We start from the raw sequence: 72,089 nt of genomic DNA on the forward strand, positions 1-72,089 counted from the left end.
TCATAGGATCATGTTGACTGACGTAACTGCCAATGTGGCCCTGCCATTATATCTACAGTCTATTCATGTGGGTAACAGTGTGGTTATTACATTTTTAACTGGTCATCAAAGCCATCTACACAAATAGTAAGCCATAAATACCATGTGTAAAAGCTTATCTCAGGTGTAAGCAATCTTATGTATGCATTAAACATTAAAATTGATTTTAAAGAAACAAATGTAAAAATTTGGTAAAAAATCTTAAATAGAAAAAAAGCTAATGTATAATGTTTTCCCAGCCTGTACATGCTATAATTAAGCTGCCAAAAATAAAAACCTACATGCAATGTACAAAATCTTAGACTGTTATGTTCTCATACACAAATGCATGTTTATTTAAGTTGTTGCTGAAAATGAGATGGGTGTGTGGATCTGATTTACGCTATTAAAAACCTAATCACATAATTAGCAAGGACAAGCAAAGAAAAATCTCTGTGATGTGGGTATAATTCAGCAATGAACAAGTTGCAAAGAGATTGTTATATCTCATGTTTACATTTCATATCAGTTTTTCTGCGGGGTCAAGGAAGGTAACACAATTAGAATGTTGTCTTATTACTCTATATAGCTATAAAGTACTTTTGATAAGCTGAAAAGCAAGTACAAATGACAATGGATTTTTCCCTATTTGGTAGATTAGTAAGAACTTTGAATGTGTGTTTATTTTCCTGTAAATTTGACAGGAAGGTTGTGCACTAAATATATAAAATATAATAATATTTACTGCCTACTTTAGACCAGTAAATATTGTATCCTGGCATATATTTGTGTGTCTGTGTATGCATATATATATGTATATATATATATATATGTATATATATATAAAGAAGGAAAAAGATAACCAGCGCTCAGTTTGCTCCCTACATGCTCACTAGAGCTCCTGAGTTAGACATATGGTGCGATTAGTCCCCAAGACTACAATTGTGGTGACTAATCGCGGCAATTTAGCCGCCATAGGCTAATGTACAAGTCGCAGCTACTAATCACGTGTCGACTTGCGGTGTGCCAACTTAATTTGTGTCATGGTCACACTGTTTGCTGGGGGACTTGATTTTACTTGCACTACAGGCTTAGAATGCTAATAGGCAGTGTAGAATATACAATTAGGTACCTTGACTTGGAAAGTGAGCTTACATATTTTGGCCAAAGTGTGGTACTAAAGGTGGGCATAGATGCTACAATTACGATCTTTCCAATGACCATTGCTCGTAGGAAAGACCGCTTGTATGCAGGGCCCTCTTCACCTCTTGTATCGGTTATTGATTGCTTTATATCTTACTCTGTATGTCCAATGTATGAAACCCACTTATTGTACAGCGCTGCAGAATATGTTGGCACTTTATAAATAAATGTTATTAATAATAATTATATACTTATTATAATAGTTAAATCGTCAGATATGCAGGTAAAAACAAAGGAATGCAATCTGACAATTTAGCATTAACGTTACCATGTTCGGGCACCTTCAAAGGTACCCAATCAAAATTTTTAGTCCTGCCTGATCGAGGAGGTGACCGACACCCAAGGCTTTTACCGATATTGATCACCTCGTCTCCCAATATACATGCACTGATTATCATTTCATTCAATAATATTAGTGTGTGTATAGCCACCTTTACACCTCATTTTTTGTAAAAATAATATTTAAAGGCAAACTGAGCAATCTTTCTTCTTCCTTTTGTGTACAAATAAAGACTTTTTATCATTTCTAGCAGCTGGTCAACTCCAGAATTTGGGTTAGACCGAGCGCTGGCACAATGGTGCTTCTAGCAGCTGGTCAATGCCACAGTAAGGGTTAGACTGAGCGCTGGCAATTTCTTTCTGTGTTTCGTGTAAAAAAAAAAAAAAATATATATATATATATACACACACACTCACAAATAAATTAAACACTGAAATTTTGTAATTTGTGATATCCTAAATACAAATCACAGAAACTTAATATTAGTTAATCTTCATGGAAAGTTAAGAATATACAGTAAAACACACATTGCGTTCAGGGCAGGGTGGATTGGGGGTATACTTTTTACCTATCAACTAAAAATGTTGTATTTTTAGAAAGAAATAAAACAATGTTATGAAGTATCAATGTTTTTTTACAAGGAAGCTGAATTGCCAATCACTACAATACAGGGGTCATTGATCAAAAGGAAGGCAGTATGCAAAGTGCAAAAACCAGATGCAACCATTATTTTGAACTTTGCACACTATCTTCCTGCTTTAAAGAATTGCTGCTATTCTCCATTGCAGAGCATAGAGGCCTGCAAGGTATTCAGTAAATACCCCTTTATATTTCTTTTACTTATGAGAAAACTCAACTCATGCAGTTGTCCTTCAAATACAGTAGGCCATCTGGCTGAATAACATTTGACATGATATGAATTTGCTTATGTAAATTATGAATGAACCTAAATTGGTATAATTGTGTTTTTCCAATAAAAATTCATGATAACCTAAAATTAACAAGGCTTATTCAGTCACAGCTGGGAAAGATACAGAAACATTATTTTTGCAATTAGGTGGTTTTCTATTGTGTTTTTATCACATCTTCAATAAAACGCAAAAAGAAACCTACTATGTAAAAACAGAAATATAAAATACACTAAACAAAATATACATATATATTCTGATCTAATTAAAAAAAATGTTCACAAAAAAATGAAGAGAAGAAAGAAATTAGGACTTTGGGCACCTGATTTAAAACTCATTTAAAAAATCAAATTTCATTAGGATTTGGATATCATAGACAAGTTAAAAAAATAGCTTTTACAAATTCAGAAATGAAAAGTTAGACGAAAAAGGGAAGAAATGTATTACCTTTTACAGCAAATATACTAAAATGTAAATGTATTGGTGTAGACCTTAAGCTCTCACTCGCCTATCAACAGAAGAACAGAATTTAAATTTCAGGTATAAAAACCAACATCATTTTTTGACCAATAAAATAAGGCTTAATGGGGGTTGTTACAACCACAGTGCACATATGTGCGACAGTTATGCACATATAATATGCTGCATTAGTATGTGGGTAGGTTTATAAAAAGCTTGCTGGAGGCAGATACATGATTGCTGCACGTAAGGAGATAAAAGCACCCTTAGAATAGAGACTGCACAAGTGGTCGCACTCAGACTTCTCTTGACCTGCTACTTCCACCTCAACCCTGCTATATTATGTATCCCCCTGTGTAGTGCACCACTGTGCCTGAATTATAAGTCACAGGAAAATCACACCATTTAGCATCTGTACCCATAAAGAATCTGATGCGGCAGTTAAAAAGACCCTAACATCGTTTCTCAAGCAGTATATATCTATTCTCCATAAATATATATTCAAATTTTTAAAACTTCCAACCACAGATTTCGATGTGTTGGAGAAAAGATGGTAACTTCTGCCTGCCTTGTAGTTTTCCTGGAAAACATAATATATACAGGATACAGATGTTATGCAGGTTAAAGGCTTTCAACGTCTTAGCTTTGTTCCTAAGTGTTAAAACTTGTGACTTGTGTGAATTAAAACAGAACAGAATGGCCCCTAAATAAAATAAAACCAATAATTTATAAAATGTAATTATATCTGATTGAATTCATGTATATTCATTAAAACTGGATACCTTATTCCCGGTGTTAAAACATTGTAAAGACACAGTTGATAGCACCATCTTTTTAAAGAATGTCTAAATATTTCAGTGTTATATTGTTGACATTGATTTATGAAATCTACACTACTGAAACACATTGGAGGTCAGCGTTAAGATTATATATATCATATGTCAAAAGGATACAATTCCAGTATTGAACAAAAGGAATTTAGCACCAGATGGTATTTGTAATATTCCTGATGTTAACACACTACAGTAAGTTTGATTCTGGCTCCTAGCTCTACAGATTTTTGTATAAAAGTGGGAGGAAGGTAAATTAACTTTTTACAATTCATCCAGTAGAACCTGTGTTTTGTTTAACACTTTTTGCATAGGATGACTGTATTCTTGTTTTCAGAGCATTTTGTGACTGCACAATTAAAAACTAGAAACGTAATAGGTAAGAATACTTTTTTCTGGTACTCTTTCCCATGGATCACATTTATGTGCAATACTTATACACATTCTACATATCCACATGAATTAACCTAAGTAAATATGGTGCACCCAATTTGATGTAAATGAGGTAACGCAGCAGACTATATATATCTGTTATAAGGACCTGTAACCCGTGTTAAGGCATATGGAGATGTAGTGACTTGAGAGTCTGTGGTTATTGACATCGTCCTCTGCGTAAGTGACTTGATGAAACGAAGATAAGTTGGTTCAGCAGGTTCATGTATTGGCTCCACAGGCTCCCGCTTTGCTTTCCTGTTGTAAGATTTAGGAGCCACATAATCTGGACCATACCTTTCACAATCTTCTTCCTTTTCCCTGGCTTTGCCTGCCATTTTTGCTTCCCACAATGCCAGGCCATGCTTTGGCTCGTTCATGCTCTTGTGTTGGTAGAACACCAAAGATATTCTGGTAGGGTGATTTCTGTTGGGATTCTTTAAAGGTGTTGTTGCGTGGAGCTCACGCTTTGCACATTCAATCAAGATTGACCCATGAGTTGGGCAAACTGCTACACCTCCTATATCAGGATCAAGAAAATTCTGTTCACTGTCTGACCAAACTTCTGCAGGCTCTTCTGGTACAGGAGGTAAGGTGTACGGTAGCTTTCCCTGAACATTAGCACCATTAGTTCTGCCTGCGCCTCCAAAATTAGTTCTATCATGGTTAAGACCTGGAAGCATTTCCGATGTTCCATTTGCTGTGCGTGAATGCATTTCACTCTGTTTACCAGGGAATGGCAGAGAACCAGCTCTGCCTCCCAATATACTTGATGACATGTTGCTTTCATGACCCTGGAAGGAGTGTGGAAGAGGATATTCACCATTCTTAGTCGCAGAAGAGAAGTCTTGATTACTGGTAATAGGCCGTGAACTTGTGGCTGGATTCATTATATCAGCCTGAGGTGCTGGATAAGCATTACAGCCACTGAAATCATCAGCTTGCACTCTTTGGTTTCCATAACTAAACATTTTGTTACCATAAGCCTGATTATTAGCAAACCCCTGCTGGTACAATGATTGAATTGGGGGCACACCTAATTTAGCCATTGAATCTTGGTTTTTAAACTTGTAATAATCCATGGATTGTTGCTGTGAAGAGTCAAGATAAGGGGGACAGTTGTGCAAGGAGGCATTTCCATTACTGGGATAAGAGGGGCAAGAGTTACCTTGATTAAAGGATCCTTGAAAAGAATTCATAGGGCTATTTGCACAGGATACTGATGAGCTTGCAGCGGTTTGAAAAATATTCATGTGGCTTGATCCAGGGTAGGGAGAAAAACTATTCTGATATGGGTCAGGCAGATTAGGAATTCGTGTGTAAGGATTTGTAGGGGCGGATGATGGATAATGGTTTAAAGAGTTCCTATGGTTCATATTGAGAAGGGTGTTTTGTTGCAAGGCTGGCATTCGAGAAAATTCTGAAATGTAAAAATAAAGCAAGGGAAAGACTTAAAAAGCTTTATTAAAATAAGCCACATTAAAAAAATAAATAAACAATAAATAAAAACAGTCTGACATTTTTACCTACATATATTAGGAGAAAAATGCAGAAAACTCTATATAGGTTAGATAAGAGCTGTTTCATATTTAAGCATTTTATAAATAAACATTTAGTTATGGTTACTATTTAATATGACAGTTGATTCTTAAAATCAATATTTCTTCTTAGCCCACATGTGCTAATCTTTAGATGGGTAGGTGTCATAATAACTTTAAGCAAAAAACACTAGCCAGTTGATGTATAGGGTATTAATGATACAGCAGATGCGCTTAAAGCAGATGATTATCTTTGATAAATGCCAGACCTTGTCTATTATGTCTATGCAATATTTTTTAAGGCGCTGTACCATGATTTTTTTTATATACTGGGGCCGTATCAGAGCTAGTGAACAAGCATGGGGCAAAGAAATGTCATTGTTACCTGCTTGCTGTTTGTCCTGCGTAGAAGCTTCTACATGTGCGTTTTTATGCCGTGAGGACTTCTCCTTTTCGTTCTTGCTGTGACCATTTTCTAAAGCGGCATTTAACTTCTCTGCTGCTGCTTTCTTGGCTTCTTGTTTTTCCAACTTCTTTTGCCGGCAAGTTTTTACAGGCTCAGCTAGCATTCGCACTTGCCTTCGGAAAGATGTGAGAACTTGAATAGCACCAGTTCTTTTCTTCTCTTCCTGACTCTCAGAACTGCCAAACTCATCCACATTGGATACTTTATAAAGGGGTAAGACATGCAGTTGCTCATCTTGTGGAATTTTTCCATTTTCACGATTGTCTTCTCTGGTTAAAGTGCAAACCTTACAAAACAAACATATTTTTTAAATGACCTGTTTGGCATGTTTGCATTGCCACATCAGAATATCATGAATAGAGAAATACTCCATACATGTCTAAACATATTAAAGTTCTTACATTACCATATATAGTTTACTTCCAAACTGATATATTGTGGAAATATTTTAGCTGATTTAAAAAGAAATTTAAATTACTAAGGTTTGCCAAGTTGTTTGAAACCCTTGTACTCCAGTTGGGTGGAACTTCCTACCCTGGTCTTATACTCCCCTTCTCAAAAGACCATCGTAAAAAATAATTATGAATTAATTTTTAATTTTTCTTATTTTATATTTTCCCGAAGATTGCCAGTTGAAGGGAGGGTACTCTCTTACCATGAGTGTAATACACGAAGAGTATTTTAATTCTTTAGGCATAAATAGAATATTACAGATAAAGTACAGTTCCTTATTGTCACATAAATAAAATATCGTAAGTTGCCTAGCCTATTATCTTACATGACCCTCATGTTGAAGGGTTTTGAGGCATTGACGTTCATTCTGGCCTTCTCTCCTAGGATTGTCTTCTCTCCCACCCTCTCTCCACACTAATGCAGATTAGTATCCTTTTTAAACTGTTTTAGGCCAGATCATATTCCACTTAAACCTACCCATTTGCCAGTAATAGTTATAATACTGTTAGGGATTGCCTACTATGGATTTTACTATGTATCAGCAGAACCTGTTATGTAGGTGTTACTACACACAGACTACTTGAAAGACATAGCAAAGTAGCCTTTAAGGATGATGATACCACTTGTCTGTTTCTGTTACAGGAGGCATATTCCTTTGACAGGCAAATGTACTGAAGACCCAATTCAATGTTTTATATAAAATTACATTTAATATGTAACACAGAATTAGAAATATAAAACTTAATACAAAACTGGACAAATATATATATAAATATTCATATATTAAGGTATGAAAAGGTTTATTTCAAACTCTGTCCTGCTTGGATACCAAAATCATCAGTCTTCCCCAAATGTCACCTGGTACTCCACATTCACACGGAGTAATATTTATACATTTACGCTTAGCTGTTAGTACTGTAGCTAGAGGTTATATTGTTAAGCCTGGTTAATTGTTATATGCGCTGTATAAATTCTAAAACAATCAGCACAGGGTACTTTAAGCTGAGCGCAGTGTCACCATATTTTTGCAGTCTCTCTGGTGTTGCTGTGTGACTGCATGTGCAGTACAGAACATTTTCTGAAATTTCTGTTTTGCACATTCCCCTGCTCTGAGCACAGTTCTGTAAGTACAATTTTATGGGAAAATGGAATTTTAATGCAAGAAATAAGGATGTCAACAGACAGGAGCTCAGGATATCAGTACAGAGCCAGCATGAGACGACAGTAATGTCGATGTAATCCCATAGCCATTTTGTGTATGGAACAAAAATGCTTTTTAGCAGTATTTAACTAAAGCATAAAGCATAAGTACCTTTAGTATAGTATATATCTGATACATCAATCATACTAACCAGTGTGCTGCCATTTTGCATGTTGTGCAAGTCCCGGTGGGAATGAGCGCAAAAATCCAAGCAAGCAGTAACCCCAGAAAATGGTCGACCTTCCTTCAAACCAAGACGGCAATCTGGAGCTCTGTGCTCATGCTCAATCTGAAAAATTAAACCAGCGCTCATTAAATCAGAAGAGGATTATGAATATACTTTTGAATTATAGTTTCATTGCATAAATCCTAGAGTTTGTGAGGTTTTTTTTGCCTTACAGTCTCGCAGGGCATCTTTAATGACGCACATTTGGTAGATATCTATTAAGGCTATGCACATCACTAGCATTAAGCCCCTTAAAATGCCATAACGTGCTGGTGCCTACTGATCTATACTAGCAACATGTATTAATTTAAGTTTCATGAACAATTGCTCACAAATTCAAATGATCATTTATTAAATGCACCAATAATGTTAAAAACACGAAAAAAAAAATGTTTATGTAGAAGTCAATTGGAGTTGTCCTAGCTAATATCTATGCATTTTCTTAATTCAAGTTTTTCTAATTTTTTGAAAAAATCATTGAAAATTTGCATTTTTAATGGTTTAATTAAATCAAATCTATGACTTTGGATCCTCAAGGGATTGCCATGATGATTTGTATTATAACTTAGTTGGGATCAAGTACAAGGTATTGTTTTATTATAACAGAAAAAAAGAAATATGTTTATACATTTTTTAATTTCTGCACAACAGGTTTCCAGATAACTGATCCCATACCTGAAATAGGTCTAAAGTTAGCTCTAGCTTTACATAGAGCACATGTAGATATGAAATGCTGAAATATAGTAGCCTTTGCTGCATTTAATCAGTATTCAAGGGAGCCTTTCAACAATGAGATGTTTTCTACCTTATACTGACCTGGTTATGATAGGCATCAGGGGCAAGCTTCTTGTAAATTGGAGCCATCAGTGTTGATAAGTGCTGTAAATTAGCTTCCAACTTTTCTTCCTAAAATAAATGGTAAAAAAAAATACAAATAAAACCAATTAAAATTGCCACAATTAAGTTTACCTAACCTATCACCAGCAAACATATATTCTATAAACTTAAATGTATAATGCATTTAAAACTCTTGTTATAATATTCTAGGAACAAGTGCACGCATACATTTCAGCTCAAACTTGGTGATAAGAAAATGTAGGAAGTGCAGGGGTGGCCAATACGTCGATCCCCCGAGGATTTCTGGTGGACCGTGATCAAGCCGGGGATGCGGAAGTGCTCCGTGAATGCGTACGTACGCATGCACGTCGCACTTCCGCATACCGTGTCAGTCCGGACGATCGCGACCAGGCCGAGTTTGGCCACCCCTGACTTACACTGATATCAGTGTATGCAATGGGTTGAAGTACTGATGACTTAAATGCTATTGTGCAATATTTATTGTGCCTTTTTGCCATTTCACATATATACAGTCATCAAAATAGAATAATTATGCACATAAAGTTTACACATGATTTCTCTATTTCCTTAGTGGCATATCCTGTAGGCAGTAAAATAATAGCTACAGTCCATTAAGAATGGTTTATATCTTATATGTTTAAACCAGATATGGTGGAATATATGAAGAAAGGCCTTTTGGAAAAACTTAACCCATTAGTTGCTGTTGAAAAGGCCTCTTATTATTTTTAATACTAATGTTATTACAGGTATGGGACTTGTTTTCCTGAATGCTTGGGATCTAGGGTTTTCTGCATAAGGGGTTGTTCCATAATTTGGATCTCCATACCTAAAGTATTATATAAACCTAATAGAATTGTTTGGCCTCTAATAAGGATTAATTATATCTTAGTTGGGTTTAAGTACAAAGTACCGTTTTATAATTACAGAGACACAGGAAATCATTTACAAAAATTGTAATTATATGTTTTAAATTGAGTCTACAGGAGAAGGCCTTCCTGTAATTTGGAGCTTTCTGGATAATGGGTTTCCAGATAACGGATCCTATACCTGTATTAACAGTATTACCTGTTTCTACCCCTATCACGTTTATGCTGTGGTCCATCGTGCTTTTTTGCCTGATGTGATCTACAAACTATACTTTAAAGACTGACAATGACTAGGCACTTTCTTCATAAAAGAAACAACTGCTACTCCAGGGCAAAAACAATTCTGTGGAAAAAATGGCACCTATTCTTTTTCATAACTGGTAAACAAGATTTCCATTCGCTAAGGGTGGATGAATCAGTACAGAGGTAGAATGTAACTCAAGCTAATGCGATGGTCTAGAGCAGGCCTGTCACATTCTTTTGATGTTATGGGTTACTTTTCTGGAGGGCCAAAACACATTAAGTGTAGACCCTGAAGATTGTGCCTTAAAATTGACATTCTCTGGCAGTTCAGTAATTTCTTTTAAATAATGTTAGCTAAACACAGAAAGGAATTTCAGCACCAAATAGTAAGGCATCTACCGACAGAAAACTCTGTAAGATGAGTTAGACTACTCTTGTGGGTAGAAGACCGTTTAAAGGGTAGTGGAAGGTGTTAAAATAAAAAAAAAAGGTGTCACTCTGTGAGAGCATCACAGTAGACACAACACTATGATATAGCATGGCTACAGTATTTCTGTTACAAAGATGAGGGGCAAGTACAATTGCCATTATGCACTGAGAAAAGATAAGGAATAATTTAGCTAATGACAAAAAATAGGATGAGACAGTACATACTTTGCTTTAGGTCAGTGCTGTCCAACTGGTCCCCCTTTGTGTGGCCCCCACCTGTCTGGCTGCTGTGACTGCTAATCTTTGTGTAATCTTTAACTGCCCCCTGCACTGTTTACACTTCATATTCAGGCTGTAATCCCCTCTATTGTTCATATCTGCAAACCCCTGTAGTGTTCACATCTGTGAGCCCCTCCATTGTCCAAACCTCAGATCTATGCTGCTTGTGTGCACCATACTCTGCCTGCCCTATGCTGCCTGTGTGTACCTTATTCTGCCTGCCCTATACTGCCTGTGTGTGCCATACTCTACCTGCCCTATGCTGTCTGTGTGTGCCATACCCTGCCTGTCCTATGTTGCCTGTGTGTGCCATACTCTGCCTGCCCTATGCTGCCTGTGTGTGCCAAACTCTGCCTGCCCTATGCTGCCTGTGTGTACCATACTCTAGATCAGTGGTCCCCAACCATCTGCTCTGAAGCAACATGTTGCTCACCAACCCCTTGGATGTTGCTCCCAGTGGCCTCAAAGTTGGTGGTTATTTTTGAATTTGTGGCTTGGAAGCAAGTTATGATTGCATAAAACCAGGTGTACTGTCAAACAAAACCTTCTGTTGGCTGTCAGTCCACATTAGGCTATCAAGTAAACAATCACAGTCCTTATTTGACACACCGGGTACATTTTTCATTCTTGTGTTGCTCCCAAACTTACATTTACATTTGAATGTGTCTCACGGGGTAAAAAAGGTGAACAGGGGACCCCTGGTTTACATAGATTAATAAAGGTCATTTTTTATTTTATTCTTAGAGTGTTATATATAAGCTTGATGTGGTTCCCCTTAGATACTGGGGTCTTGTATGCACTTCTTGTTTTGTTTTATGTGTTAATATCCCTCAGCAACCTTTTTTGTATTATTACATACCTCTTCTGCCTACTCCTATGGCCCTGGGAGAAGTGCAGGCTCCAAAACTAAATCAAAGCTCAGTTATAAAGGCTTTATTTCAGGCTATTTAAAACACATTATTGCATCAGAGCAGAAACAACAATCACATCACCTGATGGGCTTTAGACACCAGGTCCTTAATCTTAGGCATCCTATTTGATTTCTGAACACAAATATGTACAGACTCAATAAAATCCAGTTTCTAACAGCCAATCAAAATTCAGACATCCAAGAGCACCTTAAATCATAATTAAGAGCAATTCTAAGCAATACGTAACACATGTAAAAACTTAATCCAAGAAGTAACAAGAAACAATTCACATCCCACCTTTTGTTCAAGCCTTTTGAAATTCTAATTTGAAAATCAAAACACTTCTCAAAGTGTCTACCTATAAGTATATCATTTTTCTTATTCTCTATGGCTGTTAAGTGTTCTGGTACCCTTTTCTTTAATTTACGTACAGTATGTCCAACATATTGGACAAAACAGGATTAGATTGGTCAAAAATGAAATGTTATCTAAGACAATCTTTTCATGCTATTGAATCTTATCAGAAATCATCTTAAATGCTTTAAAGTGTTTTCTTTCACTTACCGATTTTGGATCATCACCAAGGAGTTTGAATTTTCTTGGTACTTTACTTCTAGCGAATTTACACCCGTTATAATACATACTCCATGAGCACCCAAAGGAAAAGGAGGCACCGCAGGTTTCAGAGTCCAGACCCTGGCATGCACAGGTACGTCTATACAAAAAGAAAAATTTGAGAAGAGATAAAATTAGGCCTGCAAAACCCACAATTCAATAAAATGTTGTGCTTGGATGCACCTATTGTAATATATATAAGGGTCATGACACTGCAATGTGACTTCTAATAGGTATGTATAAAGATGTTCGGTTAACTATGAGTCCAGCCCCTAGTAATCTGTGACATTATTTTCCATATTTTTATTTCTACCATATGGTAGTGTCTCTTAAAGAATCAGTTTTGAATATATGTCTATGAAGATTCTCATTCATCCAGGTCATGATATACAGTATCTAGTAGAATTAAGTCTAAAACAACTGGACTTTTCTGAGTTTTTCTTGAAAACGTTTCACCACTCATCCGAGTGGCTTCTTCAGTTCAAATGACTGGTAGGGAATTCCCCGGTATTCCCCGGTATTTAAACTCTTGATGGTAGTAGAGTCACAGACATCCAATCACAATGGTTCCATTGAACTTGTTCAGTTAGGCTGATGCCACACCAGGCGTAGGGCTGATTTTTTCGGCAAGCGGAAAAACGCTTGCCGAAAATTCAGCCCTACGCCTGCTACTTGTGCCTGCACCCGAATGAATGGGATACGCTCGGGTGCAGGCACATGTAGCTGATATACGCACGAAAACGCGAGAGAATGCAAAGTCTCGCGTTTTCATGCGTATATCGGCTACATGTGCCTGCATCCGAGCGTATCTCAGCCCTACGCCTGGTGTGGCATCAGCCTTAAGCGTTAGCTGAAACTGACAGGTGTAGGAAGGTATTGTGATTGGATCATACCTTCCTACACCTGTCAGTTTCAGCTAACACCTAACTGAACAAGTTCAATGGAACCATTGTGATTGGATGTCTGTGACTCTACTACCATCAAGAGTTTTGAATATAATATTACAGTATAGAAACAATCCTGAATCTAAAATACCAAGCTATTAGATACCAATTTTTTCCCATCTAAATTTAAGGACCCTTTCTTACAACCTCACTTATTCACTGTCTGACAGCTAGACAGTTCCAGTGGGTAGGCTGCAGACAATTGCCCATTTAAATTCTATAGGCCAGTGGTCTTCAGACCCTAGAGGCTTAGCCTGGTAACCAAGTAGCATATAATTTAAGGGTGAATGGGCAGAATGGTAGTGCAATGCTTAATATTGCTGCCTTGAAGTGCTGGGGTCTATGGTTGGATTTGAACCAGAGAACTATCTGCCAAAAATGTGTATGTTCTCCCTGTGATTCCTGAGATTCCTCTGAGTACCCCTGATTCCTCCCACACTCTAAAAACATATAAACAGATAGGGGAACTTAGACAGTAAACTCCACTCGACCACAATCAGAATATATATGGTGACTATAACATATTTGTAAAGAAAAGTGCTATCTTAGTGTTCTTATCCAGTTTCCTTGTCCTTTAAGACAATCTAACTGATTGGCCTGATGGATGGATATTTTGGCATGTGGCCATATGCCAATGCATCATGTAACTGCCAAGAATTTGCTTCAACAGATGAAATTTTTATTCTGGATTTCCAAATTTTTTGTCTAAATTGCCCTTCTGGAGTGAGATACATATCTAGATAGTTAGACAGTATGGCCAAATCTGGGCATGTGTGGCTAGCTCTGCGCTGACTATTGAATTTCAAACCAGGGGGAAATAAGTGGGGCTCAAAACTAAATACTGAATAGACAAGGTAAGTACACAGATTTTCTAGTTCATATTTGCCAACTAAGTAAACCCTTTAGTTCAGGCAAAGAACCCAAGGCTGGCCATATATGCAAAGAATGGGTCATGCAGGTTGGGAAATTATAATTATACTGCCTGTTTGTCGATACTGGCCAGTTATGCTAAGTTTTGACTCACCAGATTGTCCATACAGGCCAGGTATGCTGAGTTTTGACTCACTATCTAGCAGTGCTCTCCTATCTCACTAGGTCTGTATAACTGATGCTGCTTCATGACTAAGAAGATCATTCTTAGATCTTGTTAGATTCACTCATTTGGGCAGTCAAAACTAAATCAATCAATTTTTCAAGTATGTAATATCACATTTTTAACATATTTTTAATAATATATAAAATACCATGGAAATTTTTAACTGATCTGCAGAGTGCTGATCTGCAGAGTGCTGAGATCCTTAGCCCTCTCACACTTTTGTCCAGGGTCTAAGTAAATTGTCCATATTCTTGCAAGGCAATCAAAAATCAGGACTGCTATTTTCCGTTACCTATCCCACACATATTTTATGTACTAATTGCTTCTGAAAGGATTTTTAGGAAAGATGTGAAATTATGAGTATAACTTACTCTTCGTTACGTGCACAGCGTCGGTTTGTTAAGGTTCCATACTTATTTAGCGTTTCTGTGAGCTCTGAGTAAAGCCTGTCTGCCAAAGAGAATGAAATGCCTTCCCAAACCAAGATCAGAATGACAATCACTGCTGTTTCGCAGGAGTGACCAGCACGTTCCCTCACCAAACACAGCATTTTCTCATCTGTCCCACTACGCCGAATCACCTGCAAGAAAGCCAAGAAGATAATATGTGAGCTGAACTGCATTTGTATATGAGCCGACTAGACTGGTAATGTAAGAATTATTTATGATGGGCGACTGGCACAACATTTTTGGGACATGGGCTAGGAATTGGTTAAAACCACTTAGCATTATGCCACTTAATAAATCCCTTAATGCCCAAATGTTGAAATATCTTCACAAATTAATTAATGGGAGCAGGAGCTCCTACCCTTTTTGACTTTAAAAACTTTAAGTTAACCATTGTCTCCTGGTATTGCAAGAAGGGGCTCCCTATGGTTCATTTAGTGTCAGAGACTTGCATTATATTTTTTGGTCTGTCTCTCAAATGTCTCATCATAAACTGCAGAACTTTTGTTTAGTACAGTACCAGAATTACAAAGGCATTTATTAGGTATCCCTGATTTTAAATTAAAAGCTAAATTGGGATTCACCCCAATAACTTACCCATTTAGCAATAGGACATCCCTGAGCACTTTTGCCTTCTTTTCCTGTATAAACAACCCTCTCAATTCTGATGGCATTCCCCTTTTGGCCAAACCTATGAAACAAACATGATTATGGTAATGACATTATTCAACGTGAGCAAGAAAAAAATCTTTAAAAAAATAAACATGGAGAAAATGCCAGTCAACATTTAAAATAAAAAAACCCCTACAAAGTTACCTACCCCTGAACATTATGGGGCAGTTTTCTTAGCACTGGAGAAAAAAATCCCTGTGCAGAATTCAGTTGACTGATATGAAAAAGCACCCCCCCCCCAAATTTGCTTGAGTATAAAATTTATATTTTCTAAAATTTATGCCAATAATACTAAAATTGGCAGTGGATATATATATATATATATATAGATATATCTATCTGTATCAGCTATCAATTACTCTTTTGTAAGCTTGGAACTTGCTGTTCTGTTTTGGAGGGTCTTAAAGGTAATGGTATAGAATTTTTTAAAATACCATGTAGCATTTTTTAAAATAGTTTTTTCATATATTGTATGACATAATTTGTATTAACAAATTACATACCAATGCTTAAGGTAAAGAAGGCTCTACTTACAATCTAAAAGTATGACCATATTGTATAGCCAGCTGCAGAAATATTAATTGAATCTGCAGCTCTTTTGTATGTGTTGCAATAAAAATATGGTATTACCTTTCTTCCATCATTTCTCTGATAGCTGCCACGTTGGGTCCAGCACCAAGATGTGTATAATAAGGTCCTTCATCTTTTTCAATTATTTGATCTGTTTGGGAGTTTAAACCAATTAGTTTTCACCAAGCTTAATTCATTGTCAGTGTACATTTCTAGAATATATATTTGTACAGACATTAGAAAAATGTTTCTCAGCAAGTTTTGTTTTTAAAAACAAAAAATGAGAATACATATTACAGGTATAGGACCCGTTATCCAGAATGCTCGGGACCAAGGGTATTCCGGATAAGGGGTCTTTCTGTAATTTGGATCTTCATACCTTAAGTCTACTAAAAAACAATAAAACATTAATTAAACCCAATAGGATTGTTTTCATCCAATAAGGATTAATTATATCTTAGATAGGATCAAATACAAGATACTGTTTTATTTTTACAGAGATAAATTCATTTTAAATATCTGAATTATTTAATTAAAATGGAGTCTATGGGAGACAGGCTTTCTGTAATTCGGAGCTTTCTGGATAACGGGTTTCCGGATAACGGATCCCATACCTGTATCTATTCTGGAAATACTCTTTCTCAGTCAAAAACACAGTTTTGAGATGTAAGGGGCAATATTTTAGGGGCAAAAAAACTCTGTTACTTTATGTCTTTAATAAGTTAGATGACTTACCTACACAACTGCATGATGGAAAATCATACTGCGTTTTTATAGGTGTGTCCAAAAGATTTTTTACTGGTGTACTGAGTAGATTTGAGGGTGATTCTATAAAGTTATGTAGAGCAGAACCTGCTGCTCTTTTGGTTGGTGTTTTCTCATGCGGAGGAACAGTTTGTTGGTCTAGTGTAGAAAAATTAGTGTGTGTAGTTAGGACTGTGACAGGCCCTGAAGACTCCACCTTCACATGCTTGGGAGATTTGATACTTGATACTTGACGATGAAACGATGATTTACCAGGATAATGTCTCATCTGCTGTTCCATTGTTTCAATAATACTCTTTTGTTGTCCAGCCTCTGTGCTTGAATGGCGAGTTTCTTGTTTGATTTTTTTATCTGTGTTTTTTTTAGTTTTGCTTTCCATAGGTGTATGCATGCAGGCATTAGAGTGGGAACTCTTCTCAGCTTTAACCAATCTATCAGCTTTAACTGATCTACTTCGTTGCAGCAAGTGATTCCTAAGAGCAGCATGCTTTGGAATACAGTCAACCTGGTTTTCAAATTGAGAATAATATCCCATTTTATCATGCAAATGTGGGGATGAACTAAAGCTCTCTGGCAGGCAATGTGTCTGCTTTGCTATTCGGGCCGAAAGATCATGCTCATAATTGCTTATTTCTTGTTGCTCAGTACTATTTGCTTGATAATACTGCATGTATTGCAAAGGGTCAGGTTTGTTCTCTGCAAAACCACAGCTATTTTCTGTTTTTTGTGACAGATATATTTGTTTGTCAGGATAGGAATGGTTAGGGTTAACTGTATTATTTTCTTGAATTTGACTGAAGGGGGAATTCATGTTGCTTAAACTTTGCTTAGGTTCCATCTCAAATTGCTGAGGATATGGATGGTGTTTTTGATACTGATTAGCTGCCTGAGCACCTTCTTCAAGTTTAAAGTGGTTAAGAGGACTGTCCCTATTTTGGTTACAGTTACGGAGTGACTGATCAAAATGTTGTTTTAACAGCTCTTCAATATATTCACTTGGCTGTGCTTGCAAAAAATGTTGGACATCACCTAACTGAGTGCCCTCAGAAGCTTGTTCAAGATCAGGCCACATCAGACCATTATTAGTTTTTTGACTGTATGGCTGGTATTGAGAATCTTGTGATAAGTGCTTTGGGAAATTTGGCTGCTGCTCAGAAATATTTGGCTGCAGATGTTCTTCACTATCTTGACTGTTACACTTTCTATTTGCTAAACCTTGTTTTCCAGGGTATTGTCTTAGCTTTTTCTTGTTATTAGTCTGGGACTGGAGAAGTAAGTTCAGTAAATTTTCACAAGAAGTTTCAGAAGATCCTTCTTTTAGGCGCTGATTAGGGCGAAGTTCTAACCAGCCTGATTTTAAAAAAGGATTGGATTGAAATTCTTTTGTAGACTTAATGAAAGAATCATCTTTACTTGTCCCATTGCAATTCTGCATGACTTTGATTTGCCTGAGATGCTCATTTTGCATCTCTAAACTGTTGTGAAACTTGTGTTTTGCTAGAATTTCATTAACCGAACTGTGTAGTGCAGGTAATCTGGTGAGAGGAAACATGGCCGTTCTTTCATTTTGTAACTGTTGATCATTAGGATGTGGAGATACTCTTGGATCATGTGAATGGCAAGATTCATTAGTTTGTGATGCAATTGGATGCCCATCATGTGATTGACTTATACTGGACTCATTTTGCTTGTTGGGCATAATATGATGTAATTGCAGTGATGGTGCTGGATCTTTCTTGATGGCCTCTAATTCAGAAGCTATCTCATTTGATGAGCTATTTTGGATATGAAATGAACCATTACCAGAAACATCTAGACATTGTGCTGACATCTGGCCCATGGATTTGCATGCATCACCCATGCTTCCAACTAAATTATGGGAATTATAATTAAGAGTTTCCTGTGAAAGTGGCTTCTGTTCTTGTCTATTAAGTGAATAGCTTCCTGGTAATACAAGTGGCTCACTACCATGGTCACTATTGGGGGCCCCATCAACAATTGCACCTGACACTTGAGGCAGCACCGAAGTTTGTTGAGGAGTCATCTGCCCTGAGGTATGTGACGGATGAGTTGCCAGAGTAGACAAATCATTGCTAGCATCATTTAGCGTATTAATGGCATTTGCAAGAGATGTGTTATTATGCACCACAGTAGAAACATGTTCAGGATAATATTGAGAAGGCAGTTTTTCCAGGAGCTCATTATTCACGTTTTCCATGGAAGATACAGAAGCAGTAGCACCATTACACATTGGCACTGTCTTGTCTTTAAGACATGAGACAATGTCTCTGTTGCTGTAATTAAGGTCTTTCTTCTGCTCATTTGGAACCTGAAGAGCTGGTGAATTAACTGGTTGGAAAATTCTTACTGACTGATCTTCATTGCAGAACTCAGAGACACTTGCTTGAATATTATTTTGCCTTTGGTCACCCTTATTTTCTCCATTAATCTCATCTGTTCTGACCTTTTTCAACTGGGATTCAGAAAACAACGGTTCACTATATGTGCGCTTTATTCCACCATTTTGTATGTGGTTGGGATAAGCTTTGTTGTCATGGATGAGAGCAGAAGCACCATGTTCTTGACTTCCCTTCATGTAAGCAACATTATAGTTGTTTTTGGTTGGTAAACATATGTCCCCATTAACTAGAAGGTCTTTGTCTGTTGGCAGGTTCCCATTTTGTAATAGACCGTTCTTGTTTTGGCAAGCTGACGAAGAATATAATAGGGTTGGACTCAATCTATTGCCCTCGTCATGGTTGGTTCTGTCCTCTTCCATCTGGCCTGCTCCCGGGCCATCCACAAGACTGACCTGTAAACGTATCTGAAAAAGAAATGAAAACTTGTAAAATGCTATATTCAGATTTTGGAATGGCAGATAAAAGCATATTAGAAATCAATAACGATTCTGAAGTTCTGAATACAGCACAACAGAACTCTATTGGGGCTATTTACAAGTGCCCCTGCACAGCAATGCATCCATCTGGAAGGTGCAACCTGTGGACACTCATGGTGAGGCAGGGTGCAAAGTGTAAAAAACATGAACTTGTGCCTGTTTTCTGCACATTACTCCCTGCCAGTTGTAACTGAGCCTTAATATATTTCCAAAACCCTAAGTAAAAAGTATAGAGCTGCTATAATATCCCTGCCAAAGTATTCTTATTGAAGGGTAATATATTACCAATTAATGTATGTAATCTCTCTGTACAGGTTATGAATTGTGTCAGTGTATTCTACTATTGGCCACTCTTTTGAACACGTGGGCTATGACCCATGGACCACATTTCCTAACCAGAATTTGTTAAAAAATGAAACAAAAAGCATTCTAAGCTATCAAAACAAGTCCAAGATAAAGTTCATTTGTCGAGAGTGTTATTTTATTTTTAAAAAACATATTGCATTGTTTTTGGGGATAAAAATATCTACTTGGAAAGATACAATACAACAGCTTAATTGGTCATGATTGGTCTTGGGGAAGTCAAGTGCCAAAGTCTTTGCCACACACAGAAAACCATATAATCAGACATAGTGTGCCCATTTATGCTTTCTGCCCTTTGTCTTGAAGGGATCAAAATTCAAGAGTAAAGGTCCCCATACACGGGCCGACTATAGCTGCCGATATCGGTCCCTTGGACCGATTCGGCAGCTAATCAGCCCGTGTATGGGGAGAGCAGAGCTGCCTGGCCGACCGATATCTGGCCTGAAATTGGCCAGATCTCGATCGGCCAGGTTAGAAAATCCGGTCGGATCGGGGACTGCATCGGCTCGTTGATGCGGTCCCCGATCCGACCGCCCCATTGCCGCCCACATAATCCGATCGTATTATTTTTTTTTTACCTAAATGCTCCCCGATATCGCCCACCCATAGGTGGGGATATCGGGGGAAGATCCGCTCGCTTGGCGACATCGCCAAGCGAGCGGATCTGCTCGTGTATGGCCACCTTTAGGCTTATGTCTCAAGTAGCATTTCTGTGTGGCGTATATAAGCTGACAGTGAAACATGTGGCTTCTGTCATTCATGTGAATGGAAAATGCCTTCCACTGCTCATGACAGGTGAATTTGTGCTGATTTTTGAAATGTTTCTTTCTTGTTATTATCTTGAAATCAAAATTAGAGGGGAGACATGAGGCATGTAAATACTGTTATAAGAAAGATTCCACTATACTGGAAGGTTTCTTTGGCTCCTTCCTGCCCCCATCAATTTAACTTCTCTTGTTCTTTATGGTTAAACTCTCTAAATATTTAACCTGAATATGTGGCAGTCAGGGGTGCTGCGGTCATGAGGCTTGTTGAGAAACTCACCTAGTGAGCGCCTAGTGAGTTACCAGACAAATCTGCTCATGGTATTTAAAATCGAAGTGCAGAGAGCACTAGCATTTTGCCCCCCCGACCCTCTTTGGCGCAAAAAAAACACTTATATTTGGTGAAAATGTGTGTTGCATGGTGCATGTGAATACCTTATGTTAAAATATGCCTTTTACTACATTTATTGATCAGCATTTTCTATTTTTGTAGCTGTGACAAGTAACTACTGCGAGTAGCTCCATGTGTCTTCACCCAGGCGGCCATGTATTTGGCCATGGATAGTGTTTCTTGTGGTATATTTCATAAATTCTCATATTGCCACTATCAATGACTAATTGTTGATGCCTGGTACGAGCCACCAGTGTGCATACACTAGTTGGTGAGGTATTGGTAATAAAACAGATATGGGTGGTGCCTGCTCTTCCGAGACAAATGTTGTTGTTATTTTGCCACTTTGTTTGAACCATTTTTTAGGTAAATTCGGGCAGGAATATCATTTTGACTAAATAAATTTTCCACTAGGGATAAGGTAAGATTTGCCCAAGCGGTCTTTCTCCGATATTCTGACAGAATTGTTGATTTAAAATTGATCTGAAGTGTCGGTAATATAGTTGGTCAGATCTTTTTGCTTGCCTTTTAATCTCAAGTTGGGTGTACTTATCTATGTGAAGGATGTCTAGGGACCTTTGGGCTACTGCCATAACATGTCAGTTTTGTTGGGTGTCATTGCTGCCTAGGTTGTCCTCTGCTACCTTCAGTTTTGATTTGGCCTTATCTAGTTCTTTGTCTACCTTCAGTCCCCATTTTTAATAAGGGAGACATATAATGCTCTAGTCCAAGCTTTGCAAGTTCACACACTGTTTTGGAGGCCATATCTTTGCTTTGTTCAGCTGGTGTTGAAAGCTTTCCTGTACATTACCGTTGTGTATCCATTTGGGAGCTAATTGTCAAAGCTCTGTTCATTTGGGGCCTGAAAGTGATATATACACCTTCTGCAGAGAAAATGTGTTGTAGTGCCTCGGGGTTAGCTAGGACTAAATCTATCCAGGTGCTGATGTCACAATTTAACAAACCAGGCATATTGGCCGTAAGCTTAGATCTATATAGGTCCTAGTAATATTGCCCAAATATATTGGCAATGGACCTAAGATTTAAAAGTACCTTAACAGAAAAAAAAGTACCTTAACAGAAACGGTCTGGGGATGGCCGTAAGCTGTTTAGGCTCCTTTGCAAGCATGGCCAGCTTACCACTCTTATCTCCTCTATCAAACCAAGCTGCTTGCCTTTTAATCTCAAGTTGGGTGCACTTATTTATGTAAAGGAGGTCTAGGGATCTTTGGGCTACTGCCATAGCATGTCGGTTTTGTTGGGTGTCATCGCTGGCTAGGTTGTCCTCTGCTACCTTCAGTACTGATTTGGCCTTATCTAGCTGTTTGTCTACCTTCAGTCCCACATTTTTAATAGGGGAAACATAAAATGCTTTAGTCCAAGCTTTGCAAGTTCACACACTGTTTCAGAGGCCATATCTTTGCTTGTAGACCAGAATTTGGTCAGCTGGGGTTGAAAGCTTTCCTGTACATTGCCGTTGTGTATCCATTTGGGGGCTACTTGTCAAAGCTCTGTTCATTTGGGGCCTGAAAGTGATATAAGCACCTTCTGCATCGAAAATGTATTGTAGGGCCTCGGGGTTAGCGAAGACGAAATCTATCCAGGTGCTGATGTCACCTGTTTAACTGTCAAACAGTTAAACAATTGAACAAACCAAGCATATTAGTTAGTAAAAGTAAGCCTGAGGTGAAGCAGAACTGTTAGTGTTTAAGCATGTTATACAACCTTCTGTTTATGTCTCCATCCCTGTTACGTGGCAGTTCTTCTGTGGAGGAGACTAGTGTTCTGGCCACTGAATAATATTCTTCAGGGTGTCAAAAAATAACACCTTGTCCCCGTCCTGGATTCTCATCTTGGCATCTCTGTCTCTATAGTTCATTAGCATTAGGATGAGCGGACATGGAGGCACTCCTGAAAGCGGTAGTCTAGCAAGGAAATGATGCATTTTCTTGATTACAAATTGTAGGGAAAAGGTAGCCCTCCCAAGGGTGTTGGGAGGGCCAACGTTCAATTAAGTCCTCCACCTTGGGTCCTTGACTTCCTTCTGGAAGACTGACAATTCTAAGGTTGAATCTTCTATTACAGTTCTCCAGGTCATCCACATGGTTGGGCAGTTGTTGTTACTCTCTGTGGAGTTGTTGGACCTGCTGTGTGGTAGGGCATATATTGTCTTCTATTTCCCCTAGTCTGCACTTGGCCTCTGTTGTGCGCTCCTGAACTGCTTGCAAATCATGGTGAGGCTGTACTGGAATCAATAGGTTTTGCTGTTAGTGTTTCTTTGGATTCCGCTATGGCCTGCAGAGTTGTGTGGCTGAGTAGCTGTATATATGTCAGGTAATGTGCTTTGACTGTTGCTAGGCTGTTCCGGGTTCTAGTTCGCGCTGCCAACTTGATTGGAGTAACAGAGCATATTGGGCGGTCTTGTGAAGCCATCAATACACTTTCCGGTTTTACCCATCTCTGGCATGGATAAGAGGTTCTCTGGTCACGCCGTGTACTTTTGAGCCCGGGGCCATGTTTAAATCAAAGAGGCAGCACACAGGATAGGATCAGAGAAACAGAGCTACAGCACAGCATGATCAGCTTGGCATCCCGGCCATGCCCCCATAAATACTACTGTCCATGTAGTAACTCTTTGCGAGTGGCTATTCAATAAATAGCAGAACCAAGATCTGTTACCTTGACAGCTCACTCTGATTGTTTCTTCAATTGCTCCTGTCGTTTGCCCCTAAAGGTAACATGTCTGTAACTAATGTTTAAAGCCTGCAGCAATTTCCTAGGTAGCCTAGACCTGGAATTTATCTTCTTCTTGTCATTGATTATCATTACATAATATGGAATTGTACTCTATAATCCATCATTCAGATACCCATCCCTCATTCTATGGTATTCTTAGACATTTAAACATTCCCAAGGTCTTTTGATGATCTAAATGCTACCCTCCTGCTGCTTGCATTTAACCTCAGAGTCAGAGCAGATAAAGAAAGAATCCTTTGTGTATTTGTGTAAAGAAGCACCTACTGTTTTGTTTAACACTAACCCTGGCATATTAATCCTATCACCTTTGTTTAATAGAAACTGGTTTATATGGTATGTAATGATAGATACTAAGCAAAATACCACTAGCCTCTGTTTTTTTGTTTTTGGTATTCGCATCCAAATCAGAAAAAAATATATAGATATTTATATATATATATATATATATATAGATACAGATAGCTACACAACTGTTTTCTGCTTAACTTCTAAAGAGGGGTTCATTTATCAACACTGTGCAAGTTTGCACCTGGACAGTAACCTATAGCAGCAAATAAAATTTTTGCTTTCAGCTGCAGCTAGCTAAACTAAAGCTTATCAATGGTACGGGTCACCGCCCAGGTGCAAACTTGCCCATTGTTGATAAATAAGGCCCATACGTACACTTTTGTGTGAAGTTTATGTCTGTTGTTATGCTAAATAATTTCTTCTTTCTTACAAAAAATGCTTAAAATAGATCCATCTTTAACACAATAAAACTTAAAATAAAGGTCAGCGCTCCTTTCAGATGCCCTGTGCATTGATGTGGCATGTGTCTGTCTTCCTTGCTGTCAAAAACCAGCAGTCAATTTTTGGTTTGTGAAAGAAAAGTATTTTCTTGCCATCTTTCTGCTCTTTCTGTGAAACCTAGGCAATCTTTTTTTCTCAGAACTGCAGCAAGGAGATTGTTCGCTAACTTAAAGGGAAATAAATCCTATTTAAAAGTATTGTCTATGCTTTGTGTATTTGTATTGATACATAAGAGGCACATTCCCCTTTATTTCTCCTTTTTTTGTCTATAGGATTAGTGAAACAGAAATTTATATCAGAACACTAACGTGCAGTAATTGATAGCAAAGAAATTAGAATTTCGACATTAGTAAAAATCTGTTATGGGATTTTTAAAAAATCTAAAATGTTTTATTGTTATTAGTTTCAAACCTTCTTCCATGCTAATTTGCAAATACTTGATCTTTGTTAAAGGAATGCTGTCAAATAAAATGAGTCTAAATAATACTGAATAAAAAAAAAAAGAATTTCAGGAAATAATATTCTATGCAACATTATGCTTACTTTTATCTCAGATTCTCTAAAAAAGTAAATGATTAAGTGCAAGTATCTTACTAGATTTATTAAAACTCCCTATTCTGCTTTACTAAACATGCTTGGTACAAACACATATTTAGTTATATGCAAGGTTTTAAAAATGATGCATGCAAAAGGTTCTATTTTGTATTTTTAGAAGCAAACTCAAGAGAAAACAAGAAGCAAGCACACAAATGTATACTGCTCATAGCTTATTTGATCTAAGGCTACAGTTTCTGTGCAGGCAGCAGTGAATCAGAGCTCCTCTGGCAACATCTGGTTGCTGTTTAAATGCATCCACAGAGTTTGTGAGAATCCAGTGTTTAACAGCAGAGCCAGCCCAGAGTTTCAATCACACCGGTCTGGTGACCTCATACAAGGGAACACCCACAATTGATTCTCCCTTCCTCCTCCTTCCTCTTTACTGCAGGAACAAGACAAGTGGTGTGATCTTACTTTTTTTTTTCTGAATCATTGCTCTGAGATGTATAGTAAAAACAGCAGTTTAAATACCGAGCAGTCCAATTTTCCACTACATTCAAAAAAAATAAAAAAAGAGCACAAGTTTTCAGATGTCTCAAATACTTCCATTGTTTTATCCTGCAAATGTTATTTTCCAGGGAAAAAATATAATTTAATTTTTGCCACTATTTCTGGTGAATAAATTATTTTGTGACCCCAGTATCTGTATAATAATAGTTAATAAAGTGAGAATAGCACATATACCAGCATGTTTGTTTTAATTTTATTTACAAAATAGCAAATTTTAGTCTATAAAAATATTTTTTTAAAAATGGTCCCCCACAATTATTATTATTATTATTAAGTTCTTAGCAAGAGACAAGATATTCTCCAGCGTGTAAAATTGAAATTTTCATTTATATAGTGCTGAAATGTTACACAGAACTTAGAGAACTTAACAGAGATTACTTATAATACACTTTGCCCAACTGACTTATGGTGTCCATATACTGGTATGGGATCCCTTATCTGGAAACCTGTTATGTTCCGAATTACGGAAAGGCCATCTCCCATAGACTCAAGTATAAGCAAATAATCCTAAATTTAAAAATGATTTCCTATTTCTCTGTAATAATAAAACAGTACCTGTACTTGATCCCAACTAAGATATAATTAATCCTTATTGGAGGCAAAACAATCCTATTGGGTTTATTCAATAGTTAAATGATTTTTAGCAGACTTAAGGTATGGGTATCCAAATTAGGGCTCACAGGGAGACTAGTCACCTGCGAAAAATCTCCTGTGTCGCGGGCAACTAATCTCCCCGAAATGCCATCCCACCAGCGAGTAAAGCGTGGCATACGCGGTGCTTTACATTCTCGCCTGTGGGATGGCATTTCGGGGAGATTAGTCGCCCGCGACAAGGGAGATTTGTCGCGGGCGACTAGTCTCCCCGTGTGCCAGAGCCCTTACAGAAAGATCCCTTATCTGGAAAACCCCAGGTCCCGAGCATTCTGGATAACAGGTCCCATACCTGTACTGAAAGACCTGCTCGTTTGGCGTGGTCACCAAACAAGCAGATCTTGCCCCAATATGCCCAGTGCACTCTCTTCTAGTGCAGAGAGTAATAACCACTATCCCACAGTGCAAAATGTAACTAAGTTAAAAGAAAGGGAAAGGAACTGGGAATGTTGATTTTTAAAGGAGTGTTTTAAAAGTATTTATTCATTTAAGGTTCATTTCAGATGGGGCATGTTGTTTGTTTTAAAACTGATTCTTGCATGGGTAACAAAACACCCCAAAATACCTTTGCATAGCAGTTAATTAAAATCAATCTGTGCAACTCAGTTGAATTAGGTAAACAAAAGAAATTGCTTCTTTTTACATTTTTGTGCAATAATGCAATTTCAATAACTGACTATGCAAAGGTAATTTTACCCACCTAAACAGCATATTTAAACAAAACTATTTAAATATATAGGTGAAGTAAAAACATTACATTTTAATAGTTATGTGTGATCTTAAGTTATTAAAGTTGGCCATATATTATAAGATAGTTTGGCGAGGTAGAAAAATAAACAGATCTTCTAGGTTGGCAATATTGGTCTTATCTGGTAGCTTGACCAAAGGGCCAAACAACTGATTGACAAAGGCAGGGCCAATGTGGTCCTCGGTCCAACAGAAACATCAAACCAACTGACATCTGGGAAGTTTTTGGCAACATATTGGTTGGGTTGGGTAGGCCCACTGAAGGGGGCCCCTACACTGGCAGATATTGGTTGGGTAGGCTGTCAGAGGGCCCCATACACTGCCTGATAAGCTGCTGACTCAGTCTGTTGCCAGCTATTATCGGCCTGTGTATGGCTACCTTAATGCTGTCTATATACTGCCCAACTATATGCTCCTCCTTCTGATAGGACTTTCAAACCTGCCCAATTGAAAGCTGACAGATATCAGTCAGCCTCGGTTTGGAGGGACAGAGTCAGCCGATTTTATCAGCTCGTGTATGGCCACCTTTACAGTGTTATTTCCCTATCACATTCATAAAATAAAATTCAATTCTCTAGGGTCAGTTATAGTGTGGGAGGAGATCCACACAGACAGAACATACAAACTCTTAATAGATAATGCCCTAATCATGGCAACAGGCAGAGCTGTCAACCAAACCCATGTTGTGAGGTAGATGATCATCCACTCCAGGCCTTTTTGAGACCTTATTTTATGCTATTGTTTACTGTCAAGAGAAATTTAGGCCTTGGGTTGGTGAACAGCTCTGGACTGGGCTAATGTGGTCCTCAATCTAAAGGCAAAATCAAACCTGCCCAATCGACATCTGGAAATTTTCTAGCCAGATAGCTATCGTATAGGTCAGATAGGTCAGAGGGCCCTATACACAGGCAGATAAGCTTCTGAATCGGTGACCACTGTTAGACAATCTTTAAAGGGCAAAGAGGGCATGACAGCAATAACCAAGAGAAATCAATAAGATATATGATTTTTATGCTTTAATTTGGCAAACTCTGGTCTTTCATATACTGCTGATTTACAACATACTGTAATACTGTAACAGGACATAATGGGGCACATTCATCAATGTACGAATACATAAAATTCAGAGTTTTAGAACTGTGTTTATGTTCTGTGATTTTTCTGTTAATGTGCGCAAATTTTTCGAACTTTGCAACAATTTGTGCAACAAAATTGTATTTGTTGCAACAAGTATGAAAGTTTCGGAATTCATTTAAGCTTGAATTCATCGTGACTTTCCTTGGGCCAGGTTGTAGCTGCAGACTGCCATTGAGTCCTATGGGAGGCTTCTAAAATCATGCACAGAAGTTTCAAAGTCAGAAAGTTTTTTGCGACGTTTACGATCGTTCGGATATGAAAATTTTGTAACTTTCGGATTGGACCAAAATATTTTCGTACAAGCATGACGCGACTTTTCACAAAATTAACGCACATCCGTAAATCATACTCGTAATTCATACTTTAATCAATCAGCCCCTATGTGTTACTAAAGCACAGTGACAGTGGGACTAACATATTAAGCTCGCTGCCTTAACTGATCACAAGGTAATAGTGAAGGTCTTCAGTGCTATAAACAAAAGGTGGTTAGGTGTTTTAACTGGTTTTATCTTGGTCTCGCAAGAAAAATATAGTTTGTGTGTATTACTGTGTTTGCCACCTAAAACTTAGAACTGGGGTCAGGGCATAATCCATAAGTGGGAAGTAGAGGAAGGAGGATTATGGAGCTTTAGGGAGGTATATGAAATTTCTGCACTAAGTGCACAGTAAAATAGAAATAACTCAATTAAAGTTACTTGAATGTCAGCATGTCAGTTCCTTGTGCTTACTGGACTACATAAGCCACTAAAGCACATGTGGAAAATATGCACTAAACCAGAAATATAAAGCTACAGAAAAATTATTTGGAGAATCATCTGCAAGGCTGGTATAGCCAGTTTGTGCCTCACTAAATCATTTTAAATCTATGCTTCTGGGGTACATGTGCATGTGGGGACATTAGCTCATGTAGTTTCTTGGGTGCTGGGAAATAATATCACCTAGAAAACCATACGTTTAAGAAATGTATACTCCCATACCTCCCTAAACAAAAGCACTGTCAGTATTATTGCATAGCTTGTTAAGGGGTTTAGGAAGTTGTAGTTCAGCAATGTCAGTGGAGCAACACCACTGTGGAAGCTTAATGTCCCCTTTAAGAAACCCACCAAGGCAATTTATAAGCAATAGACAGTGGACAGGGTGCAAAAGGTCTGCAGGAGTGAGCAATACACACTCTGAAATTAATATATACAGTACATAATAAAATACAATTTTTAGTACAAATTTAAGTTTACTTGCCCTTCGGAGGCTATTATAGTGAATAAATGACTATTCAGAATCATTCAGAATGTTTATCCATTGAGTAGGTACAACTGCAAAGCTGATTACACACAGTTGTTGCCAAATGGGCACTGTATCCCTGATTTGGCAAAAAAGCGTCACTCAAATGAGTCATTATTACAGAACTTGGCTGGGGTAGGCAGAGAATGTCTGATTACTCATTAAAGGGAGATGTGCCAGCTCCTTAATGCCATTCATAGCTGAGCTTGTCAGATGCCTAGTACTGGCTCACCTAAAGGCAAAAGCCATGCCAAAGGGGATGATCTTTGTACATCTGTATTAGCCTCACTTTTATTACAAGACAAATACACAAGCTGAGGAAACAAGCGATTGCAGGGAAGGTTCTCTTACAAACCCTGGCTGGGTTATTTCATAGTTTTTTTTTCAGTTGGGGAAATATTTTTACTTGAACTGCAGAATAGGGCTAGCACTAGCAACATTTCTTTAAAAAGAATGAACTCCACAGTGGCCCATATCACAGTTGAATGCATTGGATGATTTAAAGTCCTTCCAAAGAGTAAAGAAGTCCCAGCAATAAGGCACAGCTATGAAACATATGGCAGTTGCCAGGGAATTAATTCCCTGGAGTTACTAACTACTGAGAGGCATTACTAATTTCCTTGCTAACACCTGCTGTGTATCTTGCCTTTATGATAAATATGCCAATAAATTAACATCTATATTTGATAATGATCACTGTCATTTCAAGAGCTGGAAAAAAACAGACATAGAAACCTAATCAGACCCTTGAGACGTGAGGGCAGCCTATCAGGTTTTTGCATAAAATGCACAGACACTGAAAACTAAGCTCACAATACAACCAGAACTTTTAAAAGAAAAGTCTGTAGGATGCACTCACACAGTGGCATAACTACCTGGCCCCTGAACCACCATCCAAAGATAAGCTGCTTCTCAGTAAGGGCACCACTGGCCATCTATACTACAGTGCATCTGAAGAGTGCTAAGTAGTGCTGTGCACAAGTCACTATAAATTTGGAGGGGATTATATACTTTGTTTAAGGTTCCTGTGTAAGTCAAAGTGACCACGGGTTAATTTAATATTTACAGTGTGGTTTAACTGGAATTAAATCATTGCTGCCCTCTGAAAAATGTTAAGTTTTAAAGGGGGCATACACCTTCTATAACATTTATGTCCAGCTAATTAGACTAAATTACATATGCAAAAAGATTAGCCATTGAGACTCTTGCTTTCAACTGCTGTCTAAGGGTGATAGCACATGGGGAGATTGGCTGCGGTTAAAGCTTATAAAGTTTATATTTTTTATTGCCCCAAATACATTTTTCTAATTATTTGAGCACTGGTTGGTTTTTGTTCTAATGTCATGGGTCAGAGTGGTCCATGTCCTCAATGAGAATTACTGTAAGTCTATCTTGTGTACAGCTGGCTCCCCAGTATCCCAAAATGCATTGAGAAACATCCCCCTTGACTTACAGCTACATATAAAAGCTTATAGGTTCACACTTAAGTCAGTGGGGATAGTTTTGGGTGTCTTTGCACCATGTTTTGGGACTACTTGTGACCAAAATATCAAAAAGTTGTATCTTTTCCACCAAAAAAACCTTTATTTTATATGAAAAGGGTTTTCAGTCTATTGATCTGTAGAGAGACATAATAACATCTAACAGCTTGCCTGATCTGTAAACGTGGTTCCTACAGCCATTTTATAATGTAGCTGTGCAGCACATATTTCTGCTAGAAACAGGCACAGTGATTGTGGCTATAAGAGTTCACATAGGGACACATCCGCGCTGTGATGAATGAATTAATGAATTATCAGTTCAGGTTGAAGACTGCACATACCTCTCTATCAATCACAGCCCATTTTATGTGATAAAAGCTAAAAATAACGTGTACAGTATTCCATGCAAGAAGAAGTTTGTTCTGTTAAACATTTTCTTTTCCCACAAATAAAACACTTGAATAAATTAAAAAACTAGTTATAATTAAATTTAAGTTCATTTTTAAAAAAAAAAGTCCTATAGAGAGGTTTAAATTCTATAGTTCTGTAAAGAGCCACATTATATGAATAGATCTCTAGCATCTAGATATAGTAGACACACTTTTATTTATTAATATCTAGGTTCAATTACCTAACTCAGGGGTCTCAAACTCGCGGCCCGCGGGCCATTTGCGGCCCTCGGTACAATATTTTGTGGCCCGCACCAACGCCTTCACAAAAGCAATGAATGGATCGCGATTTTTATTGCGATTCAAGGGATAATGCAAGGCACGGCGGGCGGGAGCTGCTGATTGCGGAAATGACGTTATGCCATCATAACAGTTATTATGGGAAGACATTCTGTGTGCACAATTAGCTGCTAAGGAGCTAATTGTGCACACAGAACGTCTTCCCATAATAACTGTTATGATGGCATAACGTCATTTCCGCAATCAGCAGCCGCCATGCCTTGCATTATCCCTTGAAAGCCAATTTTTTGTGAAATCCCTTATGCGGCCCAGCCTCATCCTGACTTTGCCTCCTGCTGGCCCCCAGGTAAATTGAGTTTGAGCCCCCTGACCTAACTGCTGCATAAAATATGTCTTCTACTGCATACAAGTATCATGGAACAGTGGAGGTTTTATGGAAGCTGCAAATTGCTAGGGATTTCCGTGTGTTTATCATAGAACTGTAAGCAGGTAAAACTAATTTTAATGAATACTGAAGCAAAAAAAATGCTTGGAGTACAGAACACAACATTAAATATAAAAACGTTAAAGTAAATATGCAGATAGTGCTCCCCTGAGCACTTTTGCAATTTCATGCGTGCTGTTTGTAAAGTGTCTCTGATTTGCTGCTGGGAAATACCCCATTAAGTCTCTCATTTCCTATTTAACAGATATTACTAGTGTGTAGTTATTGTATGTTGTGGTGAAGACATTGTAAACAGTTATGTGTTGACAACAGCGACCCTTGTTTGTCACAGGGGGATTGCAGAGATTCCAGCAACTGTCAATGGGGTGTGATGGTTTGGGTGCAACCTATTTTAACAAAGTCTGCAGCAACATTCTGAAGCCTTTATTGCTGGTGCCTCCAGCCCACCCACATCCACCTAAAGTGTACAGCACACATCAGATAGGCCTAATGCTGAATATTTTTCAAGATTATTGAAGATTCAACCAATATATAACAACAGGTAATAAAGGTTTATTACAGCGCAGAAAGGAAAATGAAGGATATAAATGAAAGGCAAGGAAACTTTAATTTACTGGGGGTGGGGAGCAAATATATTAGGCACCCCCAGTGTATTATATTGAATTGCTTATTTTGCTTATATTGCATGTGCTTTGCATTACTTTTAAGCTCTAAAAAAATGAGTGGCATTAATAGGTGCTGAGTTATAGATAATTATAATGAACTTTAGTAAATGGACATCAAAGCGTGTAAAATCATCTTTCTACAAATCATTTGTTCATAACTTTGTTCAGTAAAAAAATGATTTACTACAACCATGCTTACTCATGTTGAACAACCCTGAAACAGCCCACATACAACCCAATAACAGACATTCAGCACATGATCTCAGCTATTCTCATGGCTGACTTCCTTACCTTGCCCAATAAGTCCTGCTGTCTGCTTAATTTTCCAAACTCCCTAAAGCTGGTAACACTAACAGGACCTACAGACATTGTTGGGAGCTTTAAAGTACAAGGGACCTGAGGCACAATTGTATGTGTTAAACAGACACAAAGCTTTTGTGGTTGGAGAGCCCTATAAAGATTCTGCACATGGAATGTTTTCCATCTCGTCTCTAGGAAGGCAGTTCTCTGTTAATGTTTTGTTTAAAAAAACAAAAAACAAAAAAAAACTAAATATTTATTAACATTTCTACTTTAACTGAAGCTGTAGGTAATATGTAAACTGTGTCAATGATAAAACATTCAGTAACCTCTTCAATAACCTGATGAGTGCAAAAAAAATCCTATATTGCATTTATATATGGGTTTTTTTTATACACAGCTAAGTGTGTTTTTGTCAGTTCCAACCCTCTGGTCTATTGATTTATTAATGCAGCATGTTTGTCTAAAAAAAAACACGAAGAAATGCAAATGGAGTAAGATGCAACTCATAAGTACAGCCAGGCAGAAAATAATGGAATCAATTAGCAAATATGTTTAGGTGCGCTTAAACGCACATCAAACGCATAAAAGAAAATGTCCGTGTGTATCAGCCCTTAGCAATAAATATATCATAGGGCAGCTTGGCAGAGAAATGTATCAAGCATCCGAATATGGTTACAGTGTAATTCAAACTATCCCAGACAAGAAGAATAAGTTGCACTTCTAAAACACAGCACTAACCAACAAACAGACAAGGAATAATATTGTAATCTCAACTCTTTTCACAAATAATGCGAGAAAAATACCCTGTCCTTGGGGTCATTCCTTGGAACATTTTCTCTGCCTCAAAAAGTGATTGAGTTTTTGGATGACCTTCCTTACTTATGGCTTTGTTTACATTTATGAGCTCAAATTCCCTGTAATGATTTACACTAATAACAAACAATGGCATATTGCATAAGGCAGAAGTGAGCACTTAGGTGTGTCTGTTGTTTAACTTGTTAAGCAGGATTTTATTTTGTTTAGGCCAATGACTATTTGGAAACCATAGCTGAAATTGTTCTATTCTACACTACAGTCAGATGATATGATGCAACCAGAGGCCTGGCTAATGCCATTAAACATTACTCCCTATTCTGTATCACCCAGTATCGAAAGGCAATCTAAGGTCCATAAAGACAGCTTAGGGTGAGTTTACCATGTCACCCACATGTCATCAAATACTTTGAGACATAAATGTAAGACTTTAGCTCCAGAAAAAGTACAATGCAAAAAGCATTGATGGATGTAAGAGAAGCAAGGGGTGGTGATGTATATCTTGCTGCTGCTATGACAAAAAATGTATCTACCTCCAATCTTATGTGATGTAAGCAGATGACTTATGAATTTAAAAAAAGCTGTCACAAATCTTTTTAGCTAGGGCCACACCATGAAACTGCATCATGTGATCTACCTATGGCTGCAACAGAACCAAAGTCAAGTGAGTGAGTGTCACCTGAAATGCTGGTTTCCATTGTGGAATGCTGCAGGGAGTGTACTTCATGTGACAATTACCTGAGTTGCTGAGGGAAAACTGAGGTTCTCTTGTTCTTTGCTGGATTATATCACATGCTGGTTATCAAACAAATGAGATTTAGACTGAACCTTGATGCTTGCCAGCATAGAAAATTGTTGGTTCAACAACCTGATTGTGAAACCATAGCCTTCATAAACACCCATCTGTAATACCACTGAATGGATTCAATTTCAGATTTAGTATTGCACTGTAAATTAGTCCAGCTGGAATTACTCCAAAAAAACAGCCCATGAAAATAAAATCAAAATCCTTGTTTTTTCTCTGGGTATATTAATAATAAGTGTTGCCAAGGAATTGTAACTACATAGTAAACCATTTGCACCCGTCACCCAGTTTCTCGTGACCTTTAAACCTTGTCCCAACATATTTACCAAAAGCCTACCAAAGCTCGTATTTAAAAATATATAAAAATCACTGTAATGGCACAAATGCATAATTCAAAAACTAGACAAGCATTTATTTTATTACATATGACTATAGAGAGTTGATTTACTAAAGGTCGATATTTTGAGCACTATTTATAGCATGCGTTAAAAATTTTATTGCTTCTTATTTTTTACGACTTAATTGCGTCTTAAATAACGCAAGATTCACTATAGGATACGTGCGTTAATTAAGACGCGGTGTTGTTTGCGTTGCGATGATCCTTTTTCTTGCTTTATTTTCCGCACGTGTGTTAACTCCAGTTGTGTGCGATATATTTCGCCGCTTGCTATATTACCGCACGATTTAACACACGTAACCATTACGTTCGTAAAACTACTTTTCTGCAAATGACCATTTCCCTGAAAACTGGAGGATGCATCACTCTAGGGCCAACACATACTTGAAAAAATCCCACTGCAAAGTCCATGCTATGTTGGCAAAAGCTCATGAACCACAATTTTCTATAAGTACTGCCTGCCCCAAGTGTTAATTTTTGCATAGACTAATGCGATATTTAGCGCGTCTAACGCTTCATATGTGTTTGTGAATCATGGGTTAGTATTATTTCTATGCGAGAATGAACGCAATGCGTTAAAATTAACGCATTGCAATCATGCGTTATTTAGTGCATGCGATATGCGTCTTAATGCATGCGATAATACTCTAGCGAATCACGCATTTTTTTCACGCCAATTTTAACGCAAAAAAGCATGCAATAATGCTTATCGACCTTTAGTGAATCAACCCTTATATGTCTTATTTATTTTAATTTTGTATTAATGTCATTTTATCACATCCCCTCACCCTGCAACTGTTATCAAATGTTAAAAACTAGAGACAAGGGGGAATAAATCCTTTTATATGTCACATTTCAGCTCTTCTCAAAGGGGGCATCTCTAGTGTGACTCAAGCAACTGCTTGCTTCTAAAAGGAAAGTTTTGGTTCCCTACAGCAGGGTTAAAAATTCCTGCTTAGAACTCTTTATGATCACATGAAAACAGCTGTCTAATGTAGGGGTTAGAAATAACCTGAACCTAATAAATGGATGAATCCAACACACCTTAAATTTAACAAAACCAAATGAAAAATGGAACAGAAACAGCAAGACAATTCATACATCAAGCATGTTAATGTTTATTTCACAAATCTTATTACACTTCTTCTTCCATACTTCTAAAGTACTGTATTTATCATGGTGACATTGCTTGTCACTTGCCATAGGTGCTTCTTTTGAAACATGCCTGCCTCTAAAAGGTTAAATGTCTGGTTATATGTTTGGTTTATTGTGGAAGACTGAGGAAGAAGAACTTGGGATATGAATGCTGGGTGACAATACTTGAATGACGAGTTTTCTTGTTTATGTGTTTCCATTTAACAAAACACAAAGAGTTTGCTTGATTTGAAAGTTTGAAGCAAACAACAGACAGTGCTTAAAATGCTCACCAATCCTTATAAGTCCTAATAAGTCACCTTAACCTTAGTTGTAAAGCTTCCTTACGTTGCATTGTCCCCTCCCAAAATTCTTAGTTTAAAAAGGGTTAAAAAAAATCAAGTGAAATTTAATGAAATGTAAATGTCTATGGCTATAAGCTTGTCTTGCTGAACAGGACCGTTTCACACTGGAAACTGGGACCCCACTGCTGGGAAGCAACTTTTTTTTAAATCAGATTTTCTGGGTAACGGTTGGGAGTTGTGGTACCTCTCTTGAAGAACAACACACTCTTCTGTTCCAGCACCAGCTTCCAATTGTTTGAGCTGGATATTGCAATGCTTATGACAGACCCTAATGATATAATGTAGGTATCATTAAGAAGTCTTGAGCTATACTTCATAGACAGCATTAGCCTTTGTTGTTGCCAGCATGTGGCCATGTTATTGAAGTGAATGGCAGGCAGTAGAAATGGGAGTTTTGATTACACAGATTCTTCCTTATGCGACTGCAGGTTGTCAAAGACCCCACATAAAAAGCCTGATGACAGACGTGATTTCAAGCTTTTCCAAAAGCAGGGAATGAAAAGCCTGAAATCCCCCCATTTACGTGTAAAAAAATTGACTGCAAGGACAGTGCATCTGATTCTCAAGCCTGACAGATGCATCACAAATGAAAGGGCACAAATTTTAATTTTTTTGTCCTCCGTGCACTGAGCAACTGCCTGGGTAACAAACATGTAGAATACTACCATGCAGTGCCCTTAGGGTTACATGCTAGGTAGATGGAAAACAATAAGGGTTATGTAATAAAAAGTGCTAAGTTGACCCAAGTGCAGTAACCAATAGCAACCACTCAACGTGCAGTGAGCTAGAAATCACCTGTTTAAAATTAACAACTTACTGGTTGCTATGGGTTACTGCACCAGGGCAAACGTAGTGCCTTTTTATTATATATTGTGATAACACCTAACCCTAAAACAAGGGAAACTAAAACCTTTTTTGAAAAAAAAAAAAAAAGTATTATCCAACAATAAAAACCTTTTAGGAAGCTCTAGCAAAAAAGTGCTAATGTTTGCCTTCCTGCATAAGGTGAAGACAATGCAGTCCAAAAGGACAGTTCAGATAATAATATGGAGCTTGAACGTGAAGCTTTTGTTTATAAGGCCAAATTGGTCTCTGGCAAAAAGCAGATGCACAACACTTAAAAAATACAGAATTGGAGGAAAGTTTAAACACAGAGATATAAAACTGCAGGGGCACCATTTTGTAATTAATAAAAAAACTGGTGCTGCTGTACTAATGTTTGCACTGGGCTCTTCCACTAGGTAACTGAATAAACTAAGCTTGATTTATTCCTCTATCTGCAGACAAAGATCCTGTTGGTCTTACAGAAGCAAGCTATTTAAGCCAACTGTGTCAAGGCACACGAAAGCATGACGTTATTGCTAATGCTTTATTTTCCAACTGTCCTAAAATGACCTTCTTACACATGCGCGATATATACATCCAGAATATCCTACAACCAGCATTTCCACGCAGCTCAGCTATTCATCTCTCTGCAGCCTATAAGGAAAGAAAAGTCATAAGGGAATGCTATTGGTTAACGATTACTAAACAATGAATAGCTTCTGTGTTCTTTGGTCAAGAACTAAATGCACTGTAGAACTTTATAAAATAGGCGAGGGTAAACATATAAGCATATATAGGAATATAATAATATATAAATAATAGAACTCCTGCAACATGATACAGTTAAATGGGATGTCACAGTTAAAAATATAGATCTAATCAGCTTTGTTTACAGAAGCCTCTATTTTTGGTATGTTATGGAATATTGACATGATCACCAAGAAAAATACAACGGTCTTGATAAATTTACGCTTTGAATGGCTTCCTTTTTGATTACCGTGACAATGAGGGTTTTAATCGTCCTCGTTGGTCCCTTCCTGATCTGAAAAAGCCGAACACCTTTAACATTTAAGAGGATTGCGGTATCCACTGAGTTCCCGTTAGGATTGCTCGGATCGGATCATGTTTGTAAACACTGTAGCCATGTGCGCGCCACCACGTGAATAGGCGTCACACTGACCTAGAAACTCGTATTTGTCGAGTCACCTCTGGCACACATAATAATGCAATGATGCCAGAGTTTATTTTAACTCTCTCTTCCTGTCTGAAGGACAGCAGGTCCCTTAAATGTAAGGGCGAATTATCTGCCAAAATGGAATGCTTGAAACTTGTGATTATGCCACTGGCTACTTTCGTTTTCGAGGCAATAATTACAACTGTTTCCATGATTTAAGAAAACGTTGCCAAGCAGTGGGTCAAGAGCAGTGTTCAACTAAGACTCTCAGCTCACCTGGCAACCAAAAGCTATCGAAAGCATAGTTGATGTCAGACATCATATTTAATTTTTTTTTTTTACTATGTGGGGCCAACTGTTACTTTTTCCAGCAAATGCAAATTATATACAGCAATTTTACATCAAATTCTGACATTCAATAAAGAGGCATAGACAATTTATTAATCATCAAATATAACGTATAGACAATAGATAAGAAAGAGAACTTCATATATTTAGAGTAAACTGCCTCCAGTCAATCAAGTAGTCTTATCACTTTTATTCCATATATGCAACAACAGAAACTGCCTTTAAGATGAACACCTACGCAAGGTCAAACAAGGAAAAAGTCAACAACATCACTTGCAGAACACATGGCAGGTCAGGGCAAAGTACGAGCAGCATACTAGCCCACTGCACCCTATGACTGGTACACAAACACTTGGCCAAGCATGGGCACTAATAGCCAGACTTCTCCGGCAAAAGGATCTAATCTCATGCAGGCTAAGGCAAATACAGCTGTATTTGGATTTTCCTTGACCATTAGTGTTGCCGAGACTTCCAGCTACAAGTTAAAGAGTTGCTAATATCAGCTGAGCTTTGCATTTCCCAAGCAACTAGTAATGGCAGGCTGACAGAAATTTGAAAAAGCACACAGTCCAGGGAAGACCACAGAAAAAGTTTAAGAGATCATGGCTAGTGGTTAAAAAAAAAAAAAAAATCTATCACAGATTTAAAATGTATAAATAAGCTTCCTCTCAGTTTAAAACTGTGGTTGTTGGTTTTTCCAAGGAGAAACAAAAAAATAAAACCTTGAAGTCTGTTTTATTTTTAACACAAAGTTAATAGTAGTTTAAATACTTGCCTAGGCCTGGGGGCTCTCTCTTGCTTTTCCCAGGATCCTCTTGCATTCAGGGCTAGGTCACATCTGGTTTCCCTAATGTCACAGAGATGTGAACAGCTCATCTAAACATCTGTAGATTCAGGCTTCCTCACCCCTAGGATGACACTCTGTAATATAGTTGTCAGATCTACCCTTGAGAGAGGGATGAGCCCACCATTAAATTACCATAAATTTAATGTAAAACAAAGTACCTTATGACACCACATTAATATTACATTTTTTTGGGGTTTTTTACAAGCCAAGAGGCAAAATTTGATACTGGTATACCAAAGGAAGTGCAGATTTCTCTAACGAAATATGCCAAGTATGAGTGCAGTGGTGTCCCTTTATTTGCCTATTTGCTGTTGTCTATTTTAAAACTAGGACAGCAATAAAATAACAACACTGAGTTTGTATGTGTGTAGCTATTTGGCTTGCAAAGAATGAGCCTGTGCAAGTATTGTATTACTTGTGCTTCCAGTCTCCACCCAGAAACAGGTTTATCTTCTACACAAATCTTTACAGTACAGTGGCTCTATAATAACTGAATTTAATCTCATTATGCTAAAACATAAAAGCAACAATAGCTTCACTTTGCAGTAACATGTACCCCAACATGTCTTGTTTATTAATTTTAAGTCTGTAGCTCCCCTAAATCTAGCACAACAGCCACAATTAGTTACAGCTCATATCTATCACTACTATTTGTTTGTAATTCTGCTGAGATCTATTTATGGCTCACCGCAGATGACCTGGTTCTAAGCCTTGGTGCTTAGTGTTGCTTTGGAAGGCTGTACAAAACAAGATTAGAACTCAGCTTCTCCAGCCAATTGACCAGTGGACTCTCTTACAGCAATTGTCACTCAGAAATCCAAAATTCTACGTGTGACAGGGTTTGTACAAAAAAAACCATGGACAACAGATGATACATGAAATCATTTACCTAGTTTTAGATTACATAATTGTACCAGTGAATTCTGGGTTGCCTTTTTGTAAACAATGTAGCCATGTGCGCATAGAGACCTTATGTGCCAAATTGGAAAGCAAGTTAACTCTTTTAGTAGGTTCAGAGCCTTTGTATTCATGATGGTGGAAAAAACCCTGTATGTTTGTAATGAATTTTGATATTTCTTCTGTTCGAATTAAGGATCCTCGTTACTACAGGTATGGGATTCCTTATACTGAAAACCCATAATCCAGAAAGCTCTGAATTACAGGAAGCCCACTACCCATAGGCTCCATATTAAGCGAATAAGTCTAACTTTGTTTCCCTGTAACAATAAGATAGTACCTTGTATTTCATCCTAACTAAAATGTATTCATCCATATTGGTCCCAAAACAATCCTATTGAGTTTATTGTTTAAATGATTTTTAGCAGAAACAAAATACAGAAAGATCCCTTATGTGGAAAACCCAAATCCCAAATATTTTAGATCCTATACCTGTAGATGTCTAAAAGAAAGTTTAAAGTTAAGTTAAAAGAAAAAAAACACTTTAAAGGAGAGATGTAGCATTTACCTACCCACCTTTCTTAACTTATTCTTTCAATGAAATGCACACATAAAGTCAACTTCATAACCACAAACAGGGACCATCAAACTAGCAGGTTCAAATTATGAATATAGTCTTTTTAACCAAAATGTAGGATGGTGATATGTTCCCCAAAACTGTGTAATTTTAAGTGCCACAGGGAAAGCAGTATACAAATAATCATGCACGGTGAGTTAGACCTCTTTCTGGGTTACTTGTCTATATCCACTACATATATTGTATATATTATTGGCAATTGGATAGGTATTCTATATAGCACCCGAGCCACTTAAGTAAAGACAGACTTAGTTGTATACCTAATACAAACGATTCTTTATGGATGCAAACCAGAGTGAGTATTGAAATATATTATTCTATAAAAAAATTTAATATTATATATATATAAATTCAGTGTGGTGTGTTCATGCCAGATAATTTCAGTAGAGGCTTGTTTGTCATTCTAAGGATATCACTATCTGCAGATACTAGTTTTTAACTGAAATAGTGATTTAAGCTCCTTTGCAAGGAGTTCATCAGCATTTCAGACTAGCAACAAATACGCTGCACTGTAAGGCTAATAGTGCACAGGTAATTTTCTTTGTTTGTATATCTGCCAACCAATCATAGCCAACATGTTTATCGTTGAAGCTATGTTTGTGTTAGAAGTCTTTGTAAGCAGTGCCCTCTAACCCCTCTATTTATGTGTTATAGCTCCATTTTTTGTAATACTATATCCAACTTTCTGGCACTGAAGATTATTATATACATAGAACATACATAGAACAATCCCACTGGTTTCTGGGCATAGTGGGTCCTGCTGCTCTGTATCTATGTGGCAGATACCCATGAAAATTGCTAAATTGCAGTAGCATATAATAATTTAATTATTTATTATGCAAATCTGCAAATGTTTAAATAATGATATTTAACTTGTTTTTCATTAAGTGATTGCATACATCAGCAACAGAAATATTATTTTGTATACCTAATTAATTTGTGGTCTTTTTTAGTATCTGTAGTGCTGCGGAATGTCAAGCTACATAAAAAACATAAAGGGTAATAATAGATTTGTTTCAAATTAGTTTTTCCCAGCACCAGACACTTTTTATATTTTATTTCATATGTGGCCATATTTTGCAGCTTCTAGGTACAAAATCAGTTGGGATGAGTTTTAGAACTTCTGTTTACTAAAAACAGATATATACAGTAATATTAACCTTTTAATTGATAAGACCAATGATTTCTGCTAATTAAAAGCTGTGCCTTTTTAAAATGAAATGTGCCTGGTACAAACTCAGCGGTAACAAACAACCTAAAAAAAACCCTCTCTCCGTCACAACAAGCTCTGAGCCAGCGCGTGGTGCTTGTTCTTTAAATAAAGTTGACGTGCTGGAGTCTATGACCATGCGCACTGCATCAAAACAATTCCAGTGCCCTGGCAGTTTGCCAGTATCATCCAAAATCAGTGGCAAATGTCTACTGCACGAATGCATACCACACCAAATCTACTACTCATAGCATCTTGAAGTTCTGTTATGAACTATAACTGTGATAATTCTATCCCGCAGATTTTACTGAAGGCGTAAGGACACAGGCACAATTAGGAATCTTTAAATAGACTTCGATTGGAGTAAATGAACTACGAGAATGAGTTAGACACATTATGACGATTCGAGCACCCATGTTTTCCTATCTCATTATGTAAAAGCTAAAAACAGAACTGTAAGGCTTCTGACTCATAGCAACCTCGTCAGCATTACAATTTTCCGTTCCGAGTAAACGTGATAAGAATTTACTGAAGCACAGTATATGCTACATTGAATAGAGGAAGTCAAACTCTGGCCTACAGGAAAAGTGTAATAGGTTGGTGCACCACATATTCAGCTCTCCTCTGTGGGGGCAAGCTGGACAAGGCCTTGCTTCCTAGATATTATTTGAACACATTTATCTCTTCAAAAGAACTATTTAAACAGGTTCAGTTATCTTAGCTACCCATCACTAGTAATAGTTGATGGTAAGTGAATGTATTTTTACACTCATTCATTTATTCTTTATCTTTGTCATCCCATTAAGGATTAACTTGTCCAGTATTTTCCTTTTTTCCCCTTAGGGCATTTTCAGTTTTTCCATTATAAAGACAATGAGCCCCTGGCCATTTCATTCCAATCTTTGTATTAAACAAATAAAAGATCTGAGCTGCAATAAACATGGTAATACACAAGGGAAATCTACATCACTACTTCCCAAGCATTTCAGGTAGCCATTAAAATGCAAATGGAACAACCTCCATTAGCTGTTCTGGAAACAAATTCTCCCATTGTCTTTAAGACAAGGGACCACAAGTATAATCTGACTAAAAGGTTTCCTGAATTGAAGTGCTAACACCTACATCATTAACCACTAGAATTTTTGCACCTCTAGACTTAATGAAGGTCAATTAAAGCTTCACTACTTATTATTTTCTATATACAAATGTCAGACACTACTATGTAAAGATGACAAAAAGGTATTGGCATATCTAAGTATATTTTACTCAATGCAGCGATTCATAAAATGCTATGACAGCCACTTTGATGCTTAACTGTGCTTAATTTTATTTGTCAAAGAGATCATTTAGAAACAGCACGTTTTTTCTGCAAAGTAAACAGTAAACATACAAATACATTTCTTAACACAAAACAGTGTCCTTAATGTTAACGCTCACATGTCTGCAATATACTTCATAAATATGTTTGAAATGAAAAGAGGAAAAGGCCAGTTTGAAATGGCAGAACTTCCTCTGTCCTGGATTGGGTTTAATTTCCTTTTAGTCTTCTGACCTTGTGGTCTCAAAACTCCAAACCCTGTCCTAAGGTCTCTTTCTCTTTCTGTGTCTCTTTGCCTGTGTCTGCCTTTGTGTCTGCTTGTCATTCAGCAGCTATCTAGTGGCAAGCTGATTCACTAGCAACACAAAGGCAGATCTGCCTTAAACAAATGCCGAATGTTCGGTTTTACACACAGGCAGTGCTGCAACAAGAAAGAAAACAGATGTCTGTCTCTCACTGTTCTGTCTTAAAATTATATACAAGGCTCTTGCTATACTGCACTTATAAGATCTATTTAAGAAAATAGTCTCACACTTGTAAAAAAAGAATATATATTTCTTCAATTACATGTACAAGACTTTGATTAAAAAAGGGAAGGAAAAACACATTTAATGTTGCATGTCAAGTCAATAGTATGCATTCATACAATATTAGAAATCTTTATACTTCATAAACTGTAAATCCAACCCAGCTGATAAGCACATTTTCACATTTAGCTATATAGTTTCAATAGTGTCATGTAGGTTAATAACAGAACATCTCATATAAACAAATGCATTAACAAAGTATGTGTTTTATTATTTAAAATCAAACTATATTTGTCAGCCATGTTGGAAAAGGATCAGATTATTTACCCCCTCTGTACTGTTGCATGTTACAAAAACAGATTTAGTTCCTAATGACTGGTATGTGTGAAAAAGAAACAAAGAAGAAATGAATAGGTAAGAAGGTATGGGCATAAATATAGCACTCTGACCTTAACGTCCCTCAGCCTTGTAGAAATCCAGCATACAGAGTCTGGGCTCCTTTCTAACAAATCCTAAAGGGCAGCCATCTTGCTTCCTTCTGCTCCTCTACGAAAGCAGACTAGCCTCCACATCAATATTCATAGGGCAGTTTGACGTCTGTTCTCATCACTTGATGAAGCCCCGGTGTTGCTGTTCTCTGTTCCAAAGGGTAGACGTGACTGGCATGTGAACCAACCCCAAAGCACTGTCTGCTGACAAGGAGTTCTGCCTGCCTTCTAGTTTGGGTAATGTAAATCGCTTCCCTACTCAGGGCTTCCCACATAAAGCCCTCACATTTTTTTGCCTGTACAATAGTAAGCAGAAGCCTGGGCTGCCCTGAAGCTGTGGAGTGGATCACACAAGTAACCTGGCTGTGTCCTTCCCTGCTCTGCAGTGCAGCTTCATAGACATAGACTGCCTCCAGCTACAGTACAGTAAGCTGCTTTCTGCCAGGCATAGGGGGAAGGAATGTGCAGGCAAGAGAAGATAGCTGATTTTAAACTCTGCCCTTACTATCAGATTACATTACAGTAGGCTTGCTGAGGTTCCTCCTTTTCATCTCTCCCTTCAACTTATCTTTTTACATCACATTTCAACATTTCCTCCCCACAACCCTCTGCAGAATGTACCCATGTTCGTATTTAGATACTGGCACGATTGTACTGTGGTTCCCTAGTTGATTTTTTTTCCCCCTGTGAGGTTGCCAGAGGAGGTCTTTAAAACCTTTAAAAGTCCTTCAGACTCAGCACTTGCAATATTTCAATTAAGACAGAACCTCTTGTTTACTGTGGCCATGTGAGTGAGACAGAAATAGACACAATTTACGCTGACCCCGTGCTTTAGCCATTCTGGCGACAGAATGACCGGCGCACATTTGTGAGTCACTACTGTTTCCGTTTCACAATTATACTAACTGTCCATACTGAAAAAAAATATCTGTGTTGGATACGTTGAGTACATTTTGCCCTCTGTAAGGATACGCCTTTAAAACATTGAAACATTGTTTGTTACAACAGAGAAAATCATGTTACCTGCAGAAGCACAAAGTAGCAATCCACATATAGGTTAGCTTTGGGGGTCATTCAGTTATATCCGAGAAATCAACTGCTTGCCCTGTTAAATCCATAGCTGCTGCTAAATTCTTCAGTCCTATTTAGTGTGTCTCAAACTGTGAGTTCCCTCAGAGCAGAAGGGGAGTTGACACAGCAGACTTAACTCATTTTGTTGTTCTTTTGAGGAGGGGAGACTGAAACATGATCCAGCCCATCTTTCTCTAAAGCATGCTCTACCAGCCCGCTCTCCCTTCCCCCTATGCTTTCTACTATAAAAGGCACACAAAAGGGCAGTTGCTACAAGCATATATAAATATGTATATACACACACAAATACATATAAATATATGCATTATATACAGGTACACAATCTTATGGAATGTGTTTACTATTTAAAAACACTTATACAAAGCTAAGCTAAAACATGGGGAAATAGATAATAATAGATAATAATATATACTTATAATAACAGAGATTTAATAAATATAATAATAAAAAAATACCTCATTGTAACAAATTATTTTTTTATGCCAAGAATCATATTAAATATGGTTTTCTATTATTATTTAAATGCTATTAAAAAAAATTGTATATCACCCCTGCCACAAGCCTGCTTTAAGTGCTGGTCACACTGTTACCATATGCTGTTCTTTTTGACTTTACACTACATCTACACTTGTCTGTAGAATGCAACATTTTCATTTGTCCACACTTACTCACTTTGGCCTGAGTGGTTCTCCACCTGTCACAAGTAGCATCTGCCATAGCAGAAGTGTTTCTTATTCTTTTGCCTGAGAAGAAATGTCAGGCAGGTAATGCTAGTTTGACTACAAGTGTCCATCCTGAGAACACTGAGGGACAAATGGTGCTGGAAATATTAGCACACATCTGAACATTTCAGCTTATATTGAACCCTACCTACATCTGACATCTGAATACAAATCTCACTTCATTAATTAGCTAGAACTAAACACTAATTTTATGAACTAAATTAAAACACCTATGTGCTATCAACACACTTCCCAGCAGCTTGACTTGGTTTACAGTAGCCTATTCAGCAAAACCCTACCTATCATCAATAGATCTCAGTATAAATATGAAATAATTATTTGGTTACAAATATTTATGTATCTCTCTATGTATGTGTAGATTTCTTACAGAGTGTCTATGTATCTATGAATGTGTAAATATATATATCCCTCCTAGAAAGCACTCTTATTAATCAGTTCATCCTCATAACAATGCCAGGAATATAATAATTAAAAATATCAATAAGTAGTATATAAATCACAACGCCACTGATCTTTACATGTCACTGCCAGTGAAATGATCATAGTATATTTCAAAGTCTTTACTGTATTAATTGTATCAATAATTAGTGACGTTTCTAGGGAAGCACCGAATCCACTTTTTTGGATTCTGCGAAACCCCCGAATCTTTTGTAAAGAATTTGGCTGAATACTGAACCGAATCCTAATTAGCATATGCTAATTAGGTTTCAGAAGGGTTAAATGATAAAGTTAAAGGGTTAAATTGAAAAAAATGTTTAACTTCCTTGTTAACATGACAAGAAGTCACATGATTTTTAGGATTCGGTTCGTCCAGGAGCGTGGATTTGGCCGAATCCTGCTGAGAAAGGCTGATTCTTGGCCGAATCCTGAACAGAATCCTGGATTTTGTGCATCCCTACCTATTACTGTGTCTTATTGGCTCATAAAATATATATATAATATAACAATGTATCAGAGCACACATTGCACTCAGAGCAGTGTGTTTCCATCTGCTTCAGATTATTCATATAAAGGGAATACTAAAGTCCTTTTTTTCTGACGTTTTGAGTTTGTGAGGGCTGGATATAGTCTTCAGAACCACAAGGCTAACATTAATTGAAAAAACAAATATTTGTACCATAAGAATGGCAAATTAATCTTTATTTCAGTGTTTCTCGAATTCAGACAGTTTGTCCAGGCCCAAAAGATTATGTTGTTCTTGAACAACACTATAGAATCTATGAAGCCTTAGTCTCCCTCAAACTGTTCTGAACTGACTCCTTATTAAAAAATATCTTGAGTTGGAAATATTTCCTTTTCCATTTTTACTATGTAAAATATAAATATAAAATATAAAGTTATCAGTATCAGTAGTGTTTCGCTTTAGATGCAATTTTGCAATGATGCTTCACATGGGCAAGGAGTCGGTGTTGACTATTACAAGCTTTTGAAGCCTAATATACACTGTGCATCATTTCTCAAATAGGAAAAAGGAGGAAAAAGAGGAAGGACTTCCTCTACCTAACAATTTTATGCAGATGTGAACCCAAGGATTAACATTGCTGCTAATAATATTGCTGTTAGCAGCAACACAGAGCCACAACAAAAAATATGAGTAATAACTCACATTTATTTTAACTATTGTTCCCACACAGCTACTGGGGCTGTATAGCCCCAGTATAGGCTGTCCTCCATTGGTAGATTTAACGTGGTAACGTTAGATCTACCAAGGGAGGACAGTCTATACTGGGGCTATACAGCCCCAGTAGCTGTGTGGGAACAATAGTCAAGGTAGAGTCGCGTATCACATTTAGGGAAGGGCCTAAATGTTAACAGGCATTTTACTTGCAGAAGGCTTTAAGTAAAAAAGGGAACATTCAGTTTTAAAGGAAAGGTAAAAACTAAGTAAATTTTATCAGAAAGGTCTATGTAAATACAGCCATAAGCACTTACAGTAATGCTGCACTGAGTCCTCTATAAAAAAACCCACAGGATTTCTTGTCTCTTTTTTTGTAAACATGATGTTCCAGTATCTGACTTCCTCTCTCAGAAGCATCCTTATTTCCTGGGGCCAAAGTCTGTGCAGCTCTCTGCTCTCTCCCCTCTCCATCTCCCCCTACTACCTGAATGCTAAGAACTCCCTTCCCCTCCCTTAGGAATGTGTGATCTCAGCTCTACCGACAAGAGCTGCAGGAAGAAAGCTACTTAAAATGGCAGCTGCTATCTTAAGCAAACGAAGAAAACTTCTAAAACTATTTACTTAGGTATAGTAATGGTTTCTGCAGCATAAATATATTGTTCTAGATGGCACTAATGTGGCCAATGTATTGGCAGAAAAATGCCAAAATGACTTTCCTTCTCCTTTGTCCATTCAACATGATAAATGCTATTGGGATGCTGCCTACATTGTATTTTTGTTATTCTTACTGTTTATATTTCAGATCATTTACCGTCTTGTTCACATTCATTTTGATATTTAATAAAAAATGACATGTTGTTAACAGAATGTATGACTGTCTTAATTACAGATACTAAGATATTTAGGGAAACCATGCCTTGAGAAAGGGGTCAACTCGGTGTCTTTCTAAGGAGCTATATGCAAAGAGAGGTATTTTTTTAATTAGAAGCAGACAATAGGATTTGTGCCACATTGCTGTAGGAGCATTTGGTGTTCCCCAGACTCTGTTAGGGCATGAGCCATTACAAGTTAAAAGGGTGTTCTAATATGTTTTGTTATAAAATAATGGATTGGTTAAAAGCGCCACCTTTCACTGTCTATTCTAATAAAAACCAAGGCCAAGGTCTATCATACACAAACCTAGCAGTCATACACTGAGTAACAGTGGTGGGGTCACCCTACAAACTTACTGATGGTAAAAAAAAGTTCTGTTTTATGTTAGCAAATCAAAGGAATTTGTAATTGCTGTGTCAATAAAATAAAATGACTAACAGATATTGACATGACAGATATGACATTAGGATCACATAAATATTCAACTAATAATTAATGGAGGAAAAAAAGACTGATTGATGTTCCCTAGTTTTGCAGACTTTCGCTGACCAACAATGTTGATTTCACTTCATTGAAACAGTGTGGAATAGAGGTACACAGCAATGTGTTAAATTATGTCAACATCAAACTTTAAGGTTTTCTGAGATGTAAATAGCTCCAGTAATGTAAAGGAAATGAGAAATGCAAAGGGAAAATCCCTTACATTGTAAATAACACTGCAGTATTCTGCATTTGGTATGTACCTAACAGCCATACATTATATAGGCACAGATAAACACTCTTATGACCAATGTTCTCAGTATGCTGTCTGCTTAATTAAACCTGCCCTTACAATGTGAAATATTAGCTGGAAACTTTGACCCTTGATATGTCCTATCAGGCAGGTTTCAATACAGTAGAACTATGATTGTACACTTCCCATGGGGCAGCGATAAAACGGTGTAAATTCCAGAAAAACATGTAATCCGGGAGAAAAAAGACACCGCTTGCCTGTATGAGACTATGAAAAAATGGTGTCGTTTCTGGAAAAATGTTAATTCTGGGCATGTAAAGTTAGGGTTCTACTATATTTAAATTGTGATGTATCTTCAAGCCACAATATCATGGTTGTATCCTTTAGTATGTTATAGTGGAGGGCCAGAAGACGATCCAATACCAATTCACCCAACTATAGTTGCACTTTTTGATTATTCCATTAGCTTACAATAATCATGTGTCAAGAGTCAAGTACAGCGGATTTGGCGTTATTTAGGGGTAACTGTTTAGTATATAGAATAATGCAAAAGTATTCAGAGGTAAGTATATGTTTATCACAGTGTAAAAAACACTGTTCAATAATGCATCTGCCTGCTGTTATGCAATATATATAATACATGTATGGGATCTGTTATCCATAAACCCGTTATCCAGAAAGTTACAAATTATAGAAGGGTCATGTCCCATAGATACTATTTTAATCAAATGATTCAAAATTTTAAAAAGCTTTCCTTTTTTAGTAGACTTGATGTATGGAGATCCAAATTGTGCAAAAACCCCTTATCCAGAAAACTTCAGGTCCCTAGCATTCTGGATAACAGGTCCCATATCTGTATATATATCTAATCTGTCCCTGCAGTTTAAAAAATTGCCACAAGAGGTTAATTCCACTTATAAAACAGAAGCAGCTAAAGATATACTTATCAGCCCCATTAGGTGTCACAGGTCAAATCATGTCAGCCACAAATCTGCCTACCCCTCCACCACTGGCGCATAGCTTCAAGCGTGCATGCTGTCTGTGTTTGGGAACATCAATCCTCATCTTGTTACAGCTTCACTTTTACAACCAACAAAAGTATTGCATATGTAAGACAAATTTCCTCATGTTCCCCCTTATTTTCAACTCCTCTGGTCCCTTAAATACTTCCAAATCCAACATATATGACTCATCATTGTAGGCCAATGGAATGATCAATAAGCTGGACTATATTTGGTAAAGTTTATGATAGAATTCAACTGACTGGGCAAACTCTTGTGTCTTGCTATGTTACCTTCAAAAGATACAACCACGAGATAACGTGGCTTGAAGATATATCAGTTTTTTGGGTTTGGGAAGTACTTTTTTACCTCAGTGTTAACAATATCAATAAAGGATACTTGTTTTAATCCTCATTTCTGGTTAAAGTAGGGATGCTCTGAATGCCGGATTTGGTTCGGGATTTGCCCAAATTTGAACCATTAGCAGGATTCCAATTCAGGTGAATCCAAAAGCTTGGCCCAACTGAATCTAAACCCTATGTAAGCGTTCCTATTTTTGCACACACTATGTAAATGCACCTACATTTTCCCCTTCATTTAGCACACTTTTGGCTTCCTCTTCCGGGTTCAATTTCAGAATTTGGCCTACCCATAAACAAGGATTCAGGGATTTAGCTGAATACCAAAACCGAGGTGTCAGTGCATCCCTAGTTTAGAAATATTTATGACCTAGAAGTGGAGGATACAAGTCAATTTGTTTTTGTATTATTAGATTTCTATTTGGCTGACATTCCTCCCTTGTGACAGGTGAAGTATTTTATAATTCCCTAAGTATGCTAAATTATTCCTTGCAACCTACAAAAAAAAGAAATAATGACCGTCCCCCCTCCATTAATATACCCCTGTGTGCACTTATTTCCATAAGGTGGCCATACACTGGCCCATCCTGTATGGAATGTGACCAATCAGGCCAGAGGCCAAAGGCCAAATAAATGAATATCGGCGATACACGGTGTAGACATTTATCTAGTATTTTCCTTGTTGAGGCTGACTGCCCAAATGATAAGAAAAGAAGAAGAACTGTGGCTCTGCTTTACTTTCTCAATTTCTGCACAATGCACTGGCTGAGTTCATCAACCCTTTCAAGTGAACCCAGCACACACAATACTATATTTACCTATCTATACACTCACTTATATAATCCATATATACCAACATCAATACTAACTGTAGATTTTAGTATCACAATAGCCTTACTGTGCTTGTTCAATAACTCATCCAGGCCCCTCTTAAAGGCATTAAAAGAATCTGCCATTACAACATAAGTCGGATGTTCAACACGTGTATCATCCTTACACCCCCAAAAGTGTTGGTAACAAAGATCTCCCTGCCTGAACTCAGGCGGTTTAATAATTACCAGAGAAGCATCTGTCACACCCTCACAGCTTGCTCTGCCTACTGTAATATAAGATGGGGAGACTCACTGATTAGCATATATATTGCACTGAGAAAACAAACACATTTTACTCTTCCTAATCCTTCATAATTTTTTTATCAAGGAAACCCCTGAATCAAGTGAAATATTCAAGTGCCAATGTGAGTTTCTTATACTGTAGCACCACAGAAATTAACTGGCAAGCACCTGTCCAACTAAAACTAGGGCATAGTAGCAGGGAACTGCAAGAATGCAATCATAAATAATGTTCCCTTAAAGATGTGTGCCATGTGGGTCCATAGAAAATGTTTTGGTGTGTGCAAAACAAATTTTGGTGTGTGCAAAAACATTTGTGTGAAAACACATAATTGTGTGCTTATTTTGACCCACCTACTATTCTGGTTTAAAAAGTGTGCCAAAACAAGAGTAAAAAAAAAGTTACCTATACCTAGCAGCACTGCCTCGTGCAATAAAAATGTTGAAAGCTGAAGTCTGCATTTTTGTTGAAGAGTGATGGACTAGGGAGAATAAGCACCATTTCATAGCTGCTCAGATCCCTTAAACAACATTTTAAATGGTTAAATATGTAGGTAAACTAATGGGACATTCATAAATAACCAAGACCCTGCAGACCCAAAGGCATATGCAATCCATCCACTAGTAAAGTGCCTTATCTTTGTGTTTATCAACCTTCATTTCACTTCTTCAGTGCTTGGTATCCACCCTTCATATACAAACACACTGTAACAGGTGGTTCTTGTAAATCATCAAGTCATGCTGTTATGCATTAGTCCTAGTACCAGACTGACTCCTGCTTAAAGTTGATAAACAAACCTAAAAGGTCTAAGGGCAATTGCACACGTGGTGCTTCTCAGCCATGTTTCAGTCGACTCAAAAGTGCCATATACCACCTCCAGCAGCTGCTGTTAATACATATTAAACCTCCAAAACAGGAACTTTTGAGGTATATCATATGTTTCCAAATACAATAAACAGACAGGGCTGTTTTAATAAATGGGCAAAAGGGGCATTTTCCCTGAGCTCCCCAAGACGGGGGACCCACAATCAGACTTTTACCTGCTATAACTTTTAACTGAAGTATCCACTCATTTGAAGGTTAGCAATTGAAAAAATATGGTTTATAAATTATTTAAATTATCTTTTAGTAGATTAAAAATATGGTGATTCAAACTACAGAAACACCCCTTATCTAGAAAACTCCAGGTCCTAAACATTCTGGATAACATCTCCTGTACTGGTATTAATCTACAGATTTTGTCTTTCGTTGACGTTGTGAGAGTTGCAGCACAACAGAATCTGGAGAGCTGCATATTGAATATAACTGATATATTGTCAGAATGTTAGTTTAGGAAGTTGTGTTTCTTACCAAATATATTGTATTGGGTGTGAATGCAGTTTTGGAACTTTCATTTGTGCCATATCTGTTTTAGAGCACAAATAAAACAATTTCCTACTTTGAAATGCTGAAGGTCTCATACTTTACAACATCAAAGTCTGTATTTTCATTTGGAGGCACAATCTACATTTCTTTAGATATACATGAAAGAATTTTGGATTGTTTGTAGGATAGCTTTTTTGTCATCTGGCTTTCCAGAACTCCAACACTGAGCATTTGGATAATGGCTGCCATTTACTATCACATAAAGTTATCATGTGAAAATTCAGGGACGCTCCTAATTAATATAGTTTCTTGGGCTGCACTGATACCTCACTTACTTCTTACAAGAGTCCTGCGTGGAACCAATTTTTGAAACCCAAACCTGACCTGGATCCGTGGGCCCAAGACCCACAACCCACATTTCTACTTGTTTGGACCCACTATCTGACCCACCCCGCAAATGCTGCAACCTGATCCGCGACCCACCAACCACCATTAAATAAGAAGTGCTGTTGCTGGAAACCGAAAGTAACATCATCATCAGGGGGACAGGGGCCCGATTCATGCTGTGTTTTAAACACTGTTAGCTCAACCAAATTTGACCCAAATTTTGTTGTTATACAAACCACAACATACATCGCTATTTTATAAGTTTTAAGCATGCTAGGAGCTGCAGTTCAATCAGGCTTGTATGATTAAAGCAATATTGCAGAATAAAACATTTCACCTTAACTCCAGGGCCGGTGGTCCAATTAGAATGCAAAAGTATATAACCAAGATAATCCCTCCATGTTCTTTGTTTCTGCAACTAGAGCTGAACGCTTTTCCAAACAGCAGCGTATCCTCCCTTCTGATTGATGATAGCATAATCATAACGTCAAAAACTACACAATCATTTGTAAAATAATATGTAAGGTTACAGCAAGATGTGCTGGTAAACAACCTTCTCTTTGGTGAATTTGTTTGCACCTGTAATTACATTTAAATTAGATAAACAGGGTGCACAGTTTTATACCTGTAGAGGGCTTTCAAACCCTTTACCTCTTATAACTTAATTTTAAATGTAATTGTATATATGATGTATACGCTACTATTGTATCAGTTTTATTTTATATTGTTTTAATGCAGAGTGCTGGGTTTACATGCAGCTCTACAGAAATAAAAATAAATGCATACATAGATAAAAGTCCCCAGACAAATAAAGATCCTGTGCAGTATGTGAACTACAGTATGAAAGGACTATAAAATCAATATTACCACCACTTACATATAGAGTACAATATTGCATGTACGTGATTCCTATAAAGGCAGTCTTGCTTTTCTATCTCTTACATCTTTCCTTGTTATAATGAGAGCCATTTTTAAAAACCCTCATGTTTTTCTAATAAGGGGGGAAGGCGTTCCCACTGTGCAAGGTATTAAAGCTAAAATTACACCTTGGCTGTTCAGATGATTGACAGTTAACCCTCCCTGCCACTTGCTGAACAATGAAACAATGTTCCTTCTAATTGGTTACAGGGTTCAAATACCAGTTTTACCTGATATCTGTGCAGTTCCTTTGTTCACCCGTGTATTAAAGGAGAACTAAAGCTAGAAATGTTGTAAAATATGTTTTGGGCTCCTGTTCCAACCCAAGGTAACCTGTAGTAGGAAAGATGCCACCAGTAGCTCCCTATCATCATTTCTGCTGATTCACTGCACATGCTCTGTGTTACTGTCAGCTTAGGGACTGACTCACAATATACTGTATATATAGAATATAAATGTCACAATGTAAGCCTGATTAGTAAATAATACAGATTATTACTGCATGACAGCTCTGAAACGAATGCAATTAGCATCAGAAATTAATAATTAGCCAGGCAGATTCACCCTATATGACAGGCCAACATTATTTTCTGCTTCTCACCAGCTGCTCAGAGCTCACTGAGCATGTGCACTGTCCTGGACAGTTCTAATAGATTTCAGTATGGTGACCCCCTGTGACAACTTTGAAGTACTGAATCATTACTGCTATAGAGATGCTGAACCTTTAGGCGTGTTCAATGAGTTCAGTATATAAAATATGGTATTTCTAGCCATATTAATTTTTTTTAACAATTGTTTTTATTACAGGTCAGTCATATTTCTCAGCTGCTGCTATATAGCTAGGGAGAATGGCAAGCTTCCTTGAGAGCAGAAACGTAAGTGGGGTTCTTATAGGAAGAGCCCTCTGACCTCATGTCTCTGTTTCCAGTATTTTTACTCTTTTTCCAGTATTAATTATTGCTTTTTTCTCTGTCATGCTCTTACTGTTGTCCCTCATTCATTAAAAACAGCTTCAGCAGTCTTGGTTGCTTTATAACTACATCAGTGGCTGATATAAATGGCAAAAATATTTTAGCTGTGCAAAATAAATTCTTAGTGCCAAATTCTGGACAGCCATCAAATATTCCTTAAATATATCAAATTTGGCCTACAAAATATATCTTCAAGTGACAGAAAATTCCCATGACTGTATGTGCTGCACAACACTGCCAACTAGTGGTAAGTGTTAGCAGTGAAATGATATCCTGAATCTGTGCCCTTTGTTGCACCCGTGAGTCTGAAGTTAAGGGTCAGGGATGCCTACATCCGGCTGCACTGTATTCATGAGGGAATGCAGGTCTCTGGTCTCCCTTTCGTAGAGCAGAAAACTGGGGAAATTCTATTACCTGAAGGGCAGGGAGAAATGTGGAAAAAACGCCTGCCATGTTTTTTGCATATTGCACCCTGTCTGAACGCAGTAAATGCTATAACATCAACGTTAATTTGTAACAATTTTTGCAAAAAAAAAGACAATATTAGAAAAAAGTATAAACAATTTACCTATCCATTTTGACGTCTTTGGACAGTTGTAAAAGTACGATACACAGATTCATTGCGCCTTCTCAGAAATGGCACAATCAGGATCAGGACAGCTGTGAATATTTTGTGAACCTAGAATATGACCTACGAAAACAAGAAGAGAGAGAAAGAGATTGTGAAATGGAAATAATACTTAAATCTCTTAAACCTGTAGATAGTTCCTCGAGACCTGACATTACATATATTAAAAATTCTCAATCATTTTTTAGTATGAAGTGTTCATAGTTCACAAAATCATTAGGCTTATTTGTGTCCACAAGTGAGCAAAATGCTGTTTTGAACCCAGTTGCCATGTTTTTTTCCCCACACTGCACTTTTCCCCAAGAATTCCGATGTCATTGCAAACACAAACGGGCGATTCTCTTGATGCAACTGTGCGGTGCTTACCCAAATTGTGCACGATTCACATAATTGCAACAGTGAGTGCGCTTTGTCGCCCTTACAGATGTTGCACCAAATATTTTGTAAGTCTGTCTGGCGTCATTTCTGGTGTTCAGTGTGCACGTGATGTATGCACTCTATTTATTTGCCGCAAGTTTGCTACAGCGATTGACACAGAGCACGGAGGGAACCCTAAAGCTATCGCCTGGTCTGGAGGTGGAGGTAGCTCCAGGGTTCCCCTCCATCTGGACAGAGTGGAGCCGAGCACAATTATGTACAAGTTGGACCCTGTGCTTGCAAACATAAATGAGCCCTCATCTTTATAATTTGTACCGTATGGACAAGAAGGAAAAACACATTGCCAGTGACTGTCTAGGATGGGACTGGGCCGGTGGGAAAATTGGGTTGTTGATTATATGATTTGTTAGACACACACTGTTGTGGGTGAAGAACCCCAGTGTTCGTGAATAGAAAGTAGTTGTTGACCTCCTTTAAGAGGTGAGGATTGTCTCTTTATGGTTTTGTTGCATTCTGTGTCTAAATGAATAATGTGTGTTATGATCGCAGAGGAAGCAAAGCATTGTGGGAACTGAGGTAGGGGAGATTGTTTTTGCAACACTGTTTAAAAAGTACAAGTATTCAGAACCAGCAGTGCAGATAGAAATTGCTTTCAACAACAATTACAGCAAATAACTTAAAATATGTAATTAATGCATATGATAAAGTTAGAATAAAAAATAATGTTTGCTTATACTGTCCAAAATTTCATAGGTGGGTTTAAGGAGAAAAGGGGGCGACTTCGGGGCGCTGTAAAATCACTTCCAGCCCTGAGTTTGTGCTACTGGGAGCATCTTATGCCTGCCATATAAAAGCCAGGACTCATGCTACACACACACAAATGCCCTTACTATAATGTTACATACAAACACTGGTGGGCGCAGGGTGCATAGGGAGCCCTAAATGGAGCACCTGCCACTTTCCAAGAAGTGTAAAAAATACATACCTAATGGCAATATCTGTACATGGCTACTTTTACAGATAACAGACCTTTTTGTCTTTTCTCTAATCCATGATGAGTCCACAGATATGCACTGAAGACAACTGACATTTTGCACTTAAACAAATGCTTGCTTAAAGTAGCCTGCTATCACATGGTAGTTTTTTGTAGATATAACAGCTTATTTACATACGCAAGAGCAGTGGCCAATTTGTACTCTTCCCTGCAGTTTGTTACGCGTAACACCACTTTCATTAAAGGTATCCTTGAACTTCCCCCAGCGTCCTGTGCAAATAGGCGCAGCACACTTGCGCCAAAAGGATAAGATGCACGCGTCACTCGCACACCAAACACTAAAAATGACTTAGAACAGGGGTCCCCAACCTTTCTCACTCGGGAGCCACAGCCAAATGTAAAAAGACTTGGAGAGCAACACGAGCACCATAAAAGTTCATGGAGGTGCCAAATAAGGGCTGTGATTGGCTATTAGGCAGCCTCTATGCACCCTATCAGCTTACGGGGGGCTTTATTTGGTAGAAAATCTTGTTTTTATTCAACCAAATCTTGCCCCCAAGTCTGGAATTCAAAAATAACTACCTGGGTTGGGGGCACTGAGAGCAACATCCAAGGGGTTGGGGAGCAACATGTTGCCCCTGAGCCACTGGTTGGGTGATCACTGACTTTGAATGTATTCAACATAACTCTGATCAGTGCACACATTTGTGTTCACAATGACTTCAGAAATCTGGGGAAAAAATGCTGCATTGCGGAAAAAACATGGCAATTGCATTCAAAATTGTACTTTGCACATTGCGTCAAGATAAGTGATATTATAATGTGTAACTGACTTTTGATGAAGCATGTGGTGATTAAATAAATAAATGCTTAAGTCATTGGTCTGGGTAAAGCTTAGTGGATGAAAGTAAGGCCATTGGCACATTGGGCATTCTGGCCACCACTATAATTAGGGCACAGTTTGTAGATTGTAAGCTCTTTTGGGCAGGGCCCTCTTCACCTCTTGTATCGGTTATTGATTGCTTTATATGTTACTCTGCATGTCCAATGTATGTAACCCACTTATTGTACAGCGCTGCGGAATATGTTGGCGCTTTATAAATAAATGTTAAAGTAATGTCAAGAGAGCTTGCAATGGCTTCCTGATCCATGGGAAAAGCACTGTGTAAAGCACATATGTTATACTGCCACTCATCTTCCTATAGAAAAAAGAAAAGATAAAAGAGGCATTTTGACTAGAATTGTTTACAGCCAGATTGCAATAACAACCAAAATGCCCCATATGCTGTTTGCCTGGCTGGTTGCCACTAGGGTTTGCTCTTTTTTCTGGGTACAGGTATATGACACCTTTAAAATGATTTGACGATGTGTGCTCACTGATTTTGCCATTATATTTTTGATGATGCCTTTTTTGCTTTTATTTTTATATGTTTTTTAACTATTAACAAGGGAGTAAAGAGACTATAATAGATTTGTTTCCTATACATTAGTAAGCTCTTACTTATAGTGGATGTAACCTTTATTTTTCCACTCAGGACTAGCTTCTACTCAAATAGCGTAATAAAGCATTGGTTACATCAGACCATCAGTCTCAGCTGGGCCCTAACATTAATGTGTGGAGGAAGGGAGAGGGGTTGCAGAACTATACCTCTCAGGTGCACAAACCAGGATTTCTGGGCGACAAGAGTTCTTAACCAAAATAACAATTTCTCTGAGGTAAAGTGGTCAGGGCACACACACTAACTTTCCCTGGAGTAGACTTGGCAGAAATAGCACTTCACCTCTGTGACAACCTTTAGATTAATGTCGCATAAAGCGACAGATTTCTGCTACCGTGAGCGACTAATCTCCCTAAAATGCCTTTCCAACAACAAAGGAAATCACCGGTGGAAAGGCTTACACATCGCTTCGGTTTTGCCTGCAGGAGGAAACCTCTTTGTGGGACATTAGCCTTAGTGGACTTCGATCACTATGAGTGGAACCTCCAGTGAAATCCGCTAATGTGATTCCCTATTCACTATGATCCCTACCCTAACAGGCAGTTTCACCTCGGTAAGATATCTCCAATCTGCCACTCCTACGATGAAGCTGAGAACTGCTCCTTCTAGCTCAACCTATCTAACTTACACTTCTAGAGTGTAATGGTACAGGAGCTACACTTACCACTATCTAATGCCTCATTTACTGTGCCCTGTTGTCCAACTTCTCCAAGGCTTATCTCTCTCAGGGGCCTTTCCGTTACAGGGAGGTATGCCCAGGCTCTCCAAAAGGCATCCACCTTCCGCAGCATTTGGAAGCCGAAGAAGAAGAAGAGCATGGGGCGCCTCTCCATTATAAAGACTAAGGAAATAATGACACCTCCTGGCCAAATCTGGAACTGCCAGGGAAACAACCTCCCCTCCCAACTCTAAATTAGGCCCAGCTCTTAACTGGCCAAAGCCAGGGGACTTCCAACTAGGGGATTTTTAAGGCATTGGATAAATTAATCCTATGGACCCCTATAGACCCCTATAGATATTCCATGGTTTTCCTTTGATTGAGCACACAGCCATGTAATCTACAGTAACACATATTCACAGTAGAATAGACCATACTGTGGGCCTCTGTGACTTTCCAGATAGACAAATTACTGCCCTGCTAGAGCTGCCATGACGTACAATGATGCTTACGTACATTTAAATTTCCAAACAGACAAATTACTGCCCTGGCAGAATTGCTACGACATACATAGATGCTTATGTACATTTTTATGTGTAATTCTTTAGCTTGCAGAAAAAGACTTTTACTTTTTTTTTAAAATATAGATATAATCAACATATACAGTACGTGATTCACCCTGCTTAGGGATAGCCTCCAAGGAATGGGCACAGCTACACATCACCATCTGTTGGTTGAACCAGTTATAAATTGGTGTCCCATTAAAAACCCTAACCTTAGTACCATAAAAATGGGCAAAATCTGCCTGTCCCAAATTAAGCCACGTGACACTGTGCTATTTGGGGATTTTAACATTTTGGCTGAAAGCCTTCTCAAACTGTTCAACTGCATTTGGTTATTAAGCAAGCCCTATTGCATACATGGAAGATATAACGCATATAAAATTATAACAGTATGCCTGCTGTCTTTATGTCTGTATTTCGTGATCTCATTGTACTCCTAGAGCCCTAAAAAAGGTCTGTTCAATTTAAGGAAGCAAAGTATAATAAATATGACTGCACTTACATGCTTTTAGAAATGAATACAGTACTTGGCATCTGGGAGAAAGGCTGGCCCGTCAGCAAAGACAACGCCTGCACATTCAGTATGTAGATACAAGCTGTTTATAATGACATTCTGTCTGATCTTTTGTACAGCGCAGCACTTCCCAAGATGGTTTGTGAAGCCCGTTAGCTGCCCTTTACTACGACACCCTTATCACCAGAACGAGGCTTCGAACAGCAATTTTAGCTCATTAATCCAGACAAAAAAGCCGCAGTTGTAAAATAAAAAAAAGCAACAGAATATAAATGGTAGAAATCCGAGCGAGTGTTGAAAAGATAGCTCACTAATTTTTTCTTCTTCGAAGACTTGTGAATCCGTCAGAAAAATTATATAAATACATACATTACCTTTTGCTGGTGACTGTGATCCAGCATAAGGGGAAAAAGTAGCCATTTTCCACGCAGCTCTCCTCTTGCACAAGTGGCTCACTATACAGGACACATACATCTTATTGCCGTGCGAGCACCGTACGCTTGCTTGTGCCAGATATCAGGCTAATGGAAGCGAGCAGATCCTTCCAGGGCTGTAACTGGGGCTAGCAAAAGCTGCAGTCACACTCTCATGAAACATTGCACAGCCAGAAAGTGTTGCCTTAATTAGTGTTGGGGGGGAAAGGCATCTCTAACTCCTATGTGGATAAAAAGTACATTGACATTAGTTCTTATATATTTAATATTTTAGTCATTTTGTATTTACAGCCTGCACATATGTATACCTAGCCAAGCCACAGCTGTATTGTCTCTGCTATGCATATGAAGCACTGTATAACTTTTGTGGTCTCCAAGAGCTACTACAGAAATTTAACTAGTTAAAACTCATGTGTTACTTAATACAATTCCTGACACCAATTAATTATGCAAGCAGGAAACAGTAAACAGATCTCTGCATACTCTAAAAAGCCACTGTCAATGAATATTATTGGTTTTTGAAAAGCTATGACGGGCATGGCTGCTGCACCTCATCATTATTATTATGTACTATATGTAGGTTTGCCACCTGTCTGGTTTTAATCAGAACAGTCTTGTGTTTCTTTGTGATGTCTGGTTCAAAACCACACTGCTTTAAAACCCAAACAAATCTTCACACTGGGACATCTAATCACTTTTTCCAACATGCTGACTCCTGGCCCATATACATCTTCTCCCTTCCCCTGATGTAATCATCCCACTCTTGTGGCATCATCACTCCACCCCTTTCACATCAGCATATGGTTTTATATAAAGTAAAATCATGGCAACCCTAACTCTATGTAACCCCATAGAATATTTTTGAATATTTTTTTGGCTGTGACTGATAAAGGAGAGAAGAGGTAGAATACACCATATTTGGTGGAATGGAAGAAAGGTAATCATAAACTCTTTATTTAACAGATGATACACACATTGAAAATGGTAGGTACTGACTTTGATGGTATAATTTCAAATTAGTAAATGCTTTGAATACTTTCTTAATCAGTTGTTATTCACAAAATCACAGATAAAGTACTAGTTGCCTTGGTGCACAATCCCCAGCACTAGGCGAAGCTCACAGTGCCCCCACGCTCCAAGGATCTATCACTAAACCTAACCCCATTAGTCCCTATCGGCCTGCACTGGGGTTCAAAATAGGCCCTGGGATTTCAAGCACACAATGGCCCAAAGAGCCCCACCAGCGCCCCAAATAGTGACTATGGAATCTTACAGCAGCCCCTCTGGCATTTGCCAGAATCCACAGATTACCAGTTATGGTGTGGACCTTGTCACTGCAGGCATTTAATCCTTACTAAACTCTGATTGCTCTACTGACTCCTCATATCCTGCCTCGCTCCTAGGGGCACATTTACTAATCCACGAACGTCCGAAAAGTGTTTGAATGCGTTTTTTTCGTAATGATCGGTATTTTGTGATTTTTTCCGTAAATTGTCGCGACTTTTTCGTAGCCATTACGTCTTGCTCGTAAATTGTCGCAACTTTTTCGTAGCCATTACGACTTGCTCGTAAATTGTCGTGACTTTTTCATAGCCATTACGACTTGCTCGTAAATTGTCGCGACTTTTTCGTAGCTGTTGCGCCGAGTACGAAAGTTTCGGATTCATTCAAGCTTCAGTATCGTAACTTTCCTTGGGCCAGGTTGGAGCTGCAGAGTGCCATTGAGTCCTATGGGAGGCTTCCAAAATCATGCAAAGTCACAAAGGTTTGCCCGCCGTTTACGAGCGCTCAATATGAAAAAGTCACGACAATATACGAGCAAGTCGTAACGGCTACGAAAAAGTCGTGACAATTTACGAGCAAGTCGTAATGGCTACGAAAAAGTCGCGACGGCGACGAAAAAATCGCAAAAAATATGAAAAAGTTGCAAAATGTTTGTTTCCAATCTGATTTTTTCCCATTCGGGATTCGGATTCATGGATTAGTAAATCAGCCGCCTAGAGTTAGTACCTACTGGAACCTACCTCTGTTTGTGGCTCTAGCAGCACCACACCACTCCCTCCATCAAATAGACATACTGTACAAAATTAAAAACAGCAGAACACATGGTGCCTTCCCTTTTATAGACTAAGAAAAACCTGACACCCTCAGGCCAGTAACTGAACTGCCAGGAAATACTTTAACCTAAAAATGGGAAACACTCCCCCTACCAACTGTAATTAAGGCCCATATCTAGCTGGCCAAAACTTTCCTGGGGAAACTAACAGTATTTAAGGTCGGCAAAACCTTTGCCCTCTTAAAGTTCAAAGGAAAAATTAATTTTGTCAATCGAGGAAGTCATAATTTGAAGTGTATAAGTTTCTGCAGTTGTGGCCAGTTTACAATTGCTAATGTCTATGCCTAATGTTATCATTTTTATATATATATATATAGTGCTGACATGTGCATGCAGTTATTAATAGATTTAGGTAATCATTCATCACCTGAATGTTTTATTAGTAGACAGGATTGGAAGCAGGGCCGAATTTATATATATAGGCAGCTGTAGTCCTTATAGCGTTCTCCGAAAGCATGCCCCACTTATTTCATGTTGATCTATTTGGCATTTGCCATTCGATGGTACTGAAGGGAGCAAATACATGTTTGTATTCCTAGATTTTTATCACTAATGGATGGAGTGTAACAGTACTGAGGATATTCAACACCATTTGTGTGTTTCACCGATAGGTTTGTTTACTGCCACATTAATGCTAGAAGAATGTTGCAGTGTTCAAACAGCCTGTTCTCCTCCAGGTATATCTTGTTAACAGTTCCAAATATTATGAGGCAGCTCTTTCAAGACCAGAAACAAGCAAATATCATTATTTCAGTGAATTGATATCCTTAATAGCAAAATTTACAACCTACATCTGGATCCTTACATATTAAAGTGCAAGATTCCTGTAGGAAGTACCATAGGTCACACTTCATGAAGGATTATCACCCCAGAATGTGCATTTTAGGTATTATTTATGGGTGATTATTAACAGCACGTAAACACCAATCAAAAGCGATCCACAACAGGCAGAGGGATTAAACAGGTGATGTGCTCTGTAAAAAAAAGCATTTTCTGCTGCTAAATTTCTACCATATTATCAAAGCTACCAAACCTACTTACAATGTAGGGCCAGTTACTTCTCTTTGTGTTTGGTTAGATCCCATAAATGCCAAGACTCATATTAAAAATCTTTGTTTTGTGTATTGCCGTTAATGTGGTATGTACCAAGTAGCTTTTCTCTAAATGCCAAAATCAACTAACTGATACATGGTACATAGAGAGTAGGGCTGAAGTTGGATTTACAGCTTTTATAATAATATTTTCCCCTTCATACCTGCATATAGTTTAACCATAATAATCTTCCATATCTCCAGTAGGTATTGACACAGTCTAAGGTTTTATATTATATACTGTGAAATAAAAAAATACTGCTTGCCATAACAAGATAGCAAGATGTTCATAAGGCAAAATATCAGGAGGGATAATTTTGGTGTCTCCAAATGAGAAAATGCAAATGGTGTGGGTTTTATTAGTAAACGCCTTACACATTTTCTTGGTAGGCCTGGCTGCAAGTCATTCCTGTTCCAACAACAGCAAATAGGAAATTTGAATTTATGTGAATCAGTGAACTGTGAATGGAAAATCACCCCAGGAAAATGCAACTCTTTTTTTTACCGAAACCTTATTAGTTTGTTATAAAATTGCCAAGGGTTTTTTAGTATTTTATTTTATATAAACAAAATAAAAATATAGGGAAATAAATGCAGATATGGGATCCCTTATTCAGGAACTAATTATCCAGAAAGCTCAGCATTACAGGAAGGCCATCTCCCATTAAGTCTATTTTAAGCAAACAATTCCATTTTTTTAAATGATTTCCTTTTTTTTGTAATATTGAAACAGTACATTGTACTAAGCTGCATAAATCCATGCTTGAGGCGAAACAATCCTATTGGGTTTATTTAAAGTTTAAATGACTATTAGCAGACTTAAGGTATGGTGATCCAAATTACAGAAAACCCCAGGTCCTAAGCTTTGCGGATATTAGATCCTATACAAGTATTGTTTAGAAAAATGTATTTACTTATCACAAGAGGTGCACAATAACCTTAGGATATACTTGATATGACTTGCCTACATCGTTTACATGTTTAAGGTGTGAGGAAAAGTTTTTTTTAGTAGAAACACGTCTCTGCAAGTATAACAAAGTATCGGTTCTATGCAAACCTAAGTCTGCTAAAAAGTAAATCTGATAGTACAGTTACAGTCCTAAATAGTGTACATTTTCTCATGTATTATCTGAAGAAGATACTTTTTCAAGAAATGTCAACATTTGTATATCCATGTTTTTAAGATATTTGTAGAATTTACTAAATCATTCTCTTATCACTTTTAAAGGCATTTTCTGTGCTACATCTCACACATTTCTTCTGTGGTGTGTCTGTAAATTCTTGGACATCTCTATTTCTTGGGAAAACACCACCATTTCATGTGACTTACTTCCACTACTGTCTCATACTTTAAGGGCAATGGCACAAAACTTGTCAGCAAATCATGAGACTCAAAGGGGCTGATTTACTAAGACACGATTTCGAATCCGAATTGGAAAAATTCCGATTGGAAACGAACATTTTGCGACTTTTTCGTATTTTTTGCGATTTTTTCGGCGTCTTTACGATTTTTGCGTAAAAACGCGAGTTTTTCAGCGTCTTTACGAAAGTTGCGCAAAGTCGCGATTTTTTCGTAGCGTTAACACTTGCGCGCAAAGTCGCGCCTTTTTCGTAGCGTTAAAACTTAAAAGGCGCGACGTTTTGCGCAAGTTTTAACGCTACGAAAAAATCGCGACTTTGCGCAACTTTCGTAATGGCTATGAAAAACTTGCGTTTTTACACAAAAACCGTAAAGACGCCGGAAAACTCGCGTTTTAAAGAAAAAATCGTAAAGACGCCGAAAAAAACGCAAAATTACCGATCATTACGAAAAAAACGCAATCGGACGCATTCGGCCCGTTCGTGGGTTAGTAAATGTGCCCCAAAGTGTCATTCGTTGATGAGGTTGACACTGAAAAGTGTTTTGCCCAACATGGGCATGCAAGTAATGGGCCAAAATGAGCAAAGCTGATCAGTTGAACCTCAGCACAACAAAAGTATCATAATGGAGGCTATACAGGCTGATGGTACGGCTCCATGCACAGGCCAGTAAGCTGCATATTGGCCTGGAGGGGCTGAGTCGGAAGTTTGTATCAGCATTTGTATGGCTGCCTTTAGAGTTAAAGCACAATAAAAGTATGGTTACTACCCTCCAGAGGCCTCCTTCCTACTTTCTGAACCTTACCACTGGGGACACATAGAACTGCTCAGTGTGCTGTTAAAAACAGCATATCACAGCATGGTAAGTGGGTGTCATCTTGTGGCACAAATCAAGTTTATTGAATGCAGGTCTGGATTGGTACAGCAGTTAGGGCAATGTTGAGAGACGTGGGGGAATCCTTTAAACTAATTCACTGCACTACATACTTTAATTATGTAAACAGTTAAGTAGGTGCTGTATAGAGGCCATCTTTTTGTTTAATTTACATTAAACTTCAGTTCCAAGAATTCATAAAGCATAGTTACATATAGTTGAATAGGGTTGAAAAAAGGCCAAAGTCCATCTTTAAACCCCTCCAAATGACCCCAGTGCACATATTTATACATACCTATCTATACACTCACATATAACAATACCTATACCAACTAACTGTAGAGCTTAAAGGGGTTGTTCACCTTCGAGTTCGTGATTTAGAGAGTAATATTCTGAGACAATTTGCTATTGGTCCTTATTTTGTATTTGTAGTTTTTAAGATATTTTATTTTTAGTTCAGGATCTCTCCAATCTGGAGTTTCAGCAGCTATTTAGTTGCTCGGGTTCAAGTTACCTTAACAACCAGGGAGTGGTTTGTATAAGAGAGACTCGTATATGAATAGGCGAGGGCCTGAATAGAAAAGACTTACAAAAAGTAACAATAACAATAAAACCGTAGCCTTACAGAGGAATAGTTTTTTGGCTGCTAGGCTCAGTGACCCCCATTTAAAAACTGCAAATAGTTAAAATCTATTACAAATAAATAATGAAGAAAATTGAAAAGTTGCTTAGAATTGGCCATTCTATAACATACAAAAAGTTAATTTAAAACTCCTTTTTCATCACAATAGCCTTGGATATTATGCTTGTTCAAGAAGCCATCCAAACCTCTCCTAAGGCATTAATAGAATCTGCCAGCAGGGCATTCCACAGCCTCACTGCCCTCAACGTGAAGAACCACCTACGCTGCTTCAAATGAAAGTTTTTTCCTCTTGTGATTCTGCTGCATTGGTCTCTTCTATGGGAAAAAAGATTCCCCTGTAATCTTTTAATAGTAAATAGTAATCATGTCCCCATGCCTTTTCTCCAGAGAAAACAACCCCAGCCTTGACAATCTGACCTCTAAGTTTAATCTTCCATCCCTGTTACCAGTTTAGCTGTACGTCCCTGCACTCTCTCCAGCTCATTAATATCCTTCTTAAGGACTGGAGCCCAAAGCAATTTTCTTTTTCTCTCAACTACATTTAACTGTGTATTGCTTCAGCATACACTATTTGGATAGCGATAAGGTTTTAATTTGCCTGTATCTAGTAACCCATACCAGTTTATCAGAATTATGATTTTCAACAGTAAATGCTGCCGGCTAATTGATTGCTATGGGTTACTAGACAAGTATCAAACTTTATCATTTATTAATTTACCATTTTTACCTTATTTGTGGTATATTGTGGTATATTGTGTATACTGAAGCAATTCCAAGCTAGATGAGGGTGAGAGAAAAAGAAATGAGTTTTAAGCAATCAAGTGTAATGCTGCTCAGTCTAAAATCTCTCACTTTGCTGACTCCTGATCCTACCCAGCCCCACACCTTAGATACTTACTAAAGTGCAAATTTTCTCCTTACATGTCACCAAAGTTTGCATTACGTCTGATGTATTTTCATGGCAACATTATGCATTCACTTGAAATCATACTGTATTTGCACTATTATGAGCTTAATGTGCTGAAATTTCTCTGGTTTCTTATAGTCTCTTCTCCTTTTAGATTGAAAGCTCTAAAGTGTATGTAATCTGTATGTTTAAAAGAGAAGAAAAGGTAAAATCACTGGGGGGGGGGGGTGCCAAAATGTTAGGCACCCCCCATAGATTGTAATCGCTTGAAGTAAATTTAAAAAAATAGTTTATAAAATACCCCCTCCCCAGCCGCACTTCCCCCAGCTACAGAAGGAGTGGAGGCACAGGCAGTGGGTGGGTGGGATAAAGTAGTGAGTGGCCATGTGCCAGGCCCCAATGAAGGCCCTTGTAGGGGGGCCTGGCGCCAATTTGTTATGCCACTGATTCCTACTACCATTATATTCCATAGTATGAAGGTTTGAAAAATATTTGGTTTTGCACATTGGCCTTCATCATGGTACATAGGGGGAAGAGATAAGACGCTTATCCACAAAGTAGGTTTTTATGTTTCTGAAGTAGATGGGTAGGAATATTCTATCTGTTGCATCAGAGAGTATTTCCAAAGCAGTGCACATATTCCTAAGGGATTATTTATTAGGCCCTATAGGTTTCTATTTGTAGAGATAGGTAATTAGGATTTTTACTAGTTAAGTCAAATCTGCTTGTGTTTACCTCTAAACAAGTTTTCTTAAAAGTCAGTAGTGCTGTCTTGTTGATAAGGTGTGAAGGCCACATTTATGCTCCCGAGCAATCATAATAACACCAATCATATGCATGCTCGCTACCACTTTACCTACCGTAGATCTTTCATTAGGAGTCCCTTCCATGTGCCTGCAGTAATATCACACAGGCAGCTGCTCATGCTAATGCTACCTTGCAGGTATTTTTAGATGATCCCTTCCAATCACATCTTACAAGCAAAGCTGCTGTATAAATGCAGAAATTTGAAATCCACAGTTTTGCTTCACACTTACAAATTTGTGTGATACCTGTGCATATCTAAGGAAGTGTGTGCAGTTGGCTGTTCTACAATTCTGTAAATAAAGAGTTAGCATTGTTTTAAGAACCACAGGCACCTAAATGAGTTAACAACTCAGAGAGTTACATTTCAGCAACACCCATCCTCCACTAACACTGTGAGGGCCCATCCAAGAGATCAAGGGTTGCATGTTTATTATTTTTTTTTAAATCTTTGAAAAGGTTCGCAAAACAGTGGAAGTTTTTTTGTTGCACGCGTCATTTATTTCCATCTTCGTATCTCCCACATAGTATTAGGTACCAAGAAAAAAACATCCTAAATATGAATGACAGAGACCCACGAAACAGTGTGATGCCCATTGTGAGTAGACTCACCGAACTATCTGGCGCAGAGACCCCAAAATGGAGTTAATGTATACAAATTATCCTGGAAGTCAATTCAAAAACATTTTATGTCGGATAAAGCTACAAAAAAATACATTTACTCAGGAAACCATATATTTTTGGAAAATACAAATTTGTGCAAATTTAAAAAAGGGACTACTGAGTTCCAACCCCAAAGTTTTCACTTTCCAGCACCTTATCTCCTTATCTCATTATATACCAACAAAAAACATCCTAAATATGACTGCCATAGGTCCACTAACAGTTTGAAGCCTTACAAGCATTAAAGTATCTGGCATGTAGAGAGATAGAGACTGCACAATGTACATTGTGCATACATGTTTTGTACTAATAAAACAGTATGTTACATGTTTTATGTGTGGTAAAATAAGTAGGTGGACCCCTTATATTTTCAGAAAGTACATATTTTGCTGAATCCAAAATGGGCAAATGTTCCTTCGTATGACAAAGCACCAAACAGCAAAGCCGTGGTAAACTAAAAAGGTTTTTATGTCATTCCTAAAAATTTCGTTAAAGGGGTGGTTCACCTTCAAGTTAACTTTTAATATGTTATAGAGAACTTTTCAATTAGTCTTAATTGTTCATTTTTTATAGTTTTTGAATTAATTGTCTTTTTCTTCTGACTTTTTCAAGTTTCCAATTCATTTGGACCTCAGCAACAAGATAGCTGCACAAATTCCAAACCAAGCAGCTGAATAAAAAGCTAAATAATTCAAAAACAATAAAAGACAATAAAAAATGAAAACCAATTGCAAATTGTATCAGAATATAACCCTCTGCATCATACTCAAAGTAACAACCCCTTTAAAGCTTGCCTCTTATTCCATCATATTCCCAAATTTTGTAATATACCAACATAAAATATCTTAAAAAATTGAAATATGAATGCCAGAGGTCTACTAGGTGAACTAGTAAGCCAGGTATGCATAGATTTATAGATTGCATAGATTTACCAAACCATGCTGCATGAAGAGACCCCTGAAATGAAATTTATGCATAGAAATTTTCACGGCTGACACTCTTTATTTATTTCTATCTATCAAAATGAGCACCCTCTAGGCATATTATGTATAATACAAAGACCCTAAAAATAATATATTTTCAGAAAGAACAAATTCTACCAAATCCAAAATGGCTAAATATGTCTTTCTACTCCACTCTGTCTCCTATTATATGCCTCACATTGCTTACCATACCAACATTAAACATCCTATTTATGAGCAACAGGAGTCTGCTGAATAGTTTTATTTCTAATTACATACATTTATCAAACTATGTGGCGTACATAAAACCAATCAACATAAAACATCCAATATATAAACCACAGTTGTATGCCTAACATGCATAGATTTACCAAACTATGTCGCATACAGAGGCATATGAATTTTCACTGCTGTCTGTTACAATATAAACACCCAGTATGTGTATTATGTGCCATAAGAACCCCTAACAGTATAGAGATCTTATATTTTTCGAAAGTACACATTCTGTCTAATCCAAAATGGGGAAATATGTCTTTCCACTGCAAACTAATAACCTGCACAGTTATGCTAAATATAGCGGATTTTATGAAATTTTTGAAAAGCATTTTAAAGCTTACATTTTACCCCATTATTTTCCCCACATTTTGTAACATATCAGCATGAAACATCCTAAAAATGGAAGGAAGATGTCTACTGAACAGTTTGATTCCCAATATACATAGATTTCTCAAACTATGTGGCTTGCAGATGCATCCAAATGAAAGTATAGGATAAAGACTTTCACTAGCAAAAACAACTAACAATGAACAATGCAGAATGCAATAAAATCACTAAAATTACAATAAAACCACTCAAATCAATGTGCTTTTTTTC

At 37.7% G+C, this 72,089-nt stretch overlaps 1 protein-coding gene across 2 annotated transcripts; it reads right to left on the reverse strand.

Moving 5' to 3' along the window:
• Positions 1-2,075: 2,075 nt before the first annotated feature.
• Positions 2,076-46,169, reverse strand: tet2 (tet methylcytosine dioxygenase 2). Of its 2 annotated transcripts, none has more exons than XM_002934777.5 (10): positions 45,980-46,169; positions 16,679-19,532; positions 16,004-16,094; positions 15,299-15,392; positions 14,627-14,835; positions 12,165-12,315; positions 8,831-8,920; positions 7,940-8,077; positions 6,054-6,420; positions 2,076-5,550 (listed from the first exon to the last, which is right to left on the reverse strand). In XM_002934777.5, exons 1-10 carry the CDS (start codon positions 46,028-46,030, stop codon positions 4,217-4,219), a joined length of 5,379 nt encoding a protein of 1,792 aa, XP_002934823.2. In that variant the 5' UTR covers positions 46,031-46,169; the 3' UTR covers positions 2,076-4,216. The 2 variants fall into 2 exon arrangements, with proteins under 2 accessions (XP_002934823.2, XP_012810969.1); XM_012955515.3 differs by lacking the exon at positions 45,980-46,169 and adding an exon at positions 44,918-45,946.
• Between the last annotated feature and the right edge of the window lie 25,920 nt (positions 46,170-72,089).

This window comes from Xenopus tropicalis, chromosome 1 (genome assembly GCF_000004195.4).
Source record: "Xenopus tropicalis strain Nigerian chromosome 1, UCB_Xtro_10.0, whole genome shotgun sequence".
Lineage (NCBI taxonomy): Eukaryota > Metazoa > Chordata > Amphibia > Anura > Pipidae > Xenopus > Xenopus tropicalis.

Bases quoted from the DNA above. Each gene is read 5' to 3' on its own strand.
- tet2 (XM_002934777.5), bottom strand. From the start codon at position 46,030: ATGACCCCCAAAGCTAACCTATATGTGGATTGCTACTTTGTGCTTCTG. The intron at 16,095-16,678 runs GTAAGTCATCTA...ACTCCCAAACAG, and splicing joins TCCATCATGCAGTTGTGTAG to ATCAAATAATTGAAAAAGAT. The intron at 15,393-16,003 runs GTAATACCATAT...TTTGTTTCATAG, and splicing joins AGAGAAATGATGGAAGAAAG to GTTTGGCCAAAAGGGGAATG.